The 54,478-nt window shown below is 47.8% G+C and overlaps 1 protein-coding gene across 2 annotated transcripts; it reads left to right on the top strand.

Annotated features, from left to right (window-relative positions):
- RGS10 (regulator of G protein signaling 10) lies at positions 16,773–54,206 on the top strand. 2 transcript variants are annotated; one of them, XM_001927416.4, is made up of 5 exons: positions 16,773–17,332; positions 29,161–29,279; positions 30,389–30,475; positions 40,260–40,403; positions 53,727–54,206. In XM_001927416.4, the coding sequence occupies exons 1-5, from the start codon at positions 17,284–17,286 to the stop codon at positions 53,871–53,873; spliced, it is 546 nt and encodes a 181-aa protein (XP_001927451.2). In that variant the 5' UTR covers positions 16,773–17,283; the 3' UTR covers positions 53,874–54,206. The 2 variants fall into 2 exon arrangements, with proteins under 2 accessions (XP_001927451.2, XP_003359430.1); XM_003359382.4 differs by lacking the exon at positions 16,773–17,332 and adding an exon at positions 22,970–23,630.

Raw genomic sequence — 54,478 nt, 5'->3', positions numbered from 1 at the left:
GGGCAGGGACCTTCTCAAACCCTAGGCCTTTTACAGCAATACTTGGCACATGGTAGGTGTTCAGTAAATGTTGACTACACGAAGGCAATTGAGGAAGTAAAGGTAAATGAGTATTTTAGTCTCCCTCTTAGATCCAGAACAGCACTTGGTAAGTGGAACTTGATCAGAATCAACTGGGTGCTGGTTAAAATGCAGATTCTGAGGCTCCACAGTTGTGGCTGAAGATAATCTGAAACAAAATTATTTAGTGCCAATTCCTTTCTTCCTTTTCTAGCTCTTGTCAGGGGAAGAAAAAACTGTCAATGGTCACAAACATCCTAGAAAAACAGGTGCTTTAGAGTGCATATTCTCTTTGATTGCTACCAGTACAGTTTTAAGGCTCTTTCCAAGTGGTGAGGCTGTCCTCCCAGTGGTGGTACAGCTGAAGGCACCAGGTGGAACCAAAGCTGCTCCTGAACAGCGCTCTTCAAGAATGTGAGCGATACAGGGCCCTGGTGTCAGGTAGTTTGGGGAGCATCATTTTCTCGGAAGAGGATATTATTAGCAAGGCAGAACTGGGTTCCTGGACAGGCAGCATCTTATTTAGCATAACAGACTACTTGGGAATAGCCATAGGAAGTGACACAGCTGAAATTCTTAAAGTGACGTGTATGAATATATATATATATCACATAAACACCTGAAGTCTGTATTGGCATACTTGACAAACTGGTTAGAGTACAAGGAAGTTTCTTAATTGTGAGAAAAGAAACCTTTAAAAATGACAATAAAACAACTTAGAAAAGATTTGTAGGAAAACAGGTAATTTTAATAGTGGTGTTCTCTTGTGGTGAGTACACATTTAAAATTGTGTTTTATTTAAAATTTGATCTACCCTTCCATGTTTGTTGAAGGCCTTGTATTCTATACTTTTTTAGTTTGATTCCTAAATCTCGTGCTATCAAATGTGAAGTTTTTAAATTCTAATATACCTGGAAACTACTTGCATTTACTCTCCTGTAGTCACAACCTTACTCGTCTGCTACCTCTTTCAAGCAAATGCTTTGCCTTGACATTAAATTTGCTGATGCTTTTATTAGACCTGCTAGACTGGTGACAAAATGCAAAAGCAGAATGGAAATACAAAAATACCCTATTTTATAGATCTTGTTTTCCCTTGCTGTCTATTTGTACCTCTTCAATTTAATGTCTTCTTCCACCTGCAACAGTGAAATAGCTTCCTACCTGGTATGCATACTTTTAAAAATTAGGACATGACCCTGAAGAGTACACGTGCATAGCTCTGGATTTTTAGGAAGCGAAAATTCATGTAATGCCACCAAGATTGGGAAATAGGACATTGACAGCACCTCTAGAAGCCTCCATGCTTTTTTTCTAGTCTCTAGGCTCCATTCTTCCTGTAAGATAACCACTCACCTGGTTTATGTGATCTAAAATCGGTTTGCTTGTTTTGGAACTATATGGAATTAAGCAGTATGCTTTTGTTTCTGATTTGGTGCTGTCAGTTTCTTGTCTCCTATAGCTGAGTTTTGCAGTGTTATGTTACTGTGTGCATGTGCAACATTTTATCTGTTCTACTCTCCATTAAACACTTGCTTTTCTGTTTGGGAGTTATGTATAGTGCTGCAATGAATTTTTATTAATGTCCTAGGGAACATAGGTACACATTTCTGTTGAGTGTATAAAATACATTCTACCTAGTGATGGAATTCTATGTTCTAAGATATGTGTCTGATCAGTTTATTTTTTCATTATTTTTATTTATTTTTTGTCTTTCTGCCTTTTCTAGGGCCGCTCCCCACGGTATATGGAGGTTCCCAGGCTAGGGGTCCAATCGGAGCTGTAGCTGCCAGCCTACACCACAGCCACAGCAACGTGCGATCCGAGCCGTGTCTGCAACCTGCACAGCTCACGGCAATGCCGGATCCTTAACCCACTGAGCAAGGCCAGGGATCGAACCCGCAACCTCATGGTTCCTAATCAGAAGCTGTGCCACGATGGGAACTCCAGTTGCATTAATTTTTAAAAAACATTGACTAACATGTAGCCTGAAAATGCCTCGGTAACTTCCCACTGTACTTAGCCTAAAATCTCAAGTCCCTGACAGGGCTTTACAGCCTGCACAGCTGGGTGCCTTCTTACCCATCTCGCCCTTCTTCCGTCTCTGTTAGCAAGCACCAGTCACCCTGGCTGAGGCTTTCCCACCTCAGGGCCCTTGGACATGCCTTAGTCTAGAAAACTCTCCTACCACTGTCTCCATGGCTGTTTACATCAGCTTGGCCTTTTTTCGAGAAAAGTCTTCCTTGACTGCGTCATCCCCATCATCTAATTCAAGGATTCCCTAATTATACTTTGAGATCCCTTAATTTTTTTTTTTTCTGTATGGTCCTTGAAATAGACATATTTATGTGATAGTATTTCATTAATGGCATTCTGCCAGATTATAAGTTCTATGAAAGAGTAGAGATTTTGTCTCTTGTTAGCACTCTCATAGTGCCTCTGTATTAGATGCTGAATGAATAGTTGTTTAGTGAATAAGTTTATGAGGTAAGTTTGCAAACGGTCACTTAACGCCTTTCAGCAAAGATGATGATAAAGACTGGGGACAGAAGGGAAATGCTTTGTGTACAGAACTGGAGCAGCAGTCTGGTTCTGTTAGCATGAGGGAACCGCATTGCTGCAGGAAGCCGCATGGGTCATTCTCTTACTCAAGGCACAGTTGCTGTACCTCCCACCTTGTCACTCCCAAAGTCAAGTGGGCGTGGAGAGCTTCCTCTGGCAGTCTGGGTGGCCACTGCCAGTGATGAGAGCCTCTTGAGTTCTCAGTGGTTTGGGGAAACAGGCAAGTCAGCTTTGTCTCAGGAGCTCCTGTCTGCTTCAGCATGCTTGGGGCAGTGATTTGAAAGGAAATCCCACCAGCCAAGAGCAAAATCTTCCCTCTCCTGTCCCTGCCATGCATGCCTGCCTCATCCTCTTTTCCACTGGCTATTCTGCAGTCGAATGGGCCCTTACTCATCTTCTGCTCCCTAATGGATCAGAATAAGGACAGAGTGTTCAAAAGGAAGAATAAGCAGCAATCCAAAATAAATAAATAACTTGGAGTTGAAATTTTAAGTTCTTGGAACAATCATCTTGTCCGCTACATACATTTTTTTTTTTTTTTTTTTTTGTCTTTTTGTTGTTGTTATTTCTTGGGCCGCTCCCGCGGCATATGGAGGTTCCCAGGCTAGGGGTTGAATCGGAGCTGTAGCCACCGGCCCACGCCAGAGCCACAGCAACGCGGGATCCGAGCCGCATCTGCAACCTACACCACAGCTCACGGCAACGCCGGATCGTTTAACCCACTGAGCAAGGGCAGGGACCGAACCCGCAACCTCATGGTTCCTAGTCGGACTCGTCAACCACTGCGCCACGACGGGAACTCCCGCTACATACATTTTTAAATTTTGAAAAATTTTAGACAATTCCATTTACCAGTTTTCAATAAGTGAAAACTTTACTGCTGATACAAAAATTATATATATTTTTAATCTAAAAGAAAAAGAAGCAAGCCAGAAAATAACAGATGTTGGTGAGGATGTAGAGACGTACTGTTGAGGGGATTGTAAAATGGTGCAACCACTGTGAAAAACAGTCGAGCGTCCTCAAAAAAAAAAAATTAGAAAATAGAATTACTGTATGACCCAGCCATCTCCCTCCCAGGTATATCCAAAAGACTCGAAAGCAGATTCTCAAATAAATATCTGTGCACCTATGTTTATAGTAGCACTATTTACAATAGCCAAGAGCAACTCAAATGTCTATTGATGGATTACACGAAATATGTATTCCTACAATGGAATATTATTCAGCCTTTTAAAGGGAATCTGACAGAAATCTGACCACAACCTGGATAAAGCTTGAAGATGTGCTAAGTGAAATAAGCCAGTCATAAAATGACAAACATTGTAATTTACACTTATCTGAGGTATCTAAAGTAGTCAAATCCATAGAGACAGAGTAAAATGGAGGTTTTACCAGCCAGAGGGATGGAAAAGGGGGAATTACATATATTTGTGGGCATAGTTTGAGTCTTGCAGGATGAAAATGTTTTGGAGGGGTTTCACAACAATGTGAGTGCACATGACCCTACTGAACTGTACACGCAAAAACGGCAAAGACGGAAGATTTGATGTGTATTTTCAACGCAGTGAAGCCTTTGGAATTTTCTAGATCACATTAAAATAATAATGAGCAGGAGCATCATTACTGCTTAGGCCTAGATACTATTTTCCTTTCAGATTTATCACTGCTCTCCAAATTCTTGTCATTTTCTCTCAACAGAAGTAGTCTCTGTGTAAATTTAATCAGCTTTCTTCTTGTTAGGTGACCATTATAAGATAGTTTTCCTTTTGAGAAACAGTAACTTTTTGACATCTTTGCTTTATCAAGTTTCATTTATGAGAAGGAGTTTGAGACCTGAGGCGAGCTAAAATCTCAGCTAGTCATCAGTTTATTAGCAAATTGCCTCTTAAGTTGCCTTAAGGTGATTTTAATGTACTGGCATTTTTAAGCTAATTGCATAAAAACATTAGCCATAGAAAAAAAAAGTGGCCATCAACCTCAGCTACACCAGCACAATGCCTGCAAAATATAGTCGGTAACCACAGTCTTTATTCCCTAGCTGCCACATACCCATTTAGCTATAAAGTCAGGGATGGTGTGTTTGCACTTGGAGAATTTACTGCTGTTTATGCTAAGGGTGAAAAGTTTTTCTGGTGACCCTGACTGAAAAAGGTTGAGGGCACTGGTGGCTGAGAACAGACGTGGCCTCAGCTGGAAAAACTGAGCTTGTAAATGGTGCCTGGCAATAGATTTTACCTGTATCTATAAATCCCTTCAAAATATGGACCGGATCCGAAAACAACACTTTATAGCCTATTATGTAAATGTGTGGGATTCCGTTATTAAAGAAAATATTTTGGTATTTATGACTGGAAGCATGTAAAACTTAAGTACTCTTGGTGCATTCTCCCGTCTTTATCAGTAGAGATATCTAACGATCCTGATAGCCAGAAATTTGTGGTATTTGCCTCCCCATAAAGGTAATTCCTTTTTATGGGCTTAAGACTTTGGATCTGATGATTGCCAGACCTCTGTGTGGAATTAATGGCTCCTCTTGAGAGTGTAGCTGTGCACTGTCTCTAAAATGCATTTATCCAGCTGCTGGGCCAACAACCTTCACTGCTTTTCAACTACCCACAAACTCATTTAAATATGTATCTGCATCTATGCATGCATGTGCATATGTACATACATGTTCATGTGTTTATATACATGTATTTTCCATTCCAAGTATCTTTAAGATCTGAGTCATGACTGTATGTTTTTTAAGCTTTTTTTTGGTTTAGGGTACAAAAACTCACATATAATGTTCCTTTAATACTTGATTAGATCAAACTTGTAAGCCAAAGTACACTTCCTGAGAATTTGGGCCATGAATATCTAGGAAGTAGTGATTCAGAACAGTTTCTCTCTGGCTTACAAATTTAGTTCTTGCTAAAATTTAAGCAAGAATGACATGGTTTGCTGTTCCATATTTTGTCAGGTGATTTTCTTATATGTTTACCACCATTTTTGACATTTTTCTACAACTACATGCAAGATAGGCATAAAATAGCTTTTAAGTGAAATTGGATGGCTAGTCAAATGGTAGTTGGGAACATCTCGATAAATGATCCATATTTTGAAGATTGCTAACTTTCTCGGTCGGGTTTTATGATTTTAAAAACCATTTTAAAGGATCCTGGAGATGAGCATATAAGTATAGATAAATAACCAGAAGACCTAATTAAGATAATTAAAACTTTTGTATTTTTTAATATCCCTCAGACTTGAGTTAAATAATTTTTAAAATGTTTTCATAGAATCCTGTCTTATGTGACTGATTAGTTCACAGAACATCCGTTGTTTTTAATAGCTACCAAGGAATAGTTGGTGCTTTTATAAAGTAAATTTCTTTTAATCATGCCTGATTTTATATATCCAAAATGTGAAGGTGTATGTTTGTCTTAAAAAGTAGTCATCTGTAATCTTCTTCCCCAAAGCTGATTCTTTTGAAGTTGTTTTTGGATGTGGCTTATAAGCCACACTCAAATTGGTCCAGGTATTTTATAGCTGCATCGCATAGCCCCCCCCCCCGCCCCAGCATTTTATCACCCACCTCATTTTGTCAGTTTTCATCAAATAGCTTTTCGCCATTTTCAAAAATTAGATATGTCCACAAGATATTGTTCACTTTTCAGACATACCCGAGGAGAAGTTTTTGAAAAGTTCTGAGCAGTGACAGCTGCCCAGTTGCCTCAAGAAAGTGTCTGTGTGATCACACTGAAAAGACCACACTTGGTGGGACATGTGTGTTCCAATACAGTTGTTCAAGAAAACCCCAGAACCGTATGATTATGTTATGGTCACGCCTTATATGTGCATGCGTGAGTTGACATGCACAAATGCTTTTTTTTTTTTTTTTTTCATTTCCCCTTCTTTTTCTTTCCCTTTTTGCTTTTCAGAGGGCACTTTTGACCTGGGTTTTAAGGAAGTTCCAGTTAAGATACCTGGAAATGCCAAGCCTGTTTCTCCTTTAACATTTAAAAATAAGACGAGGGAACAGTGTTACAAAGTGGACACCAAGGACAGCGATATTTTAAGAACCATTTTTTTCACAGGTAGAAGGCTCTTGTATCAAGAGCACCAGGAGCCTAAAGATTTGAATTCCAGCCCTAGTTTTTTTCAACTGTACCTGTGACATTGACCAGTTCTCCTCTCTGAGTCTCAGTTTCTATATCTACATTCCTGTATTGTGAGGTTTAGTGAAGATCAAGTGAAAATGTGTGCGAATATGTTTTTGAATCCATAGAGATCCACAGCTTTACTCGCAGTTGGGGATCCAGCCTGCATTAGAGGCCGTTTAGAACTGAGACCCTCCAAGGGGGTGTGTTAAATGAGATCAGGATTTAAAACAGCACTTAGACCCATGCCAAGCACATAGAAAGTGCTCGGTAACCTCTAGCTGTGACTGCTGTTGGCAATATCACCAAGGTGTTCCTCTTTTGTTACATACTAGGCATGTGATGATTACTAGAATTTGTAAGAAATTTTTATTAAAATGATATACATGTAAAATAGTTTTTAGAAAGTCAAATAGTTCTAAAACTCAAGGAAATTTTCACTCCCCTTGCCCATCCTCTCCTAAACTTCTCAGAGGCCACCACGTAAAATGTTTAGCTGCTCCTTCTGATACTCAATTCCATGTAACAGACAACACACAAAAGTGCTGTTTCTTAAAGAAACAATCTTAGACTTTTTCTGCTGACTTCCCATTGTGATAGATGAGGGTTTACTTTTCCTTCTCCTCAGCCCCTCCACCCCAAATATGTCAATTTTCAGTTAATAGTGTTTATGAATCATGACTATGCCGTTATTGATTACAAGTAGTATATTTTGACTGTTTTCTTTCTTGCGCTTTTGGGGGTTCTTCCTCTAGTTAATAATTGTCTGATTTTTCTTTGGCTAGTTTTCTATAAACTTGTCACTAATTTTAACCAAATAGAGCAACAGATTCATCAAATGCTCTACAATACATCAACATTCAGACTCATCAGGTGAAGCTTCTGGAACCTTCCCTGTCATGCTTCTCTCTGGACTGTCTGTCCTGGCTTTATCACACGCTCACCCCTCATCCCGGCTGGGACTTTGCCTCTCTTTGATGTTGGGTTGCCCCTGTTCCCAGAAGCCTGTGTTTCCCTGCCTTTTTGCATTTTCTTATATTGCTGCAGCATATCCTCCAATAGTTTTCCAAGAAGTCCAATGACAATTTGATTCTGAACCCTTGTATGTGAGCTGGTTTTGATCTTTGCAATTAAAACAAATTTAACAATTTTATTGAGAGATGACTTATATACCACAGGGTTCACCTATTTAGAGCATACACGCTTGATTTTTAGTATATTTACAGAGCAGTGCAACCATCACCATAATCCAATTTTGTGACTTTTTCATCATCCCCAAAAGAAGGCTTGTACCTACTAACAGTCACTCCGCATTCTGCCTTTGCTTCCAGGCTTAGGTAACCACTAATCTACTTTCTGTCCCCACCAATTTGCTTATTTTGAACCTTATATAAATATGATCATACAATATATGGTATTTTTGTTGTGGTTCTTTCACCTAGCAAAATGTGTGTTAGGTGCATTCATGTAGCAATACATCAGGGCTTCATTTTTATTGCTGAATAATATTCTGTTGTGTGGATATAGCATATCTGTCGTCTTATTCATCAGTTGATGACATTTAGGCTACTGTTAATCATGCTGCTATGAACATTCATACACACATATTTTAGTGCAGACATTTGTTTTCATTTCTCCTGAGTAGATACATAGCAGTGGAATTTCTAAATTATATGGTAATTTCATGTTTAGCTTTTTGAGGAACTGCCCAACTGTTTCCAAAGGGGCTATGCTATTTTATAGTCTCACAGGTGATTTTTACAAACCCCTTTATTTACATAATATACAATGAAATGTACATATACAAAGTATATGATTTTGGAGTTCCCATGTGTCTCAGCAGCTTTAGGACCTGGTGTTGTCACTGCCACATGACATGTGTTCTATCCCCGGCCTGGAACTTCCACATGCCTCAGGTGCAGCCCAAAAAATAAAGTATATGATTTAAGTTTTGACAAATATATACCCTTGTGAAACTATCACCACAATCAAGATAATAAACATATCCATCACCCCAAAACTTCGTGTCCCTTGGAAATCCGTCCTTCCCACCTCATTCCCTATTATCCCCAAGCAACCACCAATCTACTTTCTGTCACTCTGGTTTAGTTTGCATTTTCCAGAATTTTGTATAAGTGGAATCATACAGTGAACCCCTCTCGGTCTGCCTTTTTTTCACTAAGCATCATTGTTTTGAGATTCACCCATGTTGTTGAATGTATCAGTAATTCTTATTTTTTGGGCTGTGCCCACAGCATGTGGAAGTTCCTGGGCCATGGATCGAACCCAGGCCACAGCAGTGACCAAGCTACAACAGTGACAATGCCAGATCCTTAACCCACTAGGCCACCAGGGAACTCTGTAAAATTTATTATTTAAAAAAATTGATTCTGTTGTATATTTATACCACAATTTGTTGATTCCTTCAGCTGTCGATGGATATTTGGATTGTTTCCAGGTTGAGAATATTACAAAGAAAGCTGCTGTGACCAATTGCGTACAAGTCTTTGTATACACATACGCTTTTATTTTTCTTGGGTAAATCCCTAGAAGTGGAATATTTGAATTATACAGGTGGTATATGTTTGAAAGAAACTTCCAACTACTTTCCAAAGTGGTTGTACCTTTCATATTCCCACCAGCGGTGTGCTCCTTGTTAGCTTTTTGGAAATTATCTCTTTTGACATTTCATGCTGGTACACTTTGTTGCGGGTGTGTCATGGTGCCTGCTTTGTGGGCTCTTTCAATTTGGAGAAGAGTTTCCTTCACTCTGGACAATATTCTTGAATTGTATCTTTAATCTCCTCTCTACTATCTTCTCTGTAATGTCTTTCTAGAATGCCTATTCCTTGGACTTATTCTCTACTATTTTTCTTTCCCTCCTATTACACATTTATTCGTTTGTTGTAATTTTTAGATTTCCTTGACTTTCCCTTCCCATCCCCTTTAAAAAAAATGTGGGGTTTTTTTTTTGACCCACCCGGTGGCATGCAAAATTCCCTGGCCCATGGATCGAACCCGTGCCACAGCAGCAGCCTGAGCCGCTGCAGTGACAATGCCAGATCCTTAACCTGCTGCATGACAAGGGAACTCCAAAATGCTTTTATGTTTATGTTTATATTCCAAGATCTATTTCTTGTTTTATGGATAGAGTAGCTTCTCTACCTCTAAGGTAATTTTAGTTTTTTAAAAGGAGTTATTCTTCTCTATTGTCTTTCTCCTGAGTTGTGATCTTCTGTTTGTTCTGGTCTATCTTGTTGGAGGCATCCTTTGAATGTCTGTTATCCTCACATATCCCTCATATTTGAGAGGGGGGCATCAAAGGCTCTCAGAAGCTCTGTGTGTGTGTGTGTGTGTGTGTGAAAGAGGCATGTGGATGCTGTATTTCTCTATGATTAGTTAGGCATCATAACTTTGGGGAATCCCGAAATATTAATATCTATGGTGTTTTATTTATTTGGAGGGAGATATGAAATGTGTGCAGGACACTCAGCTGCTGGCCTTTCTAGAGGGAGGGGAAGGGGTCTCCTGGTTCAGGATGCAGACCTTTGCTGAACTCTTACAGCCCAGAGGCTCAACTGCACCCCAGCTGGGCCAGCGGTCCCCACGTCCACAGCCTCTGCGCCTCCATTTCCCATGGTCCTTTCTGGTTTCCTAGTCTGGGGTAGGAGGGAGCCTGAGGCCTCCTTATACAGACTTAGCCAAAACCCATTTCCAGCCCTGGCCTGCCCTGCTGTCCGTGGCCCTAGGCCTTTCTATCTGGAGCTCATCTGAGGCTCTGCAGGGTACACTGGCCTCCTCACTGGCACCCAGCTGCCTGCGTTGGGTTATAGCTTCTTTCTCTTTGTTAAAGCAGTTTCTGCTGCTCCATCTGCTTTCAGATGGGTTGAAATTTTATATTATAAATCAACTAAATTTCAGAAAAAAAAAAACCTCTCTTCCATTAATGCTTCCTTTCCCATAAACCTTGTCTAGGAAGGTTTGTACATCATTAAAATATACCTTATTGGTAATATATTTTCTTGTCATCTTAGTGATTTGTGAGAGAAAAGTATTTTTCCTCGATTCATCAACACATTTTTGTTGAGTGCCTACTATGTGACAGGCACTCTTCTGGGTTCTGGGAGAGCAGGGCTAACATTCTAGGGAGAAGGGAGGGGAGGGTGCATGCAGGCACAGTAGGGAGAAACATCATGCACGTATAGGAAGTTACAGTGTGTTGGAAGGTGATTCATGCTATGGAGAAACATGGCAGGGATGGAGGGAAACAGGACAAGGAAGTCCAGGAGGAGTGAGTGGCCATTTTAAAGCCTGATGAGGTGAAGTTTGGGTAAAGACCTGAAAAAACTGAGGGCGTGTGCCATGCATACCCAGGGCAGAGGGTTCCAGACAGAGGGAATGGCCAGTGCAAACAAAGGTCATGGGTGCGATTGTTGGGGGGGTGGGGTTGAAGGTTAAGGAGGGGAGTTGGTGGGAGCAGCTGGGAGAGGGGGAGAATGAGGAAGAGGGTCGGAGAGGAAGGGAGGTCCTGGTCATATGGGGCCTCATCCATCTTTATAAGGTCTCGGGCTTTCTCGTGGGGCCGCGTGGGGAGCTGCTGCCGTTTTGAGCAGAGGGTTGATATGGTGAGAATTCCCTTGTTTCAAAAGGCTCACCCTGGTCGCTGGGCTGAGAATAGACTTGAGCAACTGGCAGCAGTGCAGCCTGTTAGGAGGCTGCCACAGTAAACCTGGGCAGTGGATGGTGGCTTGGATGAGGGTGACATGGAGTTGGAGATGAGATGCAAGGTGGGCTTCTGGATTTATTTCGATGATAGACCTGCAGGGTTACTTGATGGATTCAAGGTGAGGTGTGAAAAAAGGGATGATCAGAAAGGACTCCAAGATAATTGGTCTGATCAAGGGCAAGGGTCGAGCTGTCTTTAGTTGTGGTGAGAAGGCAGGTGGATCAGGTGTGGGCAGGAAGAGGAGGATCTGTTTTGGACACAGTCTTTGGTGTCTTAGTCTGCATTTAAGAGGAGATGTCAAATAGGCAAGTCTAGGCTGGAGATAGAAACGTGGGGTTGTGAGTCTAAAAAGGGTATTTGACTATTCACAATGGCCAAGACATGGAAACAACTAAACGTCCATCGACAGATGAATGCATTAAGAAGATGTGGTACATACACACAATGGAATACTACTCAGCCATACAAAAGAACAAAATAATGCCATTTGCAGCAACATGGATGGAACTAGAGACTCTCATCCTGAGTGCAGTCAGTCAGAAAAAGACAAATACCATATGATATCACTTATATCCAGAAACTAATATACAGCGCAAATGAACCTTTCCACAGAAAAGAAAATCATGGACATAGAGAACAGACTTGTGGTTGCTGAGGGGGAGGGAGTGGGATCGATTGGGAATATGGGGTTAATAGATGCAAACTATTGCCTTTGGAGTGGATAAGCAATGAGATCCTGCTGTATAGCCCTGGAAACTATATCTAGTCACCTGTGATGGAGCATGCTAATGTGAGAAAAAAAGAATGTATACATGTATGTGTAACTGGGTCACCTTGCTGTGCAGTAGAAAATTGACAGAACACTGTAAACCAGCTATAATGGAAAAAATAAAAATCATTATAAAATTAAAAAAATAAAAGGGGCATTTCATCTGGACTTAGGTGAGAATGATGTGTTGATGATGGCTCACCTCTTGGAACAAATGCACCACCCTGGTGGGGAAGGGACTGCTTCAAGAGGAGGGACCAGTAGGGTCAGATGCTGACAGTGGGTCAAGACAGAGACAGAACTGTCAGATTTCCCAAGGGGAAGCTATGGTGACTTAGAGCAGTTGAGAGGCGTAGTGGAGATGCAAGCAGATGTGAAAGGGCTTAGAGAGTGGGAGGAGAGCGATGGGAGACGGTGCGTACAGACAACTCATTTGAGACACTTGGCTGAGAAGTGCTTCAGTGAAATAGGGCAGCACAAAAAGGTTTGGGGGTTTTGGTGTGCTTTTTGAGATTGGAGAAATACAAGTGTGACCACATGCTGATATTCATCTGCCTTTGTTTAGCAGGAATCTCAATTTGAATCTGCTTTTCTTTTTAGAGCCACACCTGCGGCATATGGACGTTCCCAAGCTAGGGTGGAATCAGAGCTGCAGCTGCTGGCCTACACCACAACCATGCCAGGTCCAAGCCACATCTTCGACCTATGCTATAGCTTATCCTTAATCCACTGAGAAAGGTCAGGGATCAAACCCACATCTTCGTGGATACTAGTTGGGTTCTTAACCCACTGGGCCACAATAAGACTCCCTAATTTGAATCTTAAACACACATTAAGGTGCATCTTCATGAATGCAGCATGGTATAAGAGTGCTGTACCAGGAGGACCACCTGCCTGTGACTCGGGAAACCTAGCATTGCTCCCAGCCAAAGCCATCCGGGCCTCAGTTTCCTGATCTGCAGGGAACTAGGCTGCTCTCCAGGGATCCATCCAGCTGTGACATACCATGAATGTGTGACTTGAAAAGCAAGGGAGATCAAAGATGGGAAAAGCAGTTGATGTCTCTTCACTCCTTCCATGGGAAATGAAGAGTTTAAGGAAAGCACAACTAATATAAAGATGCAGGCTTGAACATTTGTAGATTAAACCTAGTAGAGATTTTTTTTTTAGGGCCCCAACTGTGGCATATGGTAGTTCCCAGGCTAGGGGTCAAATCAGAGCTATAGCTGCCAGCCTATGCCACAGACACAGCAATGCCAGATCTGAGCCATGTCTGCAAACTACACCACAGCTCCTGGCAAACACCAGATCCTTAACCCACTGAGTGAGGCCAGGGATTGAACCCACATCCTTGTGCATCCTAGTCGGGTTTGTTAACCACTGAGCCACAACGGGAACTCCAAATCTAGTAGAGATTTTGATCAGTTTCCAATTGCTGGTTTCCCCTCACCCCAGTTGAAAAGCATATTCACTGAAGAGATTTTGCAAAACGGGAAAAATATAACAATGAAAAGTAAAATCACCCATTATCCCAACATCTAGAGGTAAATGCTGGTAGCATTTGGAATCATTTCCTGCAAGCTTTCTATCCATAAATATGCTATATTTCCTCACTTGTCCCACTCAAAAATGTCTCTATTTGTATCCTGCTTTTTTCAATGACAGCTTCATAAACACGTTCCCTACATCACCAAATATTCCTCACCCAGTTCTTACTGGGTTCAACATTGCATCATAGGAATATACTGTAACTTAGTCATTCTATTAATGGTCATTTATAGCTACCGTAAATAGCACTGATAAAAGAAGTGTTATGATATTCAACTTTGCACATAAACCTTTGTATTTCTTATTCTTTGGCATAAATTACCAGTTGTACAATTATTCACGGGTCCAATGGGTATAAACATTTGGAAGGCTTTTATACATGCTGCCAAAATATCATCCAAATACATCTGCCTCGCTTGCCTTCCAGAGAGATTGTAACCATTTACTTTCCCTGTCTACACTGGGTGTCAATTGCATCACATGGTTCCTAACCCTGCCAACTTCCTATAATTTATTAAAATGCTATTTTTCACCGCATATAAGCTAAAATTTATTATTAAAACAGCATTGGAGGGGGAGTAAGTTATTCAGATTCCAAGGCTTTTTTTTTTTGTACCTACATGTGCCGGGCACTGTGCCAGGTGCTTTCTTGTTTATTGCTAGTGAACACCACACTCTTAGAATGTAGGTGGCATCCTTTCCTTGTCCAATCCCAAGAGGCTGTGTGTAAAGATTGGCCAGGATTCGTACCCAGATCTCTTGACTCCAAGCTGGGCGCTTACATAATTACTTATTTGACCATACCTCACCTGCTTCAAATGGTTGAAATTTCTAAGAGACTCAAATATGTTTTATTTTATGTATATGATAAAAGACTCTATAATGTATTCACAGCTTACCAGTTGTAAGTTTCTGAGAATAAAAAGCAGCAAACTCTAAAGTTAATGATCATTCTGGGGTTCTGCTTTTCAGGACACTCTAGTCTCTTGCTCTGTTCCTGGTTGGAATGAAAGTTGTGCAACTAAAGGCCAGACCAGCAGGGGTAGGAAGGGGCCAGACTGCTTGTCCTTTTCTTGCTCAGACTGGCTACCAGTGTTTGTAAAGGTTTGAGATGAGCTACACAAAGTGAGTGATGCTATTTGGGTGGTAAGCATCTTTAGCCACCGCAAGCCACAGGCAGAACCTGAATCATGCGGGAGGGGTGTGTGTGTGTTTTCTTTTGGCAAGACTTAGGAACTGTGTGGTTCTGTACCTCGGTACTCAGGCTTTTGTGCAGTACATGTTGAAAACTGGCTTTTGGATCTTCAGACACTTGAAACAGGTATTTATAGCAGTTTCATGAGGACAGTCTTTTAGTGTCCTGAAACATTAAACCTTAATCGTGGGTCTTCATTCCTATACTCATTATCTGATATGCTAATGGGACAGTAAAAGTGATTTGAAGCTCTTCTATTTTCATTTCAGGAAAACCTGGCCCCTTCAGCTCAGGACAGATTCATAAGCATGTCCTAGGCGATGCCCGGTTTTATCAGGACACGGGGTGGACCTAGCAACATTCAGCTGTGCCTGACTTTTACCCATCGTGCCAGTGTCCTTATTTCCTGTGTTAAGATTACTTGTAATTTGGTCTCTGGAGACGTTTTCTGGGGAAGTGTGCTGCACAAAGTCCCTGGTTATTGCAATGAAACTGCAGCGACCTCATCTGGATCCAAGACTCTGCAGAGTTGAAAGGTCCTTCCTTTACAATGGATGAACCTGCAGCCTATAGTTTTAAGCATCACCCGTTCAGTCCCATTACAATGAGAGGAAGCTAGCAGGAGCCCAGCCCCAGAGGAGCCCAACAACAAGAGAAGCTTTTAAAATTGAACTTCGCAGCTGGGTTTTACTTTCCTGACCACAGTGGTCTCCTGGAGTTGCAGCTGAAAGCACCCCCCCCACACACACACCCCCCCTTCAGGAGTAAGAAAAGCCTCTCTATGCAGCAGAGGGGGCGCAGGGTGGGGGGGGTTAGAAATACTCTGAGGAAAGGCATACTTTGAGAGGGGAAGGGGAGGTAGGGAGAGAAATGAGAGGCAACCACAGAAGGCCAGGAATGGGCCGGGTGGGGTTGGGACTGAAGGGGTGGGTAAAGGGAGGAGGAAAAATTGGCGAATGGGAAGCTCAGAATAGCAGATATAAAAGAAAGTGCCAACTAGGGAAAATACTGAGAAAGGATGGGTGGAGGGGGATCGAGACTGGGTATAACGGTTGAGAAAAATAGCAATTAGTACAGCTAAAAATAAAGACCAATTTAGAGACAAAGCCAGATACACAAGGGGAAAAATAGGACTCGCCCGAAAGAATTTCTCACAAACCAAATCCTCAAGAAAATGGGGCTAATGACACCCCCTCTTGGTCTGTTTCGCAGAAGAAATGAGAATAGATTCGAGTAGAACTGGTGGCGCTGAGCAGGTGACTGGTGACAGAGGAGAAATCAGAAGTAGGGCGCAGCGCGGACCCTAGTGGTTCGTATTCCGGGCGTTGAGCTCAAAGGCCCTCCGGGAAGATGAGCCACGTGTCCCTAAACTTATTCCCTCCAGTCAGCTGGTGTGCGGGGCAGAGGCATCGCTCTGGGCTGGAACGTTAAGGGGTTCCTATAGAATTCCCTCGAGACCAGGGCTCTAGCGCCCAAGTTTCGGCACCCACGCAGCCCACCTGGAAGAGGGCGCGCCCACCCGCAGCAGCTCTGCTCGCTCTGCAGGTGGACACCGCCGCCCGGGTTTCGGCAGCGACGCCGCACTAGCTCTCGTGGCGGTGGGATGGCTCAGTGCCCACGGAGTCGCGGGACAGGCAAGCCTGGGGAGCAAGGATCCTAGATCACCGGGACAAGAAGAAGGCCGTTGGCCACGCCTAGGTTTTGCAGCACTTCAAGGCCTCGGCTTCCCGGTCTCTGAGCCGGGATGTGACCCCGGCCTGCCTCCCCGCCAAAGTGCAGGGAGTCAAAGAAGCACTGTGCTCCCGCGGTGCCGCTCCCGGTTCTCGTGGCTGCAGGGAGACGGCTGGGGGCCGGGCAGGGCGGGACTGCGGGCGTCTTCTCTGGCCAGCCCCGCGGGGCAGCGAGGGGTCCCTGGGACGCGCGAACCGCCTGGGCAGGGTTCCTAAGTCCTAGGCGGCGCAAACTCCTCCTGCGCTCGTGCGCACCATCCCGGGCGCTGAGCCGGATTCTGGTGTTTGGGAGTCACCCGTGCGCGCCCTGCCCGCCCAGGCACCCCGGGGCTGGACCGCGAGGCCTCAGCTGGGGTGGGCAGGGCGCAAGGAGCGCGCCACGCGGCGCCTGGCCGGGCGGAGGGCGGTGGGGCGGGGGCGCGCGCTCCGGGGCGGTCCTGAGCCGGCTCCTCCTCCTCCTCCTCGGCCTCCTCCTGCTCTTCGCCTTCCCCAGCTCAACCGCCCGCGCCGCCCGGCTGCTCCTCCTTCCTCCCCGGGGTGTCGCAGCGATGTTTAACCGCGCTGTGAGCCGGCTGAGCAGGAAGCGGCCGCCGTCAGGTAAGGGGCTCCATGGGTGGGGGACTGGGGTGCCCCCAGGGGCAGCAATGAGCCGCTCGAGCCGGCGATGCCGGTCCAGGGCATCCTTTCCTCCCGCCCGGGCGCGGCATCTTCTCCCAGCTCCGTCCAGCGTCTTTGCGGTTCCAGCCGCGGCGGGAGCACAGAGCCGCGAGAGGTGCGCCGGGGAGGAAGTTTGTCTAAAAAGAGGAACAGCAGCACTTTTCTTTTTAGTGAAGATCGGGGAGAAAAATGAGATCCAGAACACCCCCAAACTTTGAAGGTAGTATGGGATCTAGATTCTGAAAGCAGACCGTCACCGCCCCCGCCCCCCCATTTTTCTTGAGTTCTCTGTCTCTGCTGCAGGCGTTGGTGTGAATGATGCCTGTGCAGTGCCTGAGGAAGGCACGCCTGGACCCCGGGCATCCGGGCTGGGGCTGCCGAGCGCCTTCTGTTCTGGGCTGCGGAGCCGAAATGTGGGGTGAAGAAAGGGTGAACGCCAGGTGAAGGGCGTTCGCGCCCAGGCAAGGGGCCGACATTGCAAAGACTTCGGCTTGGCCATCCCTCTGGTCCAGCATTTGCAGTTCGCGCCCAGGCAAGAGCCGACTTTGCAAAGGGTTCGGCTTGGCGGTCACTCTGGTCCAGCCCGAGGACAATTTGGAGCGATTCGACAGGACAAAGAACCCACGGTGATGATGAAACCATGCCCTTGATTCCAACCATCTTACCCTTTTTGTTCATGATAACAGCTACGCCCTTTTGAGCGCTTAATGGGGACCACTCTCTGTGTTCACTCGGCTCTCGGTGAATTCTCTCTTCACTCTTAAGGGCAACCCAGTGAGATAGGTACTGTTCTCGCCCCTTTATGGAGAAGGGAACGAAGGGAAGCCAGGAGCTGTTAGGTAACTTGTCCCAAGTCACACTTAGGAAGTGATAGAGACTCTTTCAAACCCAGCTTGGCCCCACTCTGGAGGTGAGAGGTTTTTCTGTTGCCTTCCACCCCAGGAGTTGCTTCTGTATATACTCAGTGTGTACATGTTGGCTCATGAATTTTTGTCCCACTGAATATCATATTTTATGAGACACACAGTGGTTAAGAGAAAGGATGGAAGCTAAGTTGGGTGGATCCAAATCCCACCTCCACCACTTACTAGCTATGGAGCCTCCCTGTGCAAATAAGGATCCGCAAAATGGGAATAAAAGATCCCTCTTTAAACAGTTACAGCTGGTTTCCCATCTATCAAATGATGCATGTTATTGCACTTAATATTTAGAACCCTAATAAAGTAGGGTTTCCACCCTAATAAAATAGGATTTCATAGGGTTATTGTAAATTGCTTATATTTAGTCTTAGTGGTCATGTAAACATTTCTGTGTTGCCTGTGAGTCAAAGTATCCATGTGGGTCTTCGTATCAGCTACTCCCTATGGTTGGATATTTACAGGCCTATGGAGTGATGGTCAGAGTCTGGACTCTGAAAAACTCCTGCTTCCCACACTGACTATCATTCAGTGAACTTGGGGGCAAGTTACTTGACCTCTGAACCAATTGCTACATCATCAGGAAATTTGGGAGCTGGTTGCTAAACCATAGGTAGCTTGAAGTTGGCTGTCGGTGGCTATTTACACCACAAAAATCAGCAGATGCTAAAAATCAAGGTTCCCCCACTCCGCTGCCCAGGAGAGCTGGTTCACCAGCACACCTCTGCGTCAGTTTTACCGTCTTTAAACTGTTTCATAGAGTGATGGGATAAAACACAGAAAAGCATGTATATGAAGTTTTTAGTACAGTGTCTGGCATTACTGAGTAATGATTAGTTGTTATCTTTTCCATTTTTATTATAAATAGAGCTTCTGTGAACATCACTGCACAGGTGGCTTTTGAGTTGAAGTCTTCCAAACAAATCAACTGAATTATGGGATATGCATGGTTTGGGGGTGCATGGGCGCATGTTGTACGCCAGAAAGACTGGGGCTGTTTCAGTGGAGTGTACTGCTTTCAGGGTAACACATTTTAAGGCTGACGAAATGTGATTAGGTTGTGATAGAAAGATCGGTAGCTAAATATCATGGATTGGTAATGAATGCCTGGCTTCCAAGAGCCTGATGTTGTTAACGATTTTTAGGTTTAAAGTTTGTCCCCTGATGAGAAAGGACAAATAACCCCTTGCCAGTTTGGTCATCACCACCCAGCACTGAGAAAGGTGGAGCGTGGGCCCTGAGGCAAAGGCACTGGAAGCCAGCCAAGCGAACCATGGGACCCTAGACTGAATCGGGGGCAGGGGGCGGTGATTTTGAATTTTTTTTTTAAGTGGTTCTCTAGATTGTACAAACTTCCAGCCCCACAAAATTTGGATCCACCCCTGCAGGACCCCGATTTGGACCTGGCTGCCGTCCTACCTCCTAGCTCCTTTTATTCTAGACTTTTCCTGCTTTTCTGCAAAATCTTATTGGAAACAATGTCTTTAAGCTGAGGTTTGGCACTCCCAACCCCTCATTCCAAGTGCAATTCAAAATGTGACTGTTCTTCTTTCTGAGGTTTCTCAAGGTGCGTTCATGAACCACATGGGGGGGGGGGAATTGATAAAATGCAGCTTTCTAGGCCATGCCCCTAAACTGTGAGGACCCCTCGAAGGGTTCTGTGCACCCACCCTGCCCCCTATAACCACGTGCACTGTTGATAACTGGGATGCTCTTCACTTGAAAAGCAAAGCCAAAGCCACAGCCACAGCCACAGCCACAGCCGTCCACCCCCTGGGTCCAGACTGAGGGCTGAACCGCCAGGGGAATCCCCCGCCACGGCGCTCAGCCCTGGGGCCTGTTATATATTATCCCATTAAACCTCTGGGACCAGTCTCAGATTTATGGCTGGCTGAAGTTTTTATTTAAAGATGACAGTTGACATAACAATTCAATGTCTTTGTTATAACAACCTAGTGGCAGGGCGGACTTGGCCACTGGGGAGAGTTTCCCCTGCAGAACATCACCAGCCCCGGGGCCTGCAGTTTCAGGAGATCAAAGCAGGCAGAGAGGTGAAGGGCATTGTTTAAATACAGGTGCAGTCAGACCACCAGCCGGCTGAGTGCCCGGTGCCAACTCTGAATGCCACCATGGGCTGGTGGGGAGGGTGCGCTCGTGGGTCTTTCACAGACTTTGTACTGGAATGGATGCCTTCTTTCCTCGCTGTTGGAAGTTCTGGAAAACTAAGCAGGTGCCTGGCTGGGCCATTTCCTAGGGCTTCCTGGGTGGACTGAGTCACTTCCCTCCCTGGGGTTGAGTAATCCCTTGGGCCCCCTGCCGCTGGGCTCTGAGAACTTGGCTGTTTAAATTGTACTAAATTTACTCACCAGTTTCTTCTGCTTCCCCCAGATAGCTCTCCACGGCAGCAGCCTCAGGGGTGGCAGTGGGGGCCCAGGCAGGCGACAGCAGCAGCTCCTTGATAAGAGCTGTCAGGAGGGGTCCGCTGGAGTGGAACAGTCCCTTGCAGCCTTCCGGGGACAAATTTTCCTTCTGCTGAATGCCTGGGGTTCAGCTTTGCTGTCGCCACGCTGTGGTATGCTCAGGGACCCTGCACCTGACCTTCCCTCCTGGTCCCGTTCCTTCTGTTCCCCGCTCTTCCCCTGGGTGGCTGGACAGTCCTACCTCTGTCTTTTGTCCCCTCCCAAAGCCAGGTCTCCCTGAGGCTTCTTGCCCCTTTCCCTTTTTTTTTTTTGTCTTTTGAGGGCTGCACCCGCGGCATATGGAGGTTCCCAGGCTAGGGGTTCTAATCGGAGCTGTAGCCACCAGCCTATGTACACCACAGCCACAGCAACACCAGAACCGAGCTGCGTCTGTGACCTACACCACAGCTTACGGCAACGCCAGATCCCTAACCCACTGAGCGAGGCCAGGGGTCGAACCCACAACTTCATGGTTCCTAGTCGGCTTCATTTCTGCTGCACCACGACGGGAACTCCTGTCCCTTTCTGTTCCTGAAATTCAGCCTGTCTGTCTCTAAACAGCTGCAGAAACCACCAAGGCGCAGGGACTTGTCCAGAGCCCCCCTTTCATTTTTTCTTTTTCTTTTCTCTTTTTTTGGTCACCCCGCGGAATATGGAGTTCTCAGGCCAGGCATCAGATCCATCCTAAGCCACACCTGCAGCAGTACTGGATACTTAGCCTACTGCGCCGGCTGGGGTTCGAACCTGTGTCCCACAGCTCCCAAGAGGCCACCAATCCCGTTGTGCCATAGCAGGAACTTCAAAGAACCACCCATTTCAGAAGGGACAGAACGGAGAACTTGAATCTCTGACCTGAGCCCAGAGCTACCTGCGTGACCTCACGCAGTGGCGCCTTGGTCATCTTGCTCACATGTCTTTAGAGACTGAGTGTGGAGCAGGCAGCTTCTCTCTTTCCTTCCCTGCTCCCCTTCTTTTTTTTTCCTTTCTCTCTCTAGTCAGGACATTAAAAACAAACCCCACCATCATCAGCCATCTTTCTTATCCCACAAATGAAGGATGTTTCAATATCCCAAATAGTAGGAAAGAAATCATCTCATGTAAAGAACGTCCTGATACCCAAGAATCTTCTAGCGCTGTTGCTATTAAGGAGAGGCTCTGGGTGGCTGAGGGGCGGGGGTGACCGGAAGACCAGTTCCACTGTGTTCCCTTGTGTAGCTCTTGTCTTTTGCACCGTGTACATAAGTGTAATTTACTTACAAAAGGTGTAACCCAGGATGATCCTTACACAACACAGCTCACGTGATCAAACTTTCCCTTCTCATTCTTTCATGAACCAGTGAAGAAAACTTCATGCCGGTGTGTGGCATCTGGGAACACTGGCCTCATCCTCTCAATTAAGTTCCTTAAGAGAAAGGGCCCACTTTTTTTTGTTTCATTTTTGGGACACCCCATGGCATATGGAGTTCCCGGGACAGGGATCAAATTTGAGCTGCAGTCGCCACCTAAGCTGTAGTAGTGGCAACACTGGATCTTTAACCCACTGTGAGGGCCGGGGTTTGAACCCACGTCCCAGTGCTCCCAAGATGCTGGCGATCCTATTGTGACACAGCGGGAGCTCTGGGCCCACCTTTTGGTTCTTGCATCTTTCACTGCCCTTCTCTTTCCAGCCTCTGCAGCCAGATAGCCTAGGATTGAATCCCAGCTCATCTACTTCCTGGCTTGCTCCTGTGGAGTCAGTGATTTAACCTTGTGGTGCCTCAGTTTTCCTCATCTGTACAATGGGCCAATGATGGGCCTTGCCTCCAAAAGTTGTAATGAGGTTGAGATGGAATATAGTAAGTGGTCAGTCAATGCCAACTCTTTTTTACAGCCACCACCCTCCTCTCTGCCTTTCCCCCCACCGACAATCTACCAGAAAACACTTATCACTACCAATCTATATGTGGTGCCAGACACTGCCGACCCTGAGAAGACAAGACTTTTTTGTTGTTGTTCGGTCTTTTTAGGGCTGCAACCATGGCATATGGAAGTTCCCAGGCTAGTGGTTGAATCAGAACTGCAGCTGCCAGCCATAGCCATGCCAGATCCCAGCTGTCTCTGCAACCTACACCCTAGCTCATAGCAACACTGGATCCTTAACCCACTGAACGAGGCCAGGGATCGAACCCGTATCCTCATGGATACTAGTCAGATTCGTTACGGCTGAGCCACAACGGGAACTCTGAAGACACAGCGCTTCCTCTCAAGAAACACACAGTCAGAAGTTCCTTCATGGTGCAGCGGGTTAAGGATTTGGCATTCTTGCTGCTGTGGCACAGGTTTGATCCCTGGCTTGGGAACCTCTGCATGCCACAGGCACAGCCAAAAAAAAAAAAGTATGGGGAGGAATACACAGCTTAACTTACTGCTATTGGAGGGGAAAAAGTCACTAATTTGCCCCAAGGTGGGGGCCAGGGGAGAGTGAGGGCACATTTCTGCATAAATGTCAGGTCCCGGAGGAAGCACAGGGGTGCTTCTGGAAAGTTAAAAACAATAATGATGGCGCCTTCACTCTCACCTCCAGAACTGGGCTCCTGGGTAGTTTTAATTTTTTCTGGGCCGTTGCCTAGAAAGTGAGGATTCTAGGGAGGCTGCCCATAGCAGCCTGACGTTCTTATTTCCTTCCCTCTGGTAGAAACTAGAAACCAGGGGCCATCTGTTGTTTAGTCCACTCAAAAGAGGATGTTGGGGCTTGTTTTTCCTCGGGACCCAAGGGTGCTCAGGAGGCCTGCAGCCTCTGCTTGTCTCGAACAAAGCGTCTCTGGAAGGCAGCGGCGTTTTAGGCTGTGGGCACCTCCCCAGGCGGACCCCAGAGCATGGCACGTAAGGAAGGACCCCCACCACTTTGGCAGATGCCCTCAGCTCCTCCATCGCTGGGGGCTGGCAGGCGGGGGATATCGGCGGGAGGGGTGCAGTGCACACACAGGGGGCATAGGTGGCCTTTGAAAGGGTCGCCTGGGCATTTGACTTTCTTTGAGGCCTCTGGCCTTGCGGAAAAACTGCCATGAGGCCATTTCTGAGCCAAACCATCCTCTCCAGCCTGTTGGCCTGCTCTGGTGGTGCTTGCTATTAGTATGATTATTTCAAAACGTTTTTGTTTTTACTATTATTTTCTGCTCATGGCAATTCAGGCAAACCTCCCCACCGAGGGAATTGCATGCCTGAAGGGTCGCTGTTCTCCGAAGCTAGATACTGGAGCTGATAAACACTTAATATTTAGACAGAGGGTTTCCATGACCTAGTTTCGCTGGAACCTTACATGGATCACCAGTTGTAACAAACTGATTCTCTGCTTCTAAGTTGGGATGAATTTTTTAAAAAATGTCATGTCTGATGTGGTATAAGTGATCCAGCTCTTTAAGTTTTTTTTTTTTTTTTTGTCTTTTGTCTTTTTTGTTGTTGTTGTGGTTGTTGCTATTTCTTGGGCCGCTCCCGCGGCATATGGAGGTTCCCAGGCTAGGGGTCGAATCAGAGCTGTAGCCACCAGCCTACGCCAGAGCCACAGCAATGCGGGATCCGAGCCGCGTCTGCAACCTACACCACAGCTCACGGCAACGCCGGATCGTTAACCCACTGAGCAAGGGCAGGGACCCGAACCCGCAACCTCATGGTTCCTAGTCGGATTTGTTAACTACTGCGCCACGATGGGAACTCCTAAATAAGTTTTCTGAGGTGTGTACGTTCCCCGAGTATTTTAAGGGAGTATGATGTGTGTGTGTGTGACACCAAACCACTTTAGAGTTTAGGGTTCACATTTCTGCCTTTTCTGGGGCTTGAATGGTTTGTTTTCTTTAATATGCTGTGCATTTGTTGGGGGGTGTTTAAGGCAAAGAGTTTGAGGATGTAAGTTGACTGCTGTTGAGGGACCTGGATATTGAGATTCTGCTGAAATCTTTGATTTGGGGAAACTGTCTGCAGGATCATTCACCATGATCTTTCTGCAGACTAATAGCAGGAAGTCATACCGTGAGCGTTCAGGTCTCTGAGTGCCCGAGATGCCTTTTGAGTATGGATTTCCACGGAATTAACGTCCGGAGAAGGTCCCTGATAGATATGACGTCATACCATCTATAAATAATGCACCGCACAATATGCTGCAAGCAGCCAGCCTCAGGCCTCCACGCCGTGATGCTGAGCCGGCTTTGAAATGATGGCTTTTACTAAAGTCAGACCACATAGGACAGCATCAATGTAACGGGAAAGTATATACCTCGTGCTTTCATGCTGGGTGACTCTGGTACAGTCTTCTATGGGTTTTTGTCTTGAGGAATTCAACTCCGTTTTCATAGTCCTCTCCCACATAACTGCCATAATCAATAAGGCTGTTGTGTTCTGGCCTCTGTCTGAGGATCAGCAGATGTCAAAAATAAAAATGGCTGCAGAGCCTATGCTAAGTGGCATGTGCTCTGGAGCAGGATAACCTAGACGTGGGCCATGGTTCCCTATTTTCTAGCTGGGTGACCCTTACAAGGTACTGTGCCTCGGTTTCCTCATCTGTGAAGTGGGGCTAATATTAACCATATCAGAGCGTCATTATGAAAACCAGATGATTTAACCCATGGGAGAAGCTTGGAATAGTACCCCGCACATTGTGAATAATTTGTTGTGTTAGTGGTTCTTATTAGCCAATGATAGGTTCATCTAAAGATGAATTTATTGCAAAAAAAAGTAATATTGTGCCTGCAAAAATATGCAGATCTAAAATGCTTTGAAGAGCCCAGGAGATAAAAATTTTTTTCATTGCAAAAATGTTTTCTAGCTGGTCTAATTGACAACAACAACTAAGCAGAGCTGGACAAAATCGAAACAAACGTTACCTCCGACAGGTCCTTGGTAGCGTCAGTGATCTTACTGCTGCTAGAAAGATAGGTGTAAGTGTTTTTCCTCCTTGTGTAATTCATCTAAAATGAAACTCTTATCAATGACAAAGGAAAGAAGAGTGTGGGGATCTTTGTGTTCCCAAGTGCCAGGAACTGGGGAGGAGATGAGACGCTAGGGAACTCTTGGTTTTGCTTTATTCTTAAGCCCAGAAGTAAAACTTTCTTGCTATGAAGATAGGTTCTTTCCTTCTCCATTATTGGGCTGATGGTGACATTTAAGTGAGCCGAGAGGAGTTCCATGGTGGCTTAACTGTATCCTGATTAAGAATCAGGCATCATCACTGCTGTGGCTCAGGTCACATATGCAATGAGGGTTGATCTCTGGCCCAGGAACTTCTTAGACAAATGGGGTGGGGGGGAAGAGCTGAGATGGCTTGGGAAGACTTTACTTACATGCGTTGGAAAATAGCAGAAATCTCCTTGGGCAGAGGATACTGAATAACGGAAATACCCCACATTAAGTGGTGATCTATAGGGCGATGCCAAAGGAGTGGACCTCTGCCAATCTCATGGTGGTGGGATAATGAACAAAGAGGCACCATTAAGTGAATGAGTTTGCAAATATTCCTTTATCTAGAGCTCTCTATCTGTACTGATACCAATCAAGAAGGATTTTTTTTTTTTTAAAGGCATAGCCACAGGCCTTAATCAAAACCAAAAGTCCGTCAGGAAGTCTTGGCAAAATTCAAACCAACATTTCCAGGAAAGCAAAGACACATGACAGAACATGAGCCAAAGATTCCTAGAGTAAGGACTGCTGGGGCAGAAGGTGGGCAGAAAGGCAAGAAGGAATTTCTCTTTGTCCAGGGCACCAAAGCCAGCAGCAGCCAGGTAACCATGGCCGTGGAGATACTGTCCGTGTCCTGGTGTATTTCCTGAGCCAGCCCTGAAAATTCTGTGCCTTCTGTTACAGTGTCAGCTGTAGATGTGTTTCATGACGTCAGTGGAAGGGAGCTGGTTCCCCAGGAGGAAACTGAAAAGGAAGGGCCATCCATTTGCAAACTCTTGTGTTCTGAGGAACCGTGGAGTTCTGGGGAGGTGGTCCTGGGGAAGGGGACAGTTGCCTGGATATTGCCCAGTACTGGTTTTTTTCTAGGCGTTCCTAAGCTGGGACACCTTACTTTCTGGACTTGGATTTCTCAGTCTGTTAAATAAGGGGACTAGACCAGATGAGTGGATTTTGAGTTGTAAAACTTTTTGTTCAAATGCAAGCTCGTGCAGAAACCTAATATGCAAAAATAATTAGAGTATGAAATAAAAGGGGGAAGGGAGAAGACCCAATTAACCAGAGCACGCTATTGGCTAAATGAGAATCCCCCAAGTGTATTTACTTGCAAGACAGTTCGGCTGTGAAAACTCAAATGTGGTTTGGTTTATTATTGAAAAGAATGTTAAGAGTTTTAGAATCATTTCAGGCCAAGGCTGAAAACTTACAGCCAAAAGACTTGTTCTGTAAGAACAAGAGAAAGAGAAATTTCTGGCTGCCCAACATTGTTCGTGGAACAGCAAACTTGTGTCTCTACATTTATTTATTCAAGAGAAGATCTGGTAGGGAATTGGAGTAAACTGTCAAAGTGCATTCTTCAGGTAGGGAACAGAGAGTCAATTTGTGAAATGCTTGGTAGAATGAACCCTGTTGCAGAAAGTTCTCATGCTAATGATCTTTTAATTTGATTTATACTTTGTTGCGAAGAAATGCAGTCTTCAGAAGCTTGCTGTTTTAGCATTTGCAAAGAGAGCAGGGGACTAATTTAATATCCACAAACCAAAGATTCACTTTAGAGAAGCGGCAAGTCCATTTGAGATGTTTGAGTGAGTTTGCCTCTCGATTAAAGAAATGCATTTGTTCCAAACAATTCTCTTACGTGCTCCATCACCAGTGCATGTTGAAACACAGCCCCTGTGGGCTTCTGGCTTCTACTTTATTTAGGCCAGGCCAGCCAATCAATGTCTAAAATCCAGGTAGATTTCCCAGATGCTGGGAGATGGAGTCAGTGTCAGCTGCTGCCTGAGAAATTAACATGTGTATGAACCCCAGTAGAACAGGAGGGATCATAGAAGCTGAGTTACTACTAAGTCCAACATGTTTTGATACAACTTTCCTCCAAAAACATTTTAAACCATATGGCCCCCTTGCTACTTGCAGCAATGAACACTTCCAAGAATTTTAAAATGTATCCTTTTAAAATGATCTGCTTTGTGAACTTCTGAATTTAAAACTTATTTTCTCCTAGATTCAGAGGACTTTTTTTTTTTTTTTTTTTTAAAGAGAAACATGTCTCTACTTTGAAAAAAGGGAAATGGAGGAAGGAGTATTAGCTATTAAAATTGTTCACTTGATAGATCATTATTTTAAGGAAGAAGAGAGAAGAAAGAATATTTTCTGGAGGGGCCACAGTGGGCATCAAGGGACCTAATGTGCTTCCTCCTTTAATCCTTCCGATGACTCCAAGAGATAAGGAGATTATCTTCATTTTACGCAGAATTTTGTCTATGGTCACACTGTTCGAATTAGTCAAACTGGCTTTGGAACCTGAGCCCACCCGAAGTGACAGTCCATGTTTTTTCCTTTATCTCCGGGAAGGGGCCAAATTCTGTAGCTGTGTTGTCACTTCCTTGTTCAGGCGTAGCCAGAGTGTGTTAGTTGGAGGCCCCTGTCCTCTTTCCTTTAGTCAAGAGGCTCTCTTTTCAGAGGGTAGAATGAGAGTGCACCAGATACAGAGTGACTGATTCATTCTGTCTACCGTTGTAGAAACAGCCTGGCGCCGAACCATACTGGAGCCTGAGAAGCACAAGGAAAAAATGAGTTATTATTATCCTGCATTGTTTAAATTTTTGGTATTTTGCTCGTGATGGATTTTTTTGCATTAATTGATTTTTTCAAACGATTGCAGGACCATCTCATTTATCTGATGCCTGAGTTTTTGGCACCTCCTTAAATTTTGCACCTCCAGCCAGTGCCTCCCTTTCTCCACCCTAGACCCAGCCCTGGTACATACTTTTATTTATGTGCCAGCGGGCAGTGAGCTACCTGCTAGAGACAGAAGATCAAGAGCTCTCAGACTAGTGAGAGCCAGTCGTGCAAACCGTCACAACACAGCCTGATAAGACTGTGCACAGCATGTAGGGAGAAAGAGTTGCCGTTGAATCAAGGTCCATGGGAGGAGGGCTCCAGGGAGCTGGTGGAAAGGTGAATGGGCGAAAGATGATGCACTCGGAGTGTTGGGAAATGACACATCCCTTCTTAGCTCTGAGCCTCAGTTTTCCACTCCTGTAAAATGGAGGGATTGGTAGCACCTACTGCATAAGGTTGTTGTCAGGACTAGAATGAATTCGCTACGTTAAGCACCTCGAGTCGCTTCTGGATTGTAACAGTACTAAAGGTGAGCCGCTGTGGTTATGAAGATCATAGTGACCATTGTAAAATGACAGTATCTTTGGGCCACATACACAGTCTGAACTTTGCTTTGCAGATATCCACGACAGTGATGGGAGTGCCAGCAGCAGCCACCAGAACCCCAAGAGCACAGCCAAGTGGGCGGCTTCTTTGGAGAATCTACTTGAAGACCCAGAAGGCGTGAAAAGATTTAGGGTTTGCATTTTTGTTGTTGTTGTTGACTGGGATTGATGCAACACACCAAGCGGTTTCAGAGCCTGTGGGGGAAACCCAGGCCAGCTTTTAACACTGCGTGTCCCCACTTGAGAATGAGACCGGCGCACCTGTCATGCCCAAGATGGAAACGCTTTCCCGCACAGTTCTTATACAGCTGGCTGGGAGGGGTAGAGATGCCGGGGACGCGGTTCCATGCTTGTTGACAAAGCGTTTCCAGCTCTGTGACACCTGGAAGGGGGTGGCCTGGGTTTCTGTGATGTGAAGGTTTGTTCTCTTGTGTGTTGGGGATTTTCAGGATATATTAGTGACAGTGAAAGAGGCCGGATGACAGCTGGCAAGGTGAAGTTGAACTCAGAGGAGGGCAGGTGGATGACAAGGTCAGTGCTGCCTAGAAAGGGTCTGCAGAAACCCCAGGTGTCAGAAGAACCACATGTGAATGTCAAGAATGCCTTTTATCTGCCCGACTCCCACTGACGTCTGTCTTTAAGCCTTGGGTCAGGCCAGGATAAGCTCTCGTGCTGTTGCTCCCTGTTGCAGATTCCAAGGAGGGGGTAGCAGGCAGGGCTACTCACAGTTCTGGACAGAGGACCCCAGTGAGCACCATCTGGATCTCGAGGAGAAAACTTTTCCATGCATAGCCAGAGAGCTGGCTGTGCCAACAAGCCCCCCAACATCTGCCAGAGGAAAGCACACCTCCAACTTCAGATAGTTTTCATCATGGCATTTCTAGACATGCTTAATATGTTTTCTTTTGTTTAAAAAAAGGGGGGGCCTAAATTTAGAGGAATGTACTTTGTTTAAACACTGTCTAGAAGGAATGAATAGATCTTCCACTTTAATTTACTTTCTGGTAATTTATTGTCAGTTGAGAATTGTAAGTAGATTCCTGCTTTCTTACTCTTCTTCACAATGTCAAAGTCATTAAGTTCAAATGCACGTGGAATTCCATCTGTAACATTAAACATACATGGGGTTTTTCAGGGCGGAGATTGATCAGTTATTGAATTTTGACATATCTGTTCTTAAAGGGAAATGCTTTGTTTTTGAAGTAGAATACTGTTTGACATTTTTCTTCTTTTCATCCATAGGAGTTTTTAAAAAAAGAATTCAGTGAAGAGAATGTTTTGTTTTGGCTAGCCTGTGAAGATTTTAAGAAAACACAAGATAAAAAGCAGGTACTTCTTCCACTCTATAATCACCTTTTTTTTTTTTTGAGCTTTTTTAGGGCTGTACCTGCAGCATATGGAAATTCCCAGGCTAGGAGTTGAATTGGAGCTACATCTGCCGGCCGACATCACAGCCACAGCAATGTGGAATCTAGCCATGTCTGTGACCTACACCACAGCTCACGGCAATGCCAGATCCTTAACCCACTGAGCAAGGCCAGGGATTGAACCTGCATCCTTGTGGATACCAGTCACGCTCATTACCACTGAGCCACAAAGGGAACTTCCTGTAATCACGTTCTTGATCATTTTTTCCCCTTCTTATAAAGTTACAGCCATCTTTCCAATAAATGTTGAAGTTGCCTAGAGAAATCTAATCCGTTTTGGACTTGGGGGGAGAGATTTAAGCTTCAGATTAGGCTATCTTGTGTTGATCAAATATTAACAGTTTTTAAAAAGCGTGTTAATCTATTTTTAAAAGGGAGCTGTTCAAATGGACAAATATTTAAAGTAAAAATAACGATTTAAGTCATTGAGAGTTCATCATCGAGTAGGATTTTTTTTCACGAGTAATTTATGTGAATGCATCTCCCAGAGTTTGACATGCCAGCATCTTGCATGGATCTTGTAAAGCAGGCGTGTGGTGATAATGCATCAGATGGATTGTCAATTATTCAGTGTATCTTTGCAGAACATCTTGTGGTTGGCAGGCATCCCACATAAAGTTTCTGACTGTTCTCCTGGGTGGATATGTGCTCTTTGCAGGAGGTAGCCTTTAATTCCAATGTCAGCTGGATTTTCTGCCATTGAAGTTGGGTGTCAGGAGAGGTGGAGGAGATTATGGAGAAGGCGGCTTGTGGATTGGGTATGCTTACGAGACCCATGCCTGCGTATTTCTGAGAGGCTAGTGGCTAAATGCCTGCAGCGGCTGGTAACTTATAGGGCACGAGGGAGGTTTTTGGTGTGAGGCTGTAGGGAGTGGTGGGGACTGGAGCCATTAGGGGGTAGCCTGCCCTGCCTCCAGAGGCTCTATGTAGCGGGCTGCTTAGCTGACTTTGACAGTGAACGCTTTGTGGTCTATGGCCGTCAGAGCCTTCCCTGCTTTGAGTTCTACCCACCTAGGTCTTGGCTTGCACACCCCTCACCCCAGAACTCTGAGGGACCCTTCCTCCCAAGGCAACTTCTATCTTCAGCCCAGTGCTGCCTGTTTTTCCAGAGACGCTGGACATTTGGCTTCTTATAGGAAACCTTCCGATTTTATAAATGATGGAACTCATTCTTTTAAAAGATGGAAAAGCTTGCCTGCCAAAAAAAACATAGCCATGGGCCGATGAGGCTCGTAGGCTGCCAGTTTTTGAGCCTCTGGCTCCACATAGCTGGAATCCCTGAGGCCAGAAGCCATTATGTGTTTGCAGAAGATGTCTGTATTGGTTTATTCAAAGGCTTTTCTGCCTCAGGCACCCTTGCTCCAAGATCAAGCCGTGTGGTCTTTCTACCACTTTCCGCTCTGTGGGGACAAGGGTGGATCCGAGGTCCCTTTAGCTGAACTTCCTCAGTCAGCTGAGAAAACCATCCCAACATAACCCTTGGCATTTGCTTCCTTCCTGCTTCTTCCCCCTGGAGGATGGCTTTGCCCGAGCTCCAGGGTGGTGAATGGCCTCAGGTGGTAGGGCCTGCTTTGGAAAGCCAAGTGTTGGCTGCATCCCTTGAGACAGGCGTGCCCCTTGCTCTCTTTTGCCCCCACCCAGGCCAAGGCCAGGACAACCCTCAATAAATGCTGGCCTGGGCAATGGATATGTCCAGCCTCGCCCTAAAACCCTTGCTCAGACTCAAGCAGGCAGACAGATGTCCATTCCCTTAGTTTGCATGCTGGAGGTGAGAGGGGCCGACAGGTCAGCTGGCCCACCCCTGCATTGCACAACTAGACAGCTGAGGTCCCCGCCAGCCCGAGCTGGGACTCGAATCTGCACCCTAAGCTGCCTAGTCGTTTCCCCTGCATAGGGTGTCAGTGTGCCCTTTGATTCAATTGAGTTTTCCAGATCTTTGCAGTGTACCTGCTCAGGGCCAGGCCTTGTGAAAAGCACGTGACACACAGGGACCAGGCAGATGAGCCTCTTTAGGGAACAGGCTTTCAGAGGGGAAGCTGCTTGTTAAACAATCCTTTGCAAGTATGACGAGTACAGAAATGGGAAGTCCAGCTTCTGTGGGAGCACAGGCAGCGGGTGTCAGGAAGGCCCCTGGGGAAGTGACTCTTGGGCTCACATCTCAGTGGAGTCTGGCCAGGGGAGTGTTCCTGGAAGAGGGGAACAGCGTGTGGGGAGCAAGGCCTGGAGAGAAGAGCTGAAGGAAGCCCAGAGGCAGGCGCCGTGCTTCAGGGGTGGGCTGGCTCTGCTTGCCTGCGGCTGGGGGTGGGGCACACCTGGAGACCCCAGGCACCAAGGTGAATGCTGGAAAGCCACGGTGTTGGATTGTACTGGCCCGCCCACAACCCACAGTCAGAGCTTCCAGAATCTGGCCCTCTCTCTGTGCGCCCAGCCCTGTCCCACAGCATAGGACTCCTTGAAGGCTAGTGCCCTGGAGCGTGCCTGGCCATTGCTTCCAGGCAATGACCGCCACTTCGCCCACCTGCCCGAGGATGCAGATGGCACTGGGAAGGGAGGTGGTATGTTCTCTGGGGCCCATGGTGGTGTCCACACCTCAGTCTGGGTTTATCACTCAGCCTTGTGATGACAATTCCTGCCCTTCCAGATGCTGGAGCTGTGGTCTGAGCACTTAAGCTCACCCACAGCCGCCTGGCTTGGTGCAGAGAGAACCAGGATGCAGGCCCAGATCCCCTGTGTAGTCACGGGTGGGTCTGGCTGCAGGGGAAGTAAAACCAGAAGTAAGTTCTGTTTCACTAATTTTAAAAAGCGGAGGAGGCCATCATACAGGGAGAAGTCGGCCTAACTGAATTGCACAATCAGACTTCCCATGTCTGATCCAGGGGGGACGGTTTCTCTACAGGGAACTAGGGCAGTTATGAGACTGATGCGAACCTTGCTTTGGCCTCCGTTATTTAAATAGGACCTGTGCCGGTTGGGTTTTGCATTCTTTGACTCTAATTATCCAGCCGGATCTCTCCAGAGCACTTACCCAGTTATCTGGTACCTTGTATCTCTTATTTATCTTCAGTTCGATTTGCTTTTCCCTCTGTCATGTGGACTCTGGAAGGTTTGTCATCTTTGTCCTCTTCCCCACTGTATCCGAGCACCTAGGACAGTGGCTGGCTCTGTCCTTCCACTCAGGCCACTTTCAGATGACCTCTAACCTCCTGTTACCTGCTGAGCCCCTGAGGATCCGCAGTGGGCAGGGTCCTGGCCTCCCTGCTCACCTTGACATGCGGTCCGTCACTCAAGGGGTTGGATTTGAGTGAGGAACCTGCCCTCCGTTCTGTTGGGGCCTCTGTTCTCAGAAGCTCCAAACAGCGGGCTGGGGCTGTGTCTTCCCCAGTCTGTGCTTCACCCCCTGGCAGCCTGGAAAGCAGCCATTTAGTTTGGGAGGGTCTCGACTCTGTTTCTGGTGGGGAGCCCTGGGGTTTAGGAAGATGGGTGGGTGATGCCTCCCACCCTCCCTCCTTGGAATGGTCCTGGGGTGTAATGCCAGGCACTTAGATTCAGCAGTCAGCCTTCAGAGCTGTTCTCTCCCTTTGCAATTTCTTTACAGTTTAAAATTTTCCTATAAAGGGCCTCTTCCTGTTGAATTAGCCCATGAGATACATCAATCTTCTAATACAAAACAGCATTTGTCTCATAAAACCTCAAAAAAAGCTCCAAAAAGGTGCTTCTTCTTTGACTACTCCTGAATTCTTTCCTTCCTTCCGTCATCAGCTCATGCATATTAAGTTGGCTTACTGTGTGACAGGGCTTGAGATGGATACAGCCACTGGTACAGATTTGTAAAAACCAAACAGAGTGGGGGCGGGGAAGTGGTGGGATGGTGCAAGATTTCTAATAATCATAGCTCTGAGAGCAACTTGCGCTGATATGTTTAATTCTAATGGTACCGTGCATTTTTATAGTGTTTTAGAGTTAATTATGGGGAGCGGGGTCTGTGGTTTTTGTTCATTTTATTACATTGTATTTAACACTAAAACTTGACCCAGTATTTAACAGCGATTGATTTTTTGTTTAAAAAAAAAACCAAAAACTAAAAATCCAAAGTGACCAGCACTCCTTCCATGAAATTCATTCACTTCACAGGTGAGTGAAGTAAGACGGGCTCATGCCTTTAAACCCTCAGCACACTCTAGATTTCACTGCCCCTCGGCTTTGGGCTGTGTCTTTCCCAGCTTTGCTTTTGCCCGGGGACCTGGCTGAGTTCAGGTGGGACAGGGTGGGAGCTTAGCTGTTCATGGTGTGGCCTGGGGCCTAGCATGGGCCTGCCCTACACCCCCGCTCCTTCCTGGCCCATTTTGTCACTTTCAGATGGCCTCTAACATCCTGTTACTATAACTGAGGTTTCACTTACTCTAGACCTCTGTCTGCTGTATTTTCATTACTGAGGCTTTTTTGTTCGTTGTTTGCTGCTGAGCCAAAGAGGATGCTGAGATTACATTTTTCCTTCTTGGACTTTTTTTTTTTTTGCTCTTATTTTTATACTAACAGCCCTTTAGACCACTTTACACAGGCCTCTCAGATCGTCTCTACCATCCAAGTTCCCCTGGGGACAGTCCTCCTGGGGTCCTCTGACCACAGCTCCCACGGGGTGACCCCAGGTCTTCCTTCGCCACCGCTAGCCCTTCCCTGCCCCTCTCCGGCCGGCCTCCCACACCCAGGTCCTCTTCTGTCCGGAGTCGCTCATTTTGGTGGAGCAGGACCAGCAATAACTTCTTGAGAGAGAGGACTGGGCGTATAGACTTTTAAAGATTTTGAATGACATTTCTATTTTTTCCCTATTCTCCCACGTCATAGAGCATAGAATTGAATTCTAGGTTGAAACTCAGAATTTTGTAGACATTGGCCTATTATTTTCCATTTTTGTTAAGAATCAGTATGTTACAGGTAAGCTATTGTATTTTCTTTGCTTTTTCTCTCTGGAATGGCATAGGATCCTCTTTCTGTCACCAATATTGTAAAACTGTACAATCAGAGGCTTTGGAGAAGGGGTGGATTCATTCATGGTGTGGGCATTTGATGGAGCCCTTTAACCTGGAAATTTGTAGTTCTGGGAAATGATCTTACATTGTTATTTTCACAATCTTTTTTTTTTTTTTTGTCTTTTGTCTTTTGTCTCTTGTTGTTGTTATTGTTGCTATTTCTTGGGCCGCACCTGCGGCATATGGAGGTTCCCAGGCTAGGGGTCGAATCGGAGCTGTAGCCAACGGCCTACGCCAGAGCCACAGCAACGGGGGATCCGAGCCGCATCTGCAACCTACACCACAGCTCACGGCAATGCCGGATCATTAACCCACTGAGCAAGGGCAGGGACCGAACCCGCAACCTCATGGTTCCTAGTCGGATTCATTAACCACTGTGCCACGACGGGAACTCCCACAATCATTTTTAAAGTAACTTCTTTCTCTCCATTTTCTCTCTCCCCCCAAGGATGACCATCCCCTAGATGAGTTCTTAATTTTATGTTTTTTCCCCTCCTACTCTTTCATCTTTTCTATAGACTGGGGCCCCCTAGTCCCTTCCTGGTGGCCACAAGCCCGATATGTTTATAAACATCTCAGATCATCTGAGTTGGGAGAAACTTGCAGGGTGGTTCCGTGAAGGATTCCACTTAGTCCTTGTATCCGCTTTGCCATCTCTTCCTTGCCCTCCTTCGTGTCTGCCACTTCCCCGAGTCAGTTTCTATAGAGGAGAAAATTCCAGGCTCTTTTCTTCTGGGGGGTGGGGGCGCGGCGGGATAACTGCTCAGGGCTGGGGGTCAGGGACCTGGGGAGCTAACAGCTCCTTTCTGCTGCCCTCCTCATCCCTCCGGCCAGGGTTCCCCAGTGCCCTGGAGTTCCTGCTACTTTTGGAGGTTTCTTGCTGGCTTTGCCTCCCCACTCCAACCTGGCGGTGCCCAGGTTTCTTCCTGCTGCTCTCTGCAGTCCCTTACTATACCTCTGAATGCTTTCCACGTCCTGTGTCAGTGCGCAGAAATATGCTCAGATTGTTCTCCTGACACGTTCTTTGCCTCTTTTTCTGAAGTTGATGTTAAAATGAAAGGATCGAGCCATTACTTCCAGTTATGTGTCCTGTCCCATTGTCCATCTCTGGCAGAGTGATGAAAACGGAGGGGAGCGGGCTGATGGAGGCAAGGCGGGGACTCGGTGACAGGCAGGGTGCAGGGGTGGGGGGGGTGTTAGGGGATGGCTGCTCCCAGCTTCCTGGATTAGAGACGGCAGGACCCACCGGCCAGGAGGGAACCACTACTTTCCTTGCTGTTACGTTTGAGGTGACATTCAAGCCCATATTTCTAGAAATCAGTTGGCTACATGGTCAGTAGGCTTGGGAGAGAGAGATGGGCTGAAATCTTGAGACACGGTGTGGCTGGGAACGCAGCCAGATTAGGGCAGGACTTGGGAAACTCCAGAATTTATGGGGGGCACAGAAGGACAGGAGCTGGCAAAGGAGGCAGATGGAAGCTGGGAAATGCTGGAGAATTCTGAGAGGGCAGCCGCGGTAAGCAGGACCAGGGGCTGGAGGTGGAAGGACATGATTGAGCTGGTGGGAGGGGCAGAAGCCGGGGGCTGAGGAGCAGGTGGCGCGGGGGGACAGAGTGGAGCCACAAAATGCACGTTTTTCTTTTGAGATGTTTCAGTAAGAGGTCATTAGCTATAGGAAGATGTGGAGTAAAAGGTTGTGTGTGTTTTCCCAGTGGGGGGAAAAAAAAAATCCAAGCACACTCACTGGGAGGGAGAGAGGAACCAGAACAGACAGAGGAACCAGCTCGTCCAAGCTGTGGGCTGCAGATGCTCTTGTCCTTGTTCCGGGTCGATCTCTGTTTCTGGGGCTGATGTTGAAGTGAATTTGCTTCTCCTAAACTTGCACTTGCTGGGAGCAGCGTCTGAGGGCTAACTTCTGCCCGAGTCTTGCCATGGCTGGTGCGCTGCCAGGCTGGTGGGGTGTCTGGGAGGCAGACCTGGTCCGTGGTCCACAGACGGTCCTCAGGTGGATACTGAGACTCATCACCTGGGCCCAGAGGGCAGAATGCTTTTCCAGCACTTTCTGGGGCTGAGTTGGGTGCTGGGCCCATTTGCTGTCCTGGCAGGACAGACACTCGCAGCAGAGGCTGCAAGGGCCAGAGGAGTGCGGCAGGCCACCCAGGCTGTGCCCAGGGTAGGGGATCTGAGCGCTGCCACCGTCTCCCCCCCACCCCAGTGGGGGATGTTCTCACCCTGTCCCGACGGGAACTAGAGTTGGGTTAACCAAGCTCTGGAAAATATACCAAAATAACTCGAGCCACCCGGTTCTTCTTTTTCGTTGTGTTCTCGGCGTGGACACCAGGCCTTCCCGTGACCGGCTTGTGGTCGGCAGTCTCAGGGTTTCCCTTCTCAGTCACGCTTCCTACCCCGGCCCGATAAGCTCTGCCCACGCCGCCGTCACCCTGAACGATTAGTCAGAGACGAGGGCGGACTGGGGACCCTGCACTCTCCGCAGACAGGGACGCTGGGTGCTGGGGACATGTGGGTGGGGCCGAGAGCCAGCACCCCCCCCCCTCCAACCTGCTTCCTGTCCTCCCTCCACCCCCACCTCTAAACCTCAAGCTATTCATTACACTTCTTTTCAGAACCACCCAAGACAGCCCGGCTCCATCTGGAACACGTGTGTATGTGTGTGTATGTGTGTTCAAGGGGGAGGAGAAGCCTACAGTGATTTCTGCTTCCAGAGCCCCACATGGAGGTTGCTAATCTGCTGGCTGCACGTCTGCCACTATGAAGTGCTCTTACAACAGGAAGTGGTTTTCCAAAGATGTTCCTTCCTGACAGAATGGGGGTGGTGGGGGAGGCCCGGGCCTCGTAGGGGTGGGGGGAGGCCGTCTTCGAGAGGCAGGCGGCCCCAAAGGGCTGCCCGACTCGGGTCTTCCAGCCTGTCCCCTGGAAGAACCACGTTGCCATAAAGGCCCCCACCCGGGCAATGTTCCCGCGCGTCTTGCCCAGGCTTTCTTCCTGGGGCTGGCAGATGGCCAGGCCTCCGCCTCATGGCGTCTTTTGTCAACTGGTCCCCAGAACTATACAAAGTTAAAAGATGGCTTTTCCCCTCCTTTCAAGCACCAGGAATTGAACCTTCTGGGGGTTTCCATGAGGCCAGAGGTTTTCAGAATCCGGGGTTTCCTAAGCCAAGCTCTGCAACACGTGTGGGGCTCCAGGTGGGCTCTGGAGAGAAGGGCGGTTTTCTAGAGAGACCCTGAGCAGCCCCCTGGCTTCTCCTTGCAAATCACATCTCTGCAGCTCTGTTTCAGAGGCATTTATTGTTTTGTTTCCTCTGTTGGGTGAGGTACTATGAGGCTCTGATGCATAGAGAGACAGCCCCCATGTCTGCTGCCTGCACGGTGAGAGCACAGGAAGTCAGAGAGCCTAGAACCCTCAGGGGACACTTCCAGGACCCAGCAGGTGCCTGCTGTTTGTAAGACAAAGCGCTCACCCTGAGAGCGTTCCTGCACCAGCCACTGCTGGGATTCGGTGCAGCCTAACTGCAGGTGTGGACGCCTTTGCCAACCTCGCTGATGAGGGCAGACGCCTTCCGGCCCGACTGCACCTAGGCCTTGGGGCAGGTGGCTGAGGGTTCTATCTTACTAACACTCATAGCTTGTTCCCCGAAAACGACCCCCAGTCCTGGTGCCTGGTAGCACCACCTGGGGGATTAATGTCTTTTGTAAGCGTGGAACTGAGCAGAAATGCCAGGCTTTGGACCAAGTGGTCCTTTGTCTCCCTGGTTAAGCCACGCTAGCTCTCCTGGCCTCCTTGTCTTCATCTGGGACGTGGCCCTAACTGGAGGAGGGTACTTGGCTAGGCACCCAAGGGATTAAGGAAATGGGCCCCTAGTTATAAACCACCTAGTGAGTATCTGGAGCATAGTAGGGGCTTGGTAACTGGCTGGGATATGTGTTCATCGTCTAACTAAATTTTTTAATTGCAGCAAAATAGACATACATTTTACCATAACCATTTTTTAGGGTTCTCATGTTTACCAGTTCAACCATTTTAAAGGGAGCAGGTCAGTGGCGTTAAACACGTTCACCGCGTTAAACAGCTATCACCATTACGTAGTTCCAGAACCTTTTCATCATGCCAAACAGTAACCCCTTACTCACAAGGCAGCCACCCCCCCATTTCCCCCTCCCCCAGCCAACCACTCCTCGCTGTCTCTAGGGAGTTGCCTGTTCTGAATATTTCATATGAATAGACTCCTGTAACAGGTGGCCTTTCATGTCTGACCTCTTTCACTGAGGATAATGCTTTCAAGGTTCATCCCGTTGTAGAACGTGTTGGTACTTCCTTCCTTTTTATGGCTGAGTGATGTTCCCAAGAGTCCTTTGGAGAAGTCACAGGGTGGTCAGGAATGCTACCTAATGTCACTCACTCTGGGCCAGGATTCCGTCTTTATTTCTGAATGGATAGTAAGGCAGCTTTGTGACAGGAGATGCGACTACAGATGCATGGGAGGGGAGGGAGGGGGCCAGGCTGACCCCGAGCCCCACCCCCACCCCCCAGGGCTCTTACAGCAGCAGCGTCTCCTGCTGGACTGGGCTGGCGAGGGGAGCCGGCTCAGGCCCGGAAGGGCCATGCTCGCAGATAACAGACAAGCTCTCCGTGTCTCCCCAGATGCAGGAAAAGGCAAAGGAGATATACATGACCTTTCTGTCCAGCAAGGCCTCATCACAAGTCAATGTTGAGGGCCAGTCCCGGCTCAATGAGAAGATTCTGGAGGAACCACACCCACTGATGTTCCAAAAACTCCAGGACCAGGTAATCTGACTTCCCTACTTAGACCTTGATTTGAAAACTGACATCCCCCCCCGACCCCACCCCAAGTCTGGAAGAATTCAGTTAAGACTAAACGTTAGACACCCGTCTCTTCCAGATGGACAGGCTGAGGCCCGTGGAGGGCCTGTGGTTGGTGACAGACAGATACTGACTTGCCAGGCCCAGGAACTGGCCCGGAGGAGCCTCCCTCAGGCCTCTTTCTGTCTACACACAGTTTGACCCAGCAGGGTTATCTGGCTTCTCAGCCAGCTTAGAAGGGAGGCTGGAGTTAGTTGAGGAACCCACAGAGGAAGCAACACGTGATATAACCGAAGGTAGGAGCAGCCAGAGAAATCTAGCAAACAAGCACACAGACTCGAAGTGGCAGGGAACCTAAGGTTGCTGTGCTAATGCCCAAATATTGCCACCTGCTTCTGATGGCTCAGGAGCCCACTTTGCCAACATAAATGCACTTAAAGCAGGAAAAGTTAGGTTTCAAGAAAGGACCTATAAGGGGTAAACTTTAGTTTTCTGGCAAATTTTCATAGGAGGAATGCCAGAAGTAAGATAGGCAAAAGGGATGAAATTGTACTGCAGAGGTTTTTGTTTTTGACATGAATTTGCAAATGTGACTATTCATAGCATACTCTGTTCTTAGGAAATGGTATGTACACACTTGCAGAGCATGGAACACTGGCAGATTTCAACCTTCTGCCAGCCCTGTTCTTACTGGGGAAGCCAAGGCCTTATTTGGCACACAGGTGGAGACTAGCTCTTAGCTTAATTCAGCCCTCCTCCAACATGAACAAGCCCAGAGCCACCTGGAGGGTTTTGTTTTGTTTTTTGCACTTTTTAGGGCTGCACTCGTGGCATATGGAGATTCCCACGCTAGGGGTCGAAATGGAGCTACAGCCACCACCTACACCACAGCCCCAGCCACGCAGGATCCAAGCTGTGTCTGTGACCTACACCACAGCTCATGACAACACCGGATCCTTAACCCATGGAGCGAGGCCAGGGATCGAACCCACATCCTCATGGATCCTAGTTGGGTTCGTTAACTGCGGAGCCACGAAGGGAACTTCTGGAGGGCTTGTTAAAACAGAGGCTGGACTCCAGCCCCAGAGTTAATCAGCAGGCTTGATGGTTCCCAGGTGGGTCGAGATGTTGTCTTCCCAACAAGTTCCCAGGTGACTCTTATGCTGCAGGTCCCAGGACTACACATTAAGAAACCACTGGCCCATTGCATCGTTTGGCGTTTTTTGATCACCTGGAGTGGGCACTGAGCCCAGGACATATCCCAACATCCAGCAGGCCTCACTTGCTCAGCAACAGATAGAAAACAAGACAGGTAGCAAATACAAGTATGAGAAGTAGCTGGGGACTGTTTTCCAATTGATACGGTGGCAAGTGCAAATTCCGCATGAATTCTGAATCAAGTTTGGGGGTTGAATGGACGCCAGTTAACATGGAAAACTTGCTGAGGGCTTCCTGGAGGTGGTGATTTTGAGCCAGCGAGAGGGGTGCTGTGGACATGGATTTGTGGAGGGGAAGGGAAGTGGGAGGAATGATTCAAGGCAGTTCCTGGGCTGTAACCGCACGGGGATCCACCCTACCTGGACCTCTGATTTGCTCCCCGGCTTCTTAGGGCACTTTGACATGCAGCCAGGGCTGAGAACTGCACTGACACTCCTGTGTTCTAGGTATTCTCAGTAAGAGCAGTATCTACCTTTCAGAGGTGCCCTTCTGTGCCCGGCCCCCTTGGCATCTGTACTATCACATTTACACTCCAGTGAGCAGTGGCATTCCCATTTTGATGGGGAGGAAAGCTGGGGTCAAGGGCACAAGTGGTTTGTTAGCACAAAGTCCCGCTGGTATAGGAAGTGCTGGTGGCTGTCATGCCTGCTTTCAAAGACTACACTGTGTCCCCCACAGCCTGAGCAGCTGCCCTGGGCTCCAAGACAGCCCCACACTGCTCCTCAAAGCCCCCTGAGATCTGCTGGAGCAGGGGGATTGGAAAGCCATGGTTGTATATGGTTCTTTTCTGGGACTGCAGAAGCCACCTGGGGTGGCGAGGAGTGGGACGGGCTCCTGCCATTCCATGTGCAAGACCACGGGCTCCGGAGGACCTGGCTCTCCTGCCGTTAAGGCTTGTGACACGTCTCAAAATCCAAAGGCCTGGCTGTCCTGCCGTTAGGCCAGCTGGGTCTCTGTGACCTGGGCACCCTCACTGGATTGAGACGTGGAAGGTTTAGTGTTATATAAAAAGGAGGAAATAAGGGACAGAGGATGTTTCCTTAAAGTGACAAAAATATTTTAAAAATAATTTTTATTAAAAAAGACTTGTTGGGGTTCCTTGGTGGCCTAGCGGTTAAAGGAGCTGGTGCTGTCACTACTGTGGTGGAGGTTGATACCAGGCCCCAGAAACTTCTGCACGCTCTGGGTACGGCCCCAAAAAAACAGACCCCAAAACTTATCTACTTAACTGGAAAAATCATACAGGCTTGGCAAAAGAAACTTGGGAAACCAAAATGTAAAGATGAAAACAGTTTCATTCCATTCCTGTTGATGTCTAGGCTTTCCATCTTTTTTCTACAAATATGCATGTGCACACACATCTAACATGTGTGGTAGAAGAGTTCAAACTACTCTGTAAAAAAAAAAAAAAAAAAAAAAAAGTGCTTTTATACCCTGTTGTTAAAAGTCATTTATTTGAGGGGGGAAGAGGAGCTATCTTCCTGAGGTGAAACTGGGTGGGGACGAGATATTTGGAATCTGAGCTGATTCTATAGCAAGTCCCTGGGAAGGGCTTCTGGGTTCTGTTTCGCTTTGGAAAACTCTGCCTCGGGGCGGAGTTGGGGGGAACGTGGGGTGGGGGAATTGCTCATAACTATCATAACGGATGCTCAGCACAGTCTGTGGGTCTCTGCTCCCAAAAGGCTCCCGCGAAAGCCGTGTTTTCCTAAATGAAGGAGCGTGAAGCTGAGGGGAGTGTGTTTGGAACAAGACTGCACATTAACTTGAAGACTTCCTCCGCAGCTTTGGCTTTGTTAAGCACCCCTTGGCTTTATCGCCAAGTTGTCTGAACAGCCTGCTTTCAGCACTGGCTCACCAGGAAAACCTCAGGGAGCCTCAGCTCCTCCCCACAGCGGGCAGCACTCCATGCCCTGGAGGCTGCTGATAGGGCAGCATGGATTTGGGGGCACAGCTGGAACCTTAGAAGGACGGGAAAATCCTCCCTGAGCCTCACATGAGATGATCTGACATCCACGAGTCTCATCTAAAGGAGAGCGTCTCAGGTCTTCGTTCAGGTCCTGTTGACTCTTGGTTTACACGCAGTTCTGACAGTTTTGGTTTTTCAGTTCACAGCCAGTTTGAAGTGCTGGTGGTAGAGGCTGTGGAGTAATGGGCAGCAAGAAGCCATGGCTAACAGCCAGGGAGGAAACAAACATGATACTAAACACGAAACCACAGCACGGTGATTGGGAACCACCAAGCGTGGGGGCCACAGCTCCCCACACACCACACTAGGGGCATCCCTGTGCTACAGGGTGGTGACGCAGTTAGTGATCGTAATGACCCCAAAGTATCAAGCAAAAAACAAAGTTTGGCCAGCATATTCACTGCCGAAAGTGTTAAACGTTTTAAAAGAATTTCATCCGATGGAGTTCCCGTCGTGGCGCAGTGGTTAACGAATCTGACTAGGAACCATGAGGTTGCGGGTTCGGTCCCTGGCCTTGCTCAGTGGGTTAACGATCTGGCGTTGCCGTGAGCTGTGGTGTAGGTTGCAGATGCGGCTCGGATCCCGCATTGCTGTGGCTCTGGCGTAGGTTGGCAGCTACAGCTCTGAATAGACCCCTAGCCTGGGAACCTCCATATGCCACGGGAGTGGCCCAAGAAATGGCAAAAAGACAAAAAAAAAAAAAAAAAAAAGGAATTTCATCCAAAATGATCCCTTAAGTTTGGGGGCTTTGTTACTTGGAAAATACATAATTGGAGAGGTTGTCTTCTGCTTTAATTCAGCTCTGCTCCTGTGGCCCAGCGGTGTGCCCAGCTGGCCAGCCCAGGAGAGGCGAGAGCAGTACTGGAGGCATTTCTTTAGCCTAGACTCCAAGGCTGCTATGGGACAGAAGTTGTAGGAAGCAGGAAGGGGGAGGTGATCTTACAGAGAGCTGGTTTCTTCAGTGGCTTTTTGTCTGAAGAATTCCCCTGGGAGGTCTCAGTTCAGTTTCGGTTGGTTTGCTGCTGTGTGGACTTGTTTTTTCAGTCCTTTACGCTGTATGTATCCATGGAGGGCCTGCTCTGTGCCAGGGACTGTGCTAGGAACTGTGTGTGCAGCAAGGAAAGCAGCACCTGTCCACCCAGGAGGCTGGAGGGAGGTAAATGCCAGGAAAGGAATGCAACAGGTGATGGGCTAAGAGTGCCTGGGAAGAGCCCACTTCGGGTCAAGTGGTCAGGGAGGGCCCCCTGAAGAGGCAGCTGAGATCTGAGCGGCCAAGGGGAGCCTGGTGAGAAGGGGCAGGACCTTTCAGGGAGAGCTAATGGCAGGTGCAAAGGCCCTGGGGCTGGAATCCACCCTCTGTGTCGGGGGAGGTCTGTGTGGCTGGAGTGGAGTGAGGGAAGGAAGTGACAGAAGCTAAGTTGGGAGGGACTGGCTGGGGCTAGACCCTGAGGCTGGGGTAACCAGTTTAATTTCAACCCTGTGCTATTTATAAAATGTGCCAGCTAGACTAAGGACCTCTTGAAAGCTGGGCACCTTGGCTCTGATCCCCAGCTCCAGCTGTGCCCGTCATTCATCAGCCAGGCAGAGAACATGGATGACTGCATGCAGAGTGATCTCAGTTACTAGAAAGTCAGCTGCAAACCCTCGGTCTCCTGACCATGGCTCATCATTTGTACCCAGATGGCCTGCCTCCCCTCCCCCTTCCCTACCCCTCCCTGCCCATCACTTCCTGGATGCTGAGTGACAATGCAGATGCACTGTCATTGTCACTGCATGTCAGGTCAGCCAGGAGGGGGAAGTGGGAACTGATGTTTCAGTTTGACCTCCCATCCTGGCCCACGTGGATCCTGTTTCCTGGTGGGGCCTCTGTGGCCTCATCAGTAACGTGGGGCTTTTGGCAAACTCTGCTGCCTCCCCAAGCTACACACAGAGCCACCCGCAAGCCTTCCATGCCCCTGTGTTTAAGAAAAATCACCCCCTGATGGCAACCTTGTTTCCTTAGACCTGATTTTTTTCTCTTTTCTTTGACTTTAGAATTTAGTGGTTATCAAACTTTAGGCAAGATGTGGTCCTTCTCTGAGCCTCAGTTTCCTCATTTGTGAAATTCAGGTTACAATGAGGCAGTCATGAGGATGAAACACAGTGAGGTGCTTAACTTAGTGCGGTGCCTGGTGTGCAGTCAGCTCCCCAGAAGAGGTAACTGTGCCTGTCCTTTAGAATGTCACAGGAAGATGTGCCTTGGCCTCACGCAGTCATTCTTACCTGGGGGTGGATTGTGCTCCTTAGGGGACCCTGGGCCGTGTCTGGAGCCATTTTTGGTTGTCACAGTTGGAGTGGGAATGCTACCCCTGGCACCTAATGGGCAGAGGCCAGGATGCTGCTAAATACCCTGCAGTGCACGGGACCGCCCCCTCCCCCTCCCAACAGACGCATCTGGTCCAAGATGTCAGTAGCGCCAAGGCTGAGGAACCCTGGCTTAATGACTTCTGAAAACGAGATAGTCCACGTGCCTTAGCTTCACTGAGCCCCCAGGCCCTACCTTTTAAAAAAGCAGCAAATGATAGATGTCAGTTTTCTACACTTTAGTGAATCCTGGGAAACCAGTAGGACTGAACCTCGTTTACACAATGTCATTGTGTGTGCGTCTCATTTGACTCTCAAGTTGTCTGGGGAAGGAGGGACCCAACACCTCAGTTTACGAGAGAAAGTTCCCTCGAGGGAAGGAAGGTGACCTGACTGCCCGAGGTCGCAGAGCTGGGAGGGGAAATGGAGCCTGAGCCCAGGGCTTCCGGTTCAGCTGGACCCTTCCTGCCCCACCACTCGTGGGGCTCCTGGGACAGCAGCGTGGTCTCTGGCATTTAAAGACCAACCAATGCTCTCCCCTGGCTTCTCTTTTCCCACCTTCGCCTCCTTTCCTCAGTTCTCATCTCCCATACAACCAGCCCTTGCTGATTCTAGAACATTCCCTCCAGTCACTCAGGCGCTGAGAGGCACCCACAACATGAAGGGGTCAAATTAGTCACAGCAGCCTGACATGCCTTTCTTTTGTACAAGAAATGGCAATGCCCGCCTGTGCTGGCCCTGTCAGCTTGGTGGCCTGAACACATGTGTCCTATTCACCCTCACGGCTAGAACTCCAGGGAGGAAGGCCAGCACAGGAACCCACTAAACCAGCACTAGCCATGAGCACATCCTGTTACTGCTCCACCCAGCATTCTGGACAAGTTAACTTTTAAAATTGTCATTTTTGCTGTGCCTGCAACACATGGAAATTCCCTGGGCCAGGGATTGAACCTGTACCACAGCAGTGACCTGAGCTTCTGCAGTGACAATGCCTGGATCGTTAAGTTACTGTTCCACAAGGGCATGCCTTAAAGTTTTTTTAATTGTTAAATTACTACATGAAGTGAAAAGCTAACACCACCCAGTTCCTGCCTCTTCCCTCTCACTTTCTGCCTTATGTTGTATATCCTTCCAGAACCTTCCCTGAGTATTTGAAAATAGAACACCTTGAACTCTGCTCAGTGACTTGAGGTTGTGCCATGTGAAAGATTTAAAACAGAATTCTGCTCCTACAAGTGTCTGGGCCCCAGTTCACACACCTTTCTATCTCTAAAGCCTCTGGTTTGAATTCCATAGCCTAGCAGGATGGGTTCCCTGGACCAGCAGGGAAATTGGAGAAGACAGAAGTCAAAGTCATTGCAAATGGCAACTTGAGGTCATTGCTTTCTCAGACCATGAAAGAGAAGGCCGCAGGTTTCTTCCAGAAATCTTAGGGGCCCCGGTGTCTACACTTCCTGAGGATTTTGAGTGTTGCTAGGACGCTAAGCCGCCCGGGCTTCGAGGTCGATGCTAAGTCTGGTCTGGGGAGGGCAGAGTGGAGGCGGCCTTCTCCACGGAAAAGGAAGTCCTCCACCTCTGATGTTTAAAAGAAAAAAAATTGAAAGACTTCAGTGAGATGTCAGCGCTCCCAGCCACATCCTTGACAGAAAGGAACCATATGCACAGGCCCCTTTTTAGCACTGTCGTTTCTTTGAATTTCCCCAGAACCCAAGAAGTGAGAAGCGCTTCCTTTTTAGACCTCAGTAAGAGGGGCGGACCAGCTGGCGAGGACCCAGAGGTGGGGGAGGGGCTGCCCTGTCTATGGGGGTCGTTTAGGTGTCCCCTTTCTCCAAGTCTGCAGTGGTGGCTGGAGCCAGGGATCCGGTCGCCTCAGTCTTAGTGCCAGCTGACCTTTGCTCCCAAAGACCAAGCCCAGTCCGGAAAATGGCATGGTCCAGTGGCCAAGCCAGAAAGAGCAGCCCGTGGGCTTTCATTCCAATGGAAGGAACGCTGGCTCCCGGCCTCTGCCACAGCTCTCTGCCGGCTGATGGTGGGGCGGGAAGGACAGCATTTGAAATGCTTAGAGTTATTTTATTTTTCACAACTTTAAGACAGTGTTTAGGGGAAGAAGAGGGCGTGGGGGAGGAATGCCAGAATAGTATTGAATTCCCTCCCTGATGGCAAAAGGCAAAAATAAAACACCTTCACCCCATATGGAAAGCATGTCATTTCAGCTTTGAATTTTAATATTAAGGATTCTGGGAACAGGTGGACGAAGCCCCACCCCCACCCCCTGCAATGCAACAGCACCAGACTTGAGGGCCTGTGAGGGGATTTCACCCCAGGCAGGGGTCTCTGTGCATGTTCAGCATCTTTCTGGAGTTCTGATCCCACTCTGGCACGTTGTCGGCCTCTGGAGGCCTGTCCAGGAAGCAGGAGCACTGTCCAGGTGACAGAACCTTCTGTGTCGCCCTCCCTGGTACTTTGGGAGAAGCGCTGACCTGAGCTTTCTTTTCCACACCTGCTCTCTGCCAGCTGCCCTCAGGCCTTCTTCCCCACTTGGGGTGTGGGGGGCTCACCCCATTTCCCTGTCACCAGAGGGGGAGGGGGGTCTTCAACTCCGGGATGGGAACATCCCTCTGCCTAGTCCCAGCAGCCTCTGTGCTGCCCAGCTGATCCTTGAGTGAGGAATGGAGCGCGAGCTGGCTTTATCTGTGTGGTTATGATAGCTTGTCTGCAGTCTAGGCTCGCAGGTGTGTTTTAGAACTATGCTTCATGGACAGGTGTGCATTCTTTCAACCATTTTCGTGTAAAAACTAAACCAAGTTCCTGAAGCAAATATGAAATCGCCTAAGACTTTCTGTTGTGTTAAGGGATTCGTGTTTTTCCTCCTGATGCCTGGTTGAGATAACAGGGAGGGGGGCTGTGAAGAGCAGGCAGGATGCGTGTTTAGTTTAGGTCTTTAGCATCCCTGTCTTCGAGGAGGGGTTAAAAGATTGATTTGGCCTGCAATGCACTTGATTGAGATGGGGCTGAAACCTTCACAGAGGGGCCCTCACAGCTAGTGAAGCTTCTCACTCTATGGTTGATCATGTGTCTCCGCGGGAGCCCTTCCCTGGAGCCGCAGACACACAATAGTCTCAGACCGAAGCACCTCATGGATAGTTTTCCTTCACAGAAAGGTGAACCCTCCATCAGTCATGCTGTCTGGGGATGGTGGGGTTCCTTGTTTTGTAATGATCTTGAGTTGGGGAACCTGTTTTCACCCTGAGTCCCATGTCCAGCAGCCTGTAGGGCTGGATCCTGAGGCTACGACACTAAGCAATGGACAGTCCTGGCATGCACCTCCAGATGTGGGGCTGCCGAAGCCCCAAACCTGCTGGGCTACAGCTGTGCTGGCCAAAAAAAAAAAAAAAAAAAGCTAGATAATGCCACTTAAGCTGCCAACTTGAGTTTTCTGCTCCATCGGCGGCTGCCTTCCTGCCTGCTTATGACTCTGCTCAGATGGTCTGCCCACCTGGAGCCCCAGCCCAGCACAGATGGAGCTCCACCTTCTGTGGTCTTTTGCTCCCCTGCGGACAACGTGAAGCAGATTTGTCAGGGGAAGGTCACAGCTCAGTCCTGGTGAGGCCAGGTCTCCCCATCCGAGGGTCCTGGTTTTCTGGGACCCCCTAGGGCCATCGTGTTTTCTGTGCTCAAGGAGGTATGAGGTGTAGTCCGTAACTTGACTGTGTTCACATCCAAGGGCTGTCCTAACAGATGAGCGCAAGCCAAGTTGCTTAAAACAACAGACATTTTTTCCTCTCCCAGCTCAGGCGGCCAGAAGTCTGACAGCGAGGCTCTGCCAGAGCCAAGCTTGCTCGGGAGGCTGGAGGGGAGCATCCTAACTTGCCTCTTGCAGCATCTGATGGTGGCCGGTGCTCCTTGGTGTCCTCGGCTTGTAGCCGCATCTCCCCAGTCCCTGCCCAGCCTTTCTCCCTCACTCGTGTGTCAGCCTCTCCTCTCCACTTCTAAGGAGCGGGGCCCACCCTAAATACATAATGATGTCAGTCGAGATCCTCAACTAAGTCTCTTCCCAAATAAAGTCCTATTCTGAGCTTCCAGGTGGACAGACATCTGGGGGGCACACTGTTCGACCTCCTCTGCTGACCTTTGGGGATATTTCCCATTTACACGCACAAGCGCACATTAAAGAACATATTTGGGGTCTTTGTCTCTAGGTTCGGGGCATTTAAAAAAATGCAGTGTTCAGCCATTTAACACTTGTGTACATCTTCCCACCTGTTCACCACCTTTTTTTTAAGGACGGCCTCTTGCTCTGCCATATGAGCTGCAGGGGAGCCCAGAGGTTAGGAGTGTGGGCTCCAGAGCTGGGTGGTCGGGGTTTGCAGCCCACCCGGCTCTTTTGCCCACTGTTGTGGGCAGACTTGTGTCTCCCCTCAAATTCATGTGTTTGATTCCTAAACCCCTGAACCTCAGAATGTGACTGTTTGGAGATGGGGATTCCTTAAAGGGGCGATTGACATTACATGGGGTCCTTGGGGGTGGGTCCTAGTCCAACCTGAGCTACGTCCTGATAAGGAGAGGAGAGTAGGACATAGACACGCACAGAGGAGAGACCCTGGGGAAGACGGCCACCTCCAAGCTCAGGAGAAACCAGCCCTGCTGCCACCTTGATCTTGGACTTCCAGACTCCAGAACTTGGAGGAAGGAAACTTTTGTTGTTTAAGTTACCCAGGCCTCGGTGCTTGTCACAGCACCCGAGCTGATAATGTACCAGCCACTGGAGCAAAGCACAGAACCTCCAAGGCCTGGTTTCTTCCCCTGTGGGATTGGGGATCTCAGGGGTTTGGTGAGGATCAGAGGCTGCTCCACGCAGGGCCTGATGTGTGGTTTGAAGGCACTCTCGGCTGGCTTGGTACCAGCCTGAATCCTTTAACCAGCCCTGTCGTTGCTTGGCAGGTGGGTTCTTTTCGTTCACTGGGCAAACGTTCCTCTGAGGAACGTTTGCCATTGCCCAGTGATAAAGATGCTGTGGTCAGCAGCTGAGTAGCTGGTCTTTGGCCACTTTCTTGGAAGAGATTTTTTAGGCATAATCCCTATCCTCTAAGCCATCTGCACTGAGCACCACCCATGAGGGGCCCTAGGATGGGAGCATCCTACTGCCACATGCTCCTAGGCCAGTGCCCAGGAGACCTGTGGCCCATGGCAGTGAAGACCCGGAGCAGAGATACCAGGCAGCTCATCACTCCAGAAAATGAGGCTCTTGAGAGCAGCATCCCTTTCCTTCAAATCTGAGTCTGAGGACTGCAGCTGCCACCCAGTGACTCTCGGCACCAGAGGCTGCACCAGGAGGCAGGCGAGGGCTGGTGGAGAGGGAAGCCCCTGCCCGACGGCCTCCACCGGTACCTCGTACCTGCCCCGGCAGGGAGTGGCCTGTAGGTTCTTCTAGTCGGTAGCCACCCGCCCCTTGAGCTTGCTAGCCCCAAGAGTGCCTAAGGGGGAGCAGAGCCTGCGGTGTCCTGGCATCTCCTGGAGGCTGGGTGAGTCCTGCCGGCCCCTGACGCCTTGCTCAAGCAACCCCCTTCCTCCTCCTCCACGGCCTCTGGCCCTGGGAGCCTCCAGCCCGGCCTTTTTTCTTCTTTGCTTTGAAGAGCCACGGCAGGCAAACAGGATGTTCCACTCCCACACACGGAGCCTCAGACGAGACACTCGGGTCGAACCGCATCCTGCTGGCTGCGCTGGGTCCCATCTGTTGCGGACCGGGGTGGGGGTGGCAGTGGGGGTGGGGGCGGGGTGCCAGGAGGGGCACTCTCACACGAAGTTGCTTCCATTAGCTCCTCTTCGAGCATCATTCCAAATTTGAACTAGGTGGGCATCTCAAAGTCCCCTTTGGGGGCTCTCGTTCCTGACTAATGCAGGTGCTGAGGGATGGCACATACGTGGGAGACCGCGAAATGGTGACATTCCTTATTCCTCACCTCGCCCCTGGCAATGGTTTTTGTATTTTCTGGGAGATTTTTTTAAATGAATAACTTCTCCAAACCTCAGTAAATAATCTAGGATGATGAGATTGCTACAAAATAGATTAACTGCTAGGGAGATGCACAGGGTGGGGGCTTCCAGAGGCTTGGTCTTTCTGAGCAGTTAGACTGGAAGGGCACCCAGGGCAGGGTAGGTGTAGTTTAAGAGCTCCAAGAAAACCCAGGTCAGTCAAACACAAATATCTTGTGATATTGCTTATATGTTGAATCTAAAAAAACGATGTAAATGAACTTATTTACAGAACAAGTAGACTCAGAACAAATTTATGATTACTAAAGGGGAAAGGTTTGGTGGAGAGGGATAACTTGAGAATTTGGGATTAAAATACAATATATATAAAATAGATAACAAGGACCTACTGTATAGCACAGGGAACTATACAGAGTATCTTGTAAAAACCTATAATGGAAAAGATCTCCAATATATATAACTGAATCACTTCTCTGTACACCTGAAAGTGTAAATCAACTATATTTCAGTAAAAATTAAAAAAACCCGAGGACCAGACTCTGCTGAGAGCGAAGGGACTTAGGCGGTTCTCCCATGGTTGAAGGTGTCTTGGGAAAATGAAGGTGTCAAGGCCAAGGCCGAGTTCTCCCATCCCCCCAGGCAGATGTCCTGAGTCCTCGGACACCATCGGACATTTCATTTACAAAGTAGTTTGTGTGCCTCTTGGGAGAGGGTGGGTTTAAAAGCTGTTTTACCACCCACTTGATAACCCCGCCTGGCAGTGAGCGACATTCTAAGACACCCCTGGAACTTTCCACTTGTTGAGCCTATGGCAGTGCTGTTCAGGCATCAGGGTGTGCCGTGTGGATTTTCAGTCTGTGGTGTGTCCTGAAGATTCAGTCGAAAGGCCTGAGAGTTGGAGAGGGGTTCCCCAAGAAAGACGGTATCCCCAGATATTTGGAAAGTTCTTCTCTTTTCTTCACCCCTCTGCAGGGCCAGGGAGGAGGCTAGCAAAGATGCGGTGGGAGTAGGGAGAGGGCTGCTGGGAGTAGGGGCTTAGGAGAGAGGGGGGAGCTCTTTGAGGACTTGGAGTGGGGCAGGGGGCAGGCAGGAGTTGTCTTCCCTTTGCACCTGACGATTCTACCTTCCAATGCATTCTTCTCCCAGAGATGCACTGCTGGCCCATTTGAGCCAGCAGATGTTTGCATTCTGCAGCTGACTGCTATTTTCTTGCATTAGGGCTGTTAGATTGTCATTTCACTTCCCTGCCCTGCACTGAATAAGCCCCATTTTGTTTCTAGGCATAATGATAGGTTTGCTTGAGATTTTCATGCCAGACTTCCGGGGGGGCTTAACTGTCTTGGCATCATCTGATATGTTAGTGGCCTTTATACCATCGTATCTCTACAGAAATGGTTTCTGTTCTGCTAATCTCAAGTTCCTGGAGAACTCCTTCCCTGTATTAATTGCCCGAATAAAGTGGAGATTCTTAAAGAACCTCTTGATACCAGGCTATGAATCAGAGCTCTGTGAACCTATACTTCCGTGGAAAGTATAGATTTGTGGGATTCGTTAAGCTCTTATCTTCCATTGAGATACTTTTGCAATGACCCCCAAATATCCCAGAAACCCGCCTTGTCTAGCGCATGACTTACTTTAGCTTTCTTTGTGGGTTTTGACACGTATTTACATGCCTCGGCACTTGCTAGGTATTTAATAAACATTTGATGGGATGATTTGAAGCCTGGTTAGCCTCACCCTTCAGACTCTTTTCCTTTTCCCCTTAGATCTTCAACCTCATGAAGTATGACAGCTACAGCCGCTTCTTAAAGTCTGACTTGTTCTTAAAACACAAGCGAACCGAGGAAGAGGATGAAGATTCCACCGATGCCCAGACTGCGGCTAAACGAGCTTCGAGAATTTATAATACATGAGCCCCTCCCCCCAAAGAGGCTGGCAGGACTGGCAGCTTTCCGGAGCAAAGGAACTCATTCTCAGGGCCAGGCAGGATTCATAACGGCTTTGTTATCTGCAAGGACTGAAATGTACAAAACCCTTCCATGGGATATGTGTATTCGATTACCTGCTTGGCCAGTAAGTTTTGCATGATGGCTCATCTTACATAAAAAAGACAAATAGCTTTGAAATTTTAGTTCTCACACAAACACATACACAAAGGCGGAAGAGGTCCTTAAACACTGGACATTTTGAGTACTTTACAGCTTGATTAAACTTCATGTGAGGCCACCAGGTGAGGCTTACAGCCAGCTTGAACCTTTGAAATCTTTGCCCTGCCTCTGGGAGGGCCGGCCATGGGTGTCCACAGATTCACTTGGTGAATCAGCTCAAGAAGGAGTTGATGGGACAAACTCGGGCCACTGGGGCTTTGGCCTATCAGGTACTTTTTGGGTTAAATACTCCTAGAGAGTAAGTTCAGTGCTGGGAAAAGAAAATTCATCACGGCTTCTAAGGATTTGGGGGGCTGCATGTGAGCGTCTTCAGAGGGCTATTTCTTACACGTGGGTTTGTCCTGGTTCTG

This window comes from Sus scrofa, chromosome 14 (genome assembly GCF_000003025.6).
Source record: "Sus scrofa isolate TJ Tabasco breed Duroc chromosome 14, Sscrofa11.1, whole genome shotgun sequence".
In the NCBI taxonomy this organism is placed as follows: Eukaryota; Metazoa; Chordata; class Mammalia; order Artiodactyla; family Suidae; genus Sus; species Sus scrofa.
The sequence above is the reverse complement of the archived record's forward strand: the minus strand, read 5'-3'. Positions and strand labels throughout refer to the sequence as shown.

Coding starts and splice junctions, on each gene's coding strand:
- RGS10 (XM_001927416.4), top strand. CDS start 17,284: ATGTTTAACCGCGCTGTGAGCCGGCTGAGCAGGAAGCGGCCGCCGTCA. Junction 17,333..29,160: donor CAGGAAGCGGCCGCCGTCAG/GTAAGGGGCTCC, acceptor TTTGCTTTGCAG/ATATCCACGACAGTGATGGG. Junction 29,280..30,388: donor AAGGCGTGAAAAGATTTAGG/GTTTGCATTTTT, acceptor TTTCATCCATAG/GAGTTTTTAAAAAAAGAATT.